Consider the following 72,089-nt stretch of genomic DNA (forward strand, 5'->3'; position numbering starts at 1 on the left):
ACTTCTTCTCCGTATTCTCATGTGTCAAATTCCACGACGAGTAATTGAAATCTAATAACACCATATTAATTCCCTCTAATTAAGTTCTCGTTGATCAATTATAAACTTATTTCACTCTTTATTCTATGGGGCGAGTCATGGCCTAGCCTTTAGATCATGAGATTAAGTTTAATCTATTCAATTACTATGTTTAACGAATCATAATTATTTCTTTTTGCCAGTAATTATTCTATCATGATGATAAAGAAGAAATTCTCTTTAATTTCGAAGGTCACTAACTGTATCATGCAATCAACACCAATTACTACAAGCTGAAGCAACTAATAACACCTACAAGCTACATGACAAAAATAAAATACTTAGTTGGTGCTCGTCAAATTATTTGATTTTGGAGCGTAGCCTTGCTCTGATACCACTGCTACAGTCGAAGGCGTGGAGTTCCCTGCAAAATATCCAAAATAGCATACTACAAACCATAAAACAGACTAATCGACATACCTGGCAACCACATAGCCGCATAATCGCGAGATACACAAACAGAGAGAGACAGAGTGCGAGATAGAGCGAGAGAGCACGTGCAGGCGCACCTCCCAGAGCGGAGTGCTACGCCGGCACGGCGAGAGAGAAGAGGGGAGAGGGAGAAGACATACACGGATACTGGGTGCAATCTCCCCCCGTGCAAGAGTGACCATTTCCCTCTTGCATGTATTTGTTATATAGATTTCTTGAATGGTCAAATTGGTTACAAACTGGCCGGCCGGTCATAATTGGCCAAAGCTCATAAAAGAGCACTTGAATAATAAAATGTACATGATATACAAATACATTTGTATAGGCCAAGATGGGTCTAGTCTTTTCCACCTGTCAGCTGCAATAAATCATAAAATATCATTTCTATAACACTTAGCGCTAGTCGTTTGTGTCTAATCGGTATTCAGACGGCTTATTAGGGCTTGCTGCTTAAAGCTAGCCGCTTAGATATTCAATTGCTCAACCGCTTAGGACTAGTTCATATTTAGGCCGTTGAAGGCCAGACACTTTGGGCTAGCCACTTATTGTTAGCCGTTTAGGACTAGCCGTGGAGGTATTCAATCGCTTAGCCGCGTTGCTTAGTCCTACCCCCTTCTTTATTTAGTCGCTTAGGACTAGTCGAATAGGGCTAATCAGTATTCACACCGCTAATTATTTAGGTTACGCCACTTAGGGCCACCTGCTTAGGTATTTAGTTGCTTAGCCGCACCGCTTAGGACCATCCACTTCCTTATATAGCCGTTTAGCTACTTAACTAGAGCTAGTCGCTTATGGCGAACCGGTATTCAAACAGCTTAACCTTATCGCTTAGGGCTTGCCACTTAGGGCTAGCCATTTAGGTTAACAGTCTCTTTGCCAAAATATTTAGGCCTACTCATTTCGTTACTTAGGCAGGGCTAGTTGCTTATGTGTTGGGTCGTACAAAGACGCTCAAGGTTTATTTGCTAGAATATGGCTATGTTTTGACGACTTAGGGTAGAAAAAATACAAACAGATTTTAAAAATGCAAATGAACTTCAGAAATGGCTTGAGTACTTAAGAAAACACAAACGGACTTTGATAGACGAAGTAAATTAACACAAACGGACTTTAATAATACAAACGGACTTCCGAAATAGATTGTGTACTTCAAACATGCTAACAGACATTTACCAGTGAAGTAAAATAATGTAAACAGACTTCAAAATGCAAATAGACTTTAGAAACGCAAACGGATTCAGAAAACGTAAATGATTTTGCGGTCTATTGAGGATCGGTCCGTATTAGATTGATCCATTTAAGTAATCCACATGTATTAAATTAGAGTTTGTATTGGATCTATGTACATGCATTAATATCCATGTAGACATGCGTGTGTACATATCTAAAACCCTCGAATATAAGCATTGACCAATAAAGACAAGATTATTACCCGGCCCGGTGGTCCTGATCTCCGTGCACCTCTAGACTGAGGTGTGCAGGGATCGGGCATGGGTAGAGAATGTGAGGTAGTTAGAGCCAACGAAAAATGGTTTAAAAAAACGTAAATGGACTTCAGAAACTCAAATAGTCTTTGGAAACGACTTGTGTTCTTCAAAAATGCAAACAGACTTTGACAAACAAAGTAAAATAACAAAGACGGACTTCAATGACGCACTAGACTTTAGAATTGCAAACAGATTCCAAAAATGCAAATGATCTTCAGAAATGATAGTCTGTTGAGGATTGGCTCGTATTAGATCAATCCTCTAAGTAATCCATAGGTACTAGATTAGGTTTTGTACAATATCTAGGTACATGTATTGTCATGTAGTTATGGATGTGTACTTATGACGAACCCTCAAATATAGGCATTGACCAATAAAGACAAGATTATTATCTAGTGGTCCTGATCTCCATGCACATCTAGACCAAGGTGTGTGGGGATTGGGCATGGCTAGAGAATGTGAGGTAGCTAGAGCTAGCGGCAAATGGTAGAAAGAATACAAACGGGCTTCAGAAAAGACTTGTGTACTTCAAAAACACAAACGGACTTTGGCAAATGAAGTAGAATAACGCAAACGGACTTCAATAATGTAATCGGATTCCAAAAACGCAAATGATCTTCAAAAATAGTCTGTTGAGGATCGGTCCATTTAAGTAATCCGCATGTACTAGATTAGGGTTTATACTATATTTACATACATGCATTGTCATGTAGACATGGGTGTGTACTTATAACACGAGTGATTTTTTCATTTGTTGCATCATTGTTGTTAGATAAAGTATGGACGATAGGATGGTGTGTCCTTGTGTAGGATGCAAGCATCAGATCTTTGAAAAACAAAAAAATCTATGATCATCACATACACAATAACGGTCTCTTTTCCATAGAGAAACAACAAGATCTGTGTTATCGATCTCATGGTCTGGAGGTAGTAGCTCAACCCCTGCAATTAGATATTGCTCTTATTTCATCATAGAGAAGGAGATTATCAAACAAACAACCATCGATGGATTCTACCCCACCAATACCAGATTCCACATTCCAAGAATTTGAGATGGAGCAGATGTTAGATGTGTTCTTTGACATGGACCCCGTCATTGAAAACCAAAGTGGAAACAATATTCAAGGCAACAATGCAAATGAATCGCAGTCATCCCGTCCATATCGACAACATGATAGCAACAATAAAGAGGGTCAGATGCTGCAGACTCTTGCACGTATGCCTCTTACAATGTTGCAAAAATCTCAGTTCTTCTTATCACCTGGCAATGCTTAACCTGCAGTCTGTCCATGGGTGGTTTGACACAAGTGTCACAAAGATTTTTAGGTAAATATATTGTATCCTAAGCATACCAAAGGCAAATTTAAAGTTCAATAATATGATCATTTTGTTCACTTGTTGATGTAATGACAGGTTGCTCAACGAGCAAATCTTTTCAGTAATATGATTTTTTTGTTCACTTGTTGATGTAATGCCAGGTTGCTCAACGAGCAAATCTTGCCGGAAGGCAATCACATGCCCCCTACCTGTCCAACTACTAAAAACCTTCTTGCTAACTTGGACTTGGATTATCATAAAATACATGCAAGCCCTAATGATTGTATACTCTTTTGAAATGAGTATGCGAATTTGAAATAGTGTCCCAATTGTGGATCAAATAGGTATAGAGAGGACACAATGATTTAAAAAGACTAACGTGCTCCACAAACTAAGAACTTTAGGCCCATGCATTCACTTTAACCCAAACCTCTAAGTTGCAGTTGCCCAATCCGCTACGGATCTACATCAACTTAAACTTCAAACTGCCATAACTTCCTCACTGTAGCTCCAATCGATGAGCCATAAAGACAGGCCGATAGAGCACTTCAAGCACTGCAGTTCTAGATCATAATCTCCTATCTCTGATCACCTCAAGAATACTCCCTTTTAGCATCATTAAGGCATATATTGGTCCTTTAAATCCGCATCTGACATACATTAATTGTAAAACTAGCTTGTTAGCAAGCCTTGAACATTGATCATTAATTAGGTAAGCTTCAAATAATCTTGTCATGCATCTTTTTGGTATCTTTCTTAGCATGGGAGAGGAGCTACATGATAGCGTGCCCATTTACAAGCTGTTTTCATTCCCTATAGACAATACACGCATCTGAATTGGTTTTCAACCATAGGAATAGATAGAGAACGTCCTAAGGAAGCTATAGAGTGCTTCAGAGTCCAAAACCGACTGACCTAAAGTAGGATATTTATCTTATGTGTGGTTATTTTTTAGTGTCAAAAATGACATTTGAGCACATGAGAGTGTTGAGGATACTTTTCATATTCTAGTAGTAAGATTTGTTGCATTTGGAGCATTGTAACTACATAAAATCAATGTATTACGCTTCGGTAAACATGTTGTTTATCTTAGGCATGATTTTTCCAGAGTGTCAAAAATGATTTTTGAGCACATAGGGATGTTGAGAATACTCTGCACATGCTAGACATTAAGTTTTGTTGCATTCTGAGCACCATAGCTATACAAATTCATCAAATCAAGCTTGCAGTAAGGAAAATTTCTTTTGGTGTCTGATCTAGGTGTGAGCACACTAGACTTGGTTTTCCAAGAGATTAGCTATCTCTTGTAGCCTCCATGCACTAGTTGAGTCAGCTATGTCCCATGGATTGACATTTTATTTCTGATTTTCTTGCTTTTCTAGCATCGATATGGTGAGGCTTGGCAGTCGGTCGACATTTTGGCATCGTTGCTAGGGACGAGGCAATTTAAACTGGAGAAAACCCAAAGCATTCACTTGAATTTCCATTATTTCCTCTAGTTTTGGCTAGAGTAACACATTTTTTACTTTTTCATGGCTGGGAAGTGCTTAAGAGTAGAGATACCCATTAAGGCCCTCAAGAGCATTACTTTATTAGGACGGATTAGGTGAAAGATCCTTGAGACTTTCTAGTGGTCGATAAGGGTATCACCTAAGTAGGAAGTAGAGATTTGATATTGAAATTTGAGGTTTCCACTTTTTGCACTCTTTTTTCATGTTCAATAGGAGTAGGGTAAGTAGAAAACCATTGCATCTGATGTAAGGTGCATTGAAGAAAACCAAAAAATTGTCAAATCTATCTTAAGTGCACCGAAGATAGACAGGGGGTTTCTGAGATTGATACTAGCAAACTGGACTTACAAAGTGGTAGATCAACTTGAGTAGACTACTTCCTTTGATTTTGGAAACATTTGGATCACTAAAACACTTGGTCAAGCCCAAATTTGGAAAAAACCACAGACTTCATAGAAAACCAACAAGGAAAAGTCAAATCGGGCTAAAACTTGAAAGCAGGGTATGGATAAATCCTAAAACTTGTGGAAAACTCAATATGTGAAGAAAGACATAAAAAAGATCAAAATCTGGTAGAGATCTATCTTAGGTGCATCAAAGATAGAAATCTCTCCAGAGAGGGTATTTTGCCAAAATATCCTCACAGGGTCTATGTAGACCATAATACAACTCCTAAGCAAGTTTTATCAAATTTGGAGTTGTGCAAGGGTACAAACACCAAGAAAATTGGAAACCCTAACTACGGGATCGAAAAGGGTGACAAAACACTCGTAAATTGTCCACATATAAGAACCTACACAAGTCACAGTGGGCAAAAATATGTTGAAATAGGGTAAATTTATCATATACGTGCATAAAATGAAATTATCACCAGAAGGGTAATTTTCTTGATTTGACATCAGGATTACATATAAAAATCCAAGAAAAACACCTTGAGAAAAAATCTCTTGAAATAGTGAAAATTTATCTTATGCATGCCAAAGATAAATTTTTCACTAGAAAGGTGATTTTTTTTATTTTGACACTAGGGTTAGCTTTGTCTTATCATAGGAACCCCATTCAAGTGGTCAAGTTCAAAATTTGAAGAATTTATCTTATGCACACATAGAAAAATCACCTTGGACAAAAATCTCTTAAAATAGTGAAATTTTATCTTTGGCGTCCCAAAAATAGCTTGTTATCACCAAGGGTACATGTGATTGCAGATCAAGCTATTTGGAGCCCTAGTTTTTCATTGTTTCAAAGGGTTGCAATCAATTTTAATGCATTAGAGCTACAGTTGCCCAACTCTTGTGTATTTAGAAAGCATTCGATTTCCATAATTGCTAGGGCACAAGCAAGCACAAAGATGTGACATCATATGCCTCAAAATCAAAGAACCCTTATGGATCAACTTCTTCAAGCAAATGAGGCTGTAGGAACTTCAAGTCAATTGATGACCCACAAAACATCTTTAGGGAGACACCCAAAAAAACAAAGGTATATTAGTCCAAGTACTCAAGAAAACAAAATAAATTCAAGCAAGTGTTTGTCCCAAGCAGTCTCGTAAAAGTCAATGATTCGATCTACATTGAAGACAAAAAATATCAACTCAGAAAAACAAACGCATGGGATGGATAGCATCAAAATGGAGTTTAAAAGAACAGAAGTACTATAGAGGTAATAGACAAGTATGGTAGCTGAAACCAAAGGTCAAGGCATATGACGTGAAATCTATTAACTTAAGGCATGAGCGAGATCAGAAGAAGAGTAGAAGTCTATTAACTTAATCATGGTGGAGTGATGTAGAGTTCAACACTCACGCACAATGCACACTAAGATGAGGGCACATATCCTAGACAACAAAAACCCTTCCTTAAGTGGTGCCAGTTGTAAAGCCACATCATATGCTTTTATAGCTACACCTTCTTTTCAAACAACCCCTCAAAAATACTTCTTGCACAACATATTGTTGACCATGCATTTATGTGTATGCATATAGGATGTCCCACCGTTGGACATATGCATTAGACACTCTTTTTTTCTTCCACCTATGCACCTTGAGTGGACTACAACAAGCAAATACTTCATCTTGCCGCCCAAATAATTGCTACCCCTTTATTTCCACATCCATCGGAAAATAATCCCTTTAGTACTTTATTAATATTTCCCATGCTAATAAGTACTCCAATAATGTACGCATCCCAAAGGCACTTTTTTCCTAGTGGGTTTTTTTCCCTTTGGTCATCCAGAACCTTTGAGGCTCCAAAACATATTGTATTTGCAACCTCCAAAAGAGAATTATTGAAGGACCAAGTTGGCATTGAAGGTTCCTTTTTCCATACTTGTTTTATCTTGGAATCCACATCTTTGTTGGTTGAGTTTCCTTCTTTGAGTGTAAAGACTCCATTGTCCATTTGATTCTCCAATTAGGCGTATTGTAAGGAGTCTTTGAGGTGTTGTAGGCCTCTATTGGATGTTGGCATCTAGATTTTGACTGGGAGGGAGCATTGGAAGACTTAGGAATGCAAATCTCTTGATGACCTTTATAACTCCTTTGTTTAGCTCTAGGTCTTGTTGACCTCTTGAGATCTTCATATGGGTCGGCTCTAGTTGTAGTTAGCTTGTGGTTCACTGGTAGCCAAATATTTGTATAACATGTGTAGAATACTTGTCCAAGAGGAAGAGTCTTTGAGATCCATCTCTATTCTGTATCATCTTGAGAGTTGTAATAGACCTTAGTGGCATTCGGCCCTTGTTCTATTTTTTAACCACTTTTGAGGTATCCTAGGATAGTATTGAGATTGATACCTAGTAGGCCGTCTTTCTTGGGAGGGTCTTGATTTCACGTCATATGCCTTGACCTTTGGTTTTGGTACCCATATCTATCTATTACCTCTATAGTACTTCTGTTCTTTCAAACTCCATTGTGATGTTGTCAATCCCATATGTTTTTATTTTTGAGTTGATCTTTCATTGTCAATCCAGATCAAATCATTGACTTTTACTAGATTGCTCGAAACAAACAATTTCTTGACTTTATTTTATTTTCTTGAGTACTTGGACTGATATACCTTTGTTTTTTCGGGTGTCTCCCTAAAGATGTTTTGTGGGTCAGCAATCGACTTGAAGTTCCTACAGCCTAATTTTCTTGAAGAAGTTGATCCATAAGGGTTCTTTGATGTTGAGTCATATGATGTCACATCTTTTGTGCTAGTCAATGGAAGGTCCATTTTATCTTTACCTTTGTATGCAAGATTTGTCTTTGATTTTTGTGACTTCTGCAACTTTGAATCTAGAATTAATGGTATTTGTATTTGTTGCTTGCTATCACTTGGGAAAGAGAGTATCAACATTGTATCTTCTCTATAGGCCTTGTGTTGGTCTAACCATTGACGTCCAAGGATGGCATCTACAAGAATTTCTTTTGAAGGATTTATTTGAAACTTTACCTGCTCTTCATGATTTTTGATGCTATGAATAGCAACCATTTCTTCTTGTTTTGTAGCCATACCTTGAATTGCTTTACTATCCTGTTTGCTTGGTGTGATTTGGAGTATCCTTTGGATTCTATCTACAACCATATTGCACTTTGATTCTTTATCCAATAGAGCATTGCATCAGACACTTGCTCCCTTTATAGTTTTGAGGACTATAGCTATCCTCCTTGGTGGTGCTCTTGAATATTTTTCTCCTATTTTTGCCATAGTCTTGTCTTGATCTAGCTTAGTCTCTATGAAAGGCGACTTGAGACTTTGTTTCCCAATATGTCTTACATCAGTTGATTCGACTGGCAATTTTTGGGTCTTTGGATGTCCTATTGCTTCTTGGTTATTTGTATCCTGGTTCTTCTTTACTTCTTGTCTTGATGGCATTCTCTGCTTAATGTCTTTCATGGATTTTGTTTGTTCTATTTGATCTGCACCTGCTTTTGCCTAATCTGCTTTAAGCTCTTTTGAAATTTTGTTCTGTGGAGATGATTCATCTTCAATAAACTCTACTTTGGTATTTTTCTCCATTTAAGTTTTACTCGAGGAATTTGTGCGATTGTCCACACGTGACCGTTCCTGATCTTTATTATTTGTTGCCTTCTAAGACTGCATCTTGTTTGCACTTTGCATCTCTAAAACCTTATGGGCCATTGGAATTATATGATGTTATCTGTTATATCTTTTGTTGTGATCACGTGAAACTGGGCTATGATGGTTTTTGCACTTATCTAAATGGTCATAGAAATGATTCCCCAACATTTTGCTTGCTTGTTTCCATATATGCTAATGAATTCAAGAGCATCTTCTAGCTCTGTGGTTGGCCACATTTTTTCCAATGCAAAATAACATGAGATTCTTGTCTAGCTAAAAATCTAGCTTTGCTTCACTTGTCAGATTTTCTTTATGTTCACCAATAATGTTGCACTTGATCTTCTCAGGATTTCTTTCTATATTGACTGATTTTGCTATGGTAGTGTCCTTGGGTTGAGATTTTTCTACATCTTCTTTGCTTTGACCATTTTCTTTAGTTGATGTTGACTTTGTATGACTCTAATATTGCTCCATTTGCTTGCAACTTTTGACAATTATCTGCCTGCAATTGAGTAACCTTTGATCTTAGAAGATCGATTGTACTTTTTGACAAAATCTGTCTCTTAGGAGGAGATTTTGGTGGTGACCTTGTGTAGCTTTGTAATATTTAGCTTCTGTTGAATTTGAACAATGCTTCACCTGTTCTAGAAGCGTGACATTTTACACCATCTTGAGATAATCGTTGACTTCAATCTCGCCATCTGTAAGGGTTTGTATAAGGTCATGAACCTCTAGTATTCATTGCCATGTGCATCTTGATATGCATATGTGAGCTTGTTTCCATTAAATTTCTTGAACACTATTGCATTCGCTATATTGCATATATGCCTTTGCTACTGCCATTGACTACTAGCTCTGGTCCGCTTGAACCTTGGCTTGACTCGAGTCCTGACTCGAGTCCATGTTGAGTTGGTCTATAAAGTTGTCTCCTCACAAATTCTACTGTTGCATGGTAAAATTCCTCCTTCTCATCAATGGAAGGTCCACTTTAGCTTTACCTTTGTGTGCAAGATTTGTCGTCAATTCTTGTGACTTCTACAACTCTAAATCTAGCATTAATTGTATCTGTATTTGTTTCTTGCTACCACTTGGGAAAGAGATTATCAACATTGTATCTTCTCTGTAGGCCTTGTGTTGGTCTAACCACTGATGTCCAAGGATGACATCTACAAGGATTTCTTTTGAAGGCTTTATTTGAAACTTTACCTGCTCTTCATGCTTTTGGATAGTAAGAATAACAACCATTTCTTCTTGTTTTGTAGCCTTACCTTGCATTGCTTTACTATCATGTTTGCTTGGTGTGATTTGAAGGATTCTTGGGATGCTATTTGCAACCATATTGCACTTTGATTCTTTATCCAATAGAGCATTGCATTGAATACTTGCTCCCTTTTATACTATTGAGGACTATAGCTATCCTCCTTGGTGGTTCTCTTGAAGATTTTTGTCCTACTTTTGTCATAGTCTTGTGCTTATCTACCTTGACCTCTATGAAAGGTGACTTGAGACTTTGTTTTCCAATTTGACTTACATCAGCTGATTCAACTAGAAATTTATGGATCTTTGGACATTCTATTGCTTCCTGGTTATTTGCATCCTGGTTCTTCTTTACTTCTTGTCTTGATCGAATTCTCTAGTCAATAGCTTTTATGGATTTTGTTTGTTCTGTTTGATCTACACCTGCTTTTTCCTGATCTGCTTTAAGCTTTTCTGAAGTTCTATTGCGTGGAGAGGATTCATATTCAATAAACTCTACTTTGTCATCGGTCTCCATTTAAGTTTTACTCTAGGAATTTGTGTCGTCGTCGCGGGTGACCATTCCTGATCTTCATTCTTTGTTGTCTTTGAAGACTTCATCTTGTTTGCACTCCACATCCCTAAAACCTTCTGGGGCATTGGCATTATATGATGTCATCTGTTATATCCTTGTTGTGATCATGTGGAACTGGGCTATGATGGTTGATTCACTTATTTAAATGGTCGTAGAAATGATTTCCCAACACTCTTCTTGCTTGTTTCCACATATGCTTATGAAGTCAGGAGCATCTTCCAACTGTGGTTGGCCACATTTTTTCCAAGTGCAAAATAACATGAGCTTCTTGTCTAGCTCAAAATCTAGCGTTACTTCACTTGTCAGCTTTTTTTCATGTTCACCGGTAATGTTGCACTTGATCTTCTTAGGATTCCTTTTTGTATTGAAAGGCCTTTTTGTGGTAGTGTCCTTGGGTTGAGATTTTTTACATCTTCTTTGCTTTGGCCATTTTCTTTAGTTGATGCTGACTTGTATGACTCTGATATTGCACCATTTGGTTTCAACTTTGGAGCATTGGATACCTGCATTTGAGTAAAATTTTATCTTAGAAGATCACCTGTACATTTTGAAAAAATTTGTCTCTTAGGAGGAGATTTTGGTGGTGCCCTTTGTGTAGCTTTCTGATCTTTAGCTTTCGTTGAATTTGAACTATGCTTCACCTGTTCTGGTAGCTTGAGGTTTTGCACCATCTTGAGATAATCTTTGACTTCAATCTCTCTATCTGTAAGGGTTTGTACAAGGTCATGAACCTGCTGGTATTCATTGCCATCTGCATCGCAATATGCATTTGTGAGCTTAGTCCCATGCAATTTTTTGAACACTATTGGATTCATTGTCTTTTGACTTTGTCTTGAGGAAGTCATTTGAAACTTTTGTCCTTGATGACTTCATACTGGCACTTGTCATCAAATTCTGAGGGAATTTGGGTCAACTGGGAGCTTCCAGCAACCATATGGTCTTTTAATGGCTTCTGATTTGAAGAGGGTTGGTTAGAAGTTCTAGGGCTTCTAACTGACATTGTGTTTTTTGGTACAATATCTGAGTTTGATGAATTTATAGCTCCCCCCTTCCTAGGGTGATCACTAAAACTTTCTCTATGATGAGAGCTCAAGTCTGTTTGACTTTGGTTTGATCTCACCTATTGAGAATATGAAAGCATACTGTGTGTAACATTGTCGATGTTGTGCAATTGCAAACCTTCTGTATAGTTTCCTATGTACCTCCATGAAACATGACAAATGTTACCCCAAGTCAAGTTGTAGATAGCATTATCTTCGCCTTGATATTGTATTTTCTATCCCATGGGTCTCCTATGATATGAGCTTTTGTGGTTTTAGGACCCAAGGCATCATAGATATTAGACTCTGTGCCCATATGTTGCATGTATCAAAGCAAGGGACTCGCCTGTGTGCGAGCCACAAATGGATGGAAGCACACAACCAGGCTAATCTAGAAAGCTGAAGAGAGAAAGGGTGTGTCACTCACTACCCTATGCTCACCTTCGTGGAGGATTCCTTGCCACTAAGAAGAGCAAGCTACCGTTGTGCCGCATTCAATCGCCTTGCCGTCACGATGCTCTCTCTCTCTCTCTCTCTCTCTCTCTCTCTCTCTCTCTCTCTCTCTCTCTCTCTCTCTCTCTCTCTCTCTCTCTCTCTCTCTCTCTCTCTCTCTCTCTCTCTCGCGCGCGCGCACGTGCGCGCGCACGTGCGTGCGCGCGCATGCACCACACACACACACACACAAGGAGATGGAGATGGAGAAAGAGCACTCTTCAATTGCACAAATGAGAGAATGAGTGATTTTTAGGTTTAGGTGACTTTTATATGAGCTCGACCATTCACACTTGGATGCCCATGCTTAGCCAACTAGACCTTGAATGTTCCAGTTCGAGTGCGCCTCTCATCGGCGATCACTCTTACCCTTTTCCTATTAGATCGACAAGCCCGGCCCATATTTCTAGGTTTAGGTGACTTTTATATGAGCTCGCCCACCATTCAGACTTGGGCGCCCATGCTTAGCCAACCAACCCTTGAATGTTCCAGTTAGAGTGCACCTCTCATCGGCCATCACTCTTACCCTTTTCCTATTGGATCGACAAGCCCATCCCATGACTACTAGAAGTGGACACCAGTGGTTAACATGCCCCCCTTCCTGATGTAGAGTCCGCCCTTGGAATATAACAGTGCATCATTGGGATCCACCATAGGAGTACCTATAGCAGAAGAAAAAAAACATTGTGAAAGCTCAAAGGTAGCATGTGCAGGCGTGCAATAAGTGAGATGCATACATGATATTCGAGGAAATGCAAAAGAAATTATGAATTGTAACATTTGCCAACTAGAACAAGCGTAGTACCTGAATGAAATGCAATTGAGTTAAGGTCTACTAGGTTGACTCTAAGAGAAGTACACAAGAGCTAGGGCTAAAGTAAGTACTAGATTGACCAACATTAATTTAAAAAATTCGACTAAAGAGTAGTTAACCCTAGGAATGCTCGTTGGGGTCTAAAGACTAGTGATCTTGTCACTTAAACCACTTAAGTGTGATCAACATAAAATACAAGGAAGTTTGTGCTATTTGCTTTCTCTTTTCTCTTTTTTTTTTTTTTTGTCATAGCTGCTACAAGTAGCTGGGGGCCTCAAGGTCTTAAATACCAGCAGACAGCTGGGAGACTCGAGGTCTCAAATACCAGCTTGGCATAAACTAGCCGGGAGACTCGAGGTCTCAAATACCAGCTTAACACATAGACTTCCACGACACAAGTCACGCTTAGGTGGAATAAGCTAGAGAGAACTATATCCTCATAGCTTAAAACATTTTTAAAGTTACTACAATTGATAGACTATTTAAAAATTTAAGTCAAAAATTAAGTGGCCTATTTTAGCCAAAGGTCTTGATACCTACTTAAAGCCAACTAATAGACCAAACTCAAAGAGAAGAACAAGGTACTAGAAGTTTGAAAAAATTATAGCATCTAAATTGGCAATGTCACAACTTCATAAATTTTATGCATTGTTAGAAACTCAAGAAAAGCATAGATAAAAGGATGTAGTACACCTGATATAATGGAGAACATAACAAGTAAACATCCATTGTCATTGTCCTTTGAAGGCATCCTTATTTAGTCACAAACTGCACAATAGTCACCACCAAACATCCACCTTCTAGAGGCACATCAGTGGGAAGAAATAACTTTGCTAATTACTAAAATCTAAAACAAAAACACTCCTATCGTACTAATCCTACCTACCCTCCATCACTCAAGTGATGAGCATCAAAGTAAGTGGAGGTTGGAGAGCTCAGTCGATAGCTCTAAGGCTAAACCGCCATCCTTATTATCAAGGCAGGTGTAATTCTCTTCGATAAGGCCGTGTGTCTCGTCTGTCCAATCACCATTATCGTCCTCGTCCTCTTTCGTGCAGAATAGTATTAGGAATGTCACAAGGCGTGCATACTCAGGGCAAAAGGGTAAACTTGTTCAATTGGGCAAACTTCCTCAATAGAATAGGGATCCGTCGTAGTAATCAAGAGGCGGACCAGCCACTCTAGCCCCTCAACATTTCTCTCACAAGCGATTGTTTCAATCGAATCCCATTCCGAGGAGATATGAGAATAGCATAAATGCATTACTTGGGACAGCTAAAAAGAATATTCGTAAGAATCAGCCATATCTGTGAATACAATTAGAGGATGGTCAGGTGTTTGATGACATAAGTTTTTGTTTCAATGTACCTGATGTGACATGTGTAGGTATGGATCAATGATTTTGACTACTATTGTGCACACTCGTTTGCTAATTGCTCTTGATCTTTACTTTCTTATATATATATATATATAAAAACTAGGGTGGTTAATTACTATATATCTATATATATACAATCCCTAAAATCGGAAAGCTTAAGGGTCAAGGAAAGAAGGGTAAGAGGGAAATAATTCAATAGGCTGACGTGAATGAAGACTCCCCCCTTGCTTGGGTAGATCATACTTTAAAAGGATGTCATTACCTTTTGGAACCGGTTATTCCAATTGGTAATAGGTGAGGATTTTAACCAATAGTTCTCTATTACCTTCAGTGCCTCATCCAGTTGCAAGGGTGGTAAGGTACTCTCCCATGAACAAACTTGAAGTAGTGCATCAAGTAATAATTGGACAATGGGAGGTGTCGAATATTTTGTAGCTTCATGGAGGCTACCTATGGTAGGTGGAGTTTTTGTAAAAGCTTTTACCTCTATGGATGAATTACTGAGGAGCTAGAAGCTTCATGGAACTCCCCCTTTCCTGAGCTAAGCCGAATAGATTGGTTTTGCCTTGGAACCCAAACTAGCTCTGGAATAGGTGTGTAGCATTCTGTGATCTTTCCCTTCCCACGGTCTTCCATCGGCTTTGGAATCACAAGGTTTGACTCACATGGTTTTGTAGTGGATAGGGAATGACACGATTTACGTTTAGGTACCCAAATTTGATCATTTCCATCATAGTAGCCTATGGCTTTTAATAGTTGTTTGGGAATCCAACATGATTTGGTTTTCACCATCTTAACTTGAGTGGACGCCTTCCTTCGAGGTTTCCTTTGTGATCCAACTTGAACCATAGGGGAGTCCGATAACGATACCTTGGGGACCCATTGATATGTACCCTTGGTCAGATCACGTGGAGCCTTTGATGTAGCACTGTCTGTCGTAGCCATGGAAGTTGAAGCTTTAGAGGGTTGTGCTACTAGCAAGGATGTTGTGACTTTTTGGATTGGCAATATTTCGTTGTTTTTTGTGTTATAAAGAGGTGAGATTTCAGGTGTTATTCCTTGAGCCGTAGGGCCATGAGTTGGTTTCTGCGTCGTGATACTCTTGGTCTCCCAATCGATATTACATTTGACTGTAGACATCCATTTGCACCCCAGGTTTATATTACCCTCCATAGTACCAACAGGCATGACCAAAAAGCTTTAAACCACGGTTTCATTGTCATAAATAACAAGAGTCACGGTGTAGGATTCCAAAAACAATGGTCTTCTTCTTATTGACACTTTTGACTTGGATGGTGCTTGTGGATAGGGGTGGTTTTCCTAGTTGACACTAAACTCCATAGGATAACAAATTATGTTGAACTCTTGTATCCAATAATGCGTTATATAGTACTCTCCCATAGAGGCTATTTAGTTCAATTGGATATCGTAGTGGTGGCTCAGATTCCAATGAATCATCATCAGTGTCTTCAAAAAATGCTTTTGTGATTCCTAGATTAGCATCTTGTTGGCGTCTAAGATGTTGTTGTCTTTCTCGAGCTTGCTTGGATATTTTTAAGCTCTTCCACTAGATAATTAAGCCATTCTACGGTAGATTTATTTTCATTTGTTCTAGCACGCACATTTGCTCAATATTGTTGCCTCCTTTATCTCTTATTCTTCTTGTCTAATTTTTTAATACGGCCGATCTCTAGTGAAGAGTCAATAGATGAATTGCCCGGGGGATTCACTCTATATACAAAACGGGATGCCACCTGCGAGCGGACAACTTTGATAAAACCCCTATATACGACTCATGCTAGGGAATATGAACCCCCTTTCTACGCTTATACGACAATCAATGAAGAAAACTATCATACCCCTATCTTACATATAAAATTTATGCCTCACATTATCTAACTGAGTAAAACTAGTCAAATAGTGTATAGCATAGTGACATGGAGGGATTCACTATTAGTAATGGGAGGATGTCACATGCGTGCATCCAAATTATAGAAACCCCCTTATATACAGTATCTAAAATTCTAACATAGTTCCCTATATACAGACAAGATATGGACGTTCTCGTAATGAGCCGTTTCCCCATATGGATTTTGTATGCAATGTAATGGCCCACTATTTTATGTATACTAGTAACATGACACATGCTTTGCAAAAATACATGTTGAATTGTAAATGATCAGAAGTGTAAATTGTAGTGTTTTCATTTGAGAAAACAAACCACCATGAAAAGTAAGAAATAAAATGAATACTAGATTAAAATAAACCAATTGATTCAATGTAATTTGTCAAAAAGCGAACAACATTTCCTTTGTAAACTGATACACATCTTAATCTCAAAACAAATGATGCTAGCTTCCTACTCAGTAGGCTTCCCACATGGGATATAAAGCACACACAAAATGGATTGTTCTCTATATAACAAATAATGGCAGGTCAAGAGCAAAGACATTATGCTGACGTAATCTAACAGTGTGACAAGCCATCATGCACGAAAACATTATGCAGCTTGGGTGTAAGAATCCATGATCATACCATCCACTTCACCATTGCATTATCATTGATTAGTTGAAAGCTTGTTTGTAACGTTTGCATACATGTGTTGTAGTCACCTTATATGAACAATAAGGTGGGAAAAAAGTTTTTGTACCTCTTTTACCAATGAGCTCGTCTGAACCCGCCCCGAGACTCAACTCTTGTCCTTCTTCTAATCTTTTGGTGTGCCTTGAAAATTACAAGTACTAAAAAGCTCATGCTTCTTACTGCTAGCAGTTATTATTTAACAAGAGATAAAGAAAGGCAAGGATACAAAAGAGAGAGAGAGAGAGAGAGAGAGACTTTGAGCGTGTGGGGAAAGGGATGGGCATCGATAATTGATGTAGACCCACCCCCTCCCTTTTTTGAAGTTTTCCACATGGCGAGTCTTACCATACACCGAGAGATATTTTTCGAGTGAACCAAAAATCGAGCGTATTCCACCAAAATAATAGTCATTATCTACCAAAATTTTTACTTTTTTTGTGGGCACCAATTACCCTAGTAGAAATTGCTCATTCATCTTTCTTCCAAAAACAATTAGAATTTTGGAACGATACATCAAGATGCTAGAGTTGATCACAATTATAATATGATCTACCCCTCCAAGAATATTTTGGACCCTATCTATTATTTTTGTGGCCTTATCAACTCTCTCTCTCTCTCTCTCTCTCTCTCTCTCTCTCTCTCTCTCTCTCTCTCTCTCTCTCTCTCTCTCTCTCTCTCTCTCTCTCTCTCTCTCTCTCTCTCTCTCTCTCTTGCATGTGCCTCCTAGAAAGGGGAATGTGTTGACAAGGGCGTGCACTACTACGGTGACAAAGTATAACTTTGTGTGCATCTCTTCCCAATTGCTCAAAGCTTGCTCCAATCATATATTGTGGCCAATAGATGATCAACATGGTGGTTCTGTGGTCTTTGAAGCAAAGCGTTCTCCACTCTTTAAATATTATATGGTCTAAACCAACTAGCTAAAAATCCCTCTCAATCTGCCATAGTGAATGTGTGAGCTAATGTTGGTGCCTTATCTCGCTATCATTTCAAAATGCTCCGCCACCAAATCATTATGGCTTTGGACTCTCTTATTCTTAAACTTTCATATGGCTTGTCACCGTCATCTCTATGCAACCTGTTGGCTTAGAGATGTATGTAGGGGGCATAGACTCCTAACCCCAAAACTTCAGAAAGTCTACCAACGTACTTAGCAGGAGCAACAATTTGTATCCACGGTTAGCTATCTTCAAACGGCTTCCATGTGCTCCCACCATCCTATCCCAAGAAAGTCTGGCACATCTCGCTTCTTCCACACAAGGCAGTGAGAGAGTTTTTTGAGCATGCCCATGTGTACAATGTGCATAGGTCAAGTGCCACCTCATGTTGTAGGTGTGATCTCATCTCTTTGCAGTCAAAGCTGCTCTTTTGAATCGAATCCTTCTTAGGAGACTTTATTTCTTGCTTAATTTCTCCCTTAACCAATTTGCAACAGAAATATTTTGAACAACTGTCAAAAACGTCAAGGATAAGTTTTTTTTGTAATTTGTAGTATCTTTAATTTGGAGTTGAAGGAGCCATAATCATGCCACAACCGGGGATGTGAAGTTTCAACAGGGGTTATTTTGACTGAGAGATGGATGATATGCCACTAACCACCAGTTGGGATGGATTCCATAGTGGAGCAACACGGAATCATTACGGCAATTATGAAGTCATTTAATTATTTAGTTCTGAAAGTTCTATCTTTGAAATAAGTTGGAGCACCTGTAGGATATGCATGGGTTGAAGATGATAGACTAGGGTGGTGAATTTGGTAAGTGCACTAAAGCAGCTCTCATTTGTCCATCGTGTGCATACAAAACTTCATGATTTTTTTTAATGTTGGGAGGCTTCAAGTATGGTTCGTCTCAAGTAGGTGCACTAATTAGGATGTGCTTCTGGAGCAGGTATGGAGAATCTCTTAATTTGATGTGTGCACTGTGGTGATGAAGCTCTGTTACATGTTCGTGCAATGAGGTCGCATTTTTGGGAGACTTGATTTTTTTAAAATCATCATTTAAAACAAACATGAGAGTTCTCAATTGAAGCACTCGGAAATTATGGGTACACTTTCTTTTCCTGATTGGTTTGCCGTTTGAGAAGCAGAGTCAGGCATCGGCGGACTGTTGAGCATCAGGCATTCAAAGACATAACTACTGGAGGTCTTCTGGATTTTGGCTCCCAAGATGATTTAACCACTTTGCAGAATTTGGCTCCAACTACACCTCAAAAGCAATCTGTTGCTGAGGGTACCACAAAATACTATAAAAGAAGAAGAGCAATTTTTGCTAACGGTGACCACACTTAATAATCACTAACAGTAGAGCTCTCTCTCTCTCTCTCTCTCTCTCTCTCTCTCTCTCTCTCTCTCTCTCTCTCTCTCTCTCTCTCTCTCTCTCTCTCTCTCTCTCTCTCTCTCTCTCTCTCTCTCTCTCTCTCTCTCTCTCTCTCTCTCTCTCTCTCTCTCTTCGTGTTGTGTGTTGAGCTTGCGCGGCGGAGATGCCAGTGAAGGCGTGATGCAGGCAAAAGACGCAAGAAGTGTTGAGACACGACAGGGGCACGGTAGTGTTGAGGTGGGACAGGGCAAGCGTGTGACGGGACAGAGCAGGGGGTGACGCAGGGAAACACAAGGTCGGGACAAGGCAGCGAGGGGGAGAGGCAGCGTGAGGGTCTGTAGAAGCTTCACGCAGGGTTGAAGCTCCCAAACACCACAAACAACACTAGTGATGCCTCCGGTTGCTTGTCCAGCCTCCACCCCTGCATGGAAACTTTCGCATGCACGCACACACACACCACCACCACCACCACGACCCGGACGTTCCTTTCTTGTGGATTTGAAACTTTGAATGGGAGCCAATGAGGGCCACCTGCAGGACTAGGGCAGCTCTCTCTCTCTCTCTCTCTCTCTCTCTCTCTCTCTCTCTCTCTCTCTCTCTCTCTCTCTCTCTCTCTCTCTCTCTCTCTCTCTCTCTCTCTCTCTCTCTCTCTCTCTCTCTCTCTCTCTCTCTCTCTCTCTCTCTCTCGTGCGCACACAGCAAGCGCATAGACTGCACTTATATAACAATTTTTAAAATGGTGACGACATTAAAGCCCCTGGTTTGCTGCTGGAACCATTCCGCGCCGGCTCGGAATGGTTCCAACACCAAACCAGGGAGGGGTAGGGTCATGTGCTTACGATTGTTTCTTTTCAAAAAATGTAAATTAGACCACGGAGCTATTGTAGTAGGCAGTATCACACACAAAAAAAGTGGTGGAGGTGATGGTTTGCAGTAGGAATCAGGCAAGTACATGCCCTTAGGCAAACGATTGTGAGGCGGCATAATGTTGAGGTGTTGAGGACGGATGACAGTACAACCCCCACTGCAATGTGATGGCGAGCAAAGCAAGGCCTTTTTATTTTCATGATTGTAGGGATTGGGGCATTAAATTGTAGCCACAGACGTTGGTGTGTAGCAAAAACAACTCTTCTCTTGTTTACGTGCTGCTACAAAGGCGAGAGACTCTAGAAGCTTTAAATTTTCATTATGTGATTTAGGACTAAAATATTCTTTAATCTTGGCCTTGATATCCTAGGAACTTGGTTGTTTTCAGCAGTGAGAGCACTCACAACATAGGAGCTTTTAAGGAATTGTCGCTTCATGACTTTACCTTGCCATCAAGCAGGCAAATGCACTTGAGACTTGGGCCTTTCCTATGCAGAAGAACTTGCATTTGACTCTAGGTCCGATCGCTTCTATTTAATGATCGTGAAAGGCTAGCTAGGCAAGAAATTGGCCTCACGAAAAGTGGTTCATGAAGCAAAATGAGCAGACCAAGCTTCCTTTTGGAGGTCCCTACAAGGAACCTCTTCAAGCTTTGTTTTATCCTTGAATTTGCAATAAGGAGGTCTTAGAGAATTAAGAGGCATCTTAAAATCCAATGATGCACAAGATGCCATGGAACTTAAGCGAGACAAGAACTTTTGGTAACTAGTAAACTAGAGCTTGCCACAACCCTTTTACTAGAGTCTTCTTGAAATACCTTACAACTTCGCTTTGTCTTGGACTCCTCCCTTAAAATATGTTCTAAGACCTCATGCATGCCAGCAGCTATGTTCACAAATCCAGAAGACAACAATCAGTTACCACAAGGTTAGGCAGATCTATGACATATATATATGTTAATAGCCTCTCAATCAATTTAACTGGCTTGTATAGGCACCTGCTAAATTTTTGGAAATGAACTCCATTTTACTTAGGTTTTTCATTTTTGTGACTTTAAGAGGCTTCTATAAAAATTTAATTCAATAGCTATTTAGATGTCTAAACAAAAAACCCTCTTAGAGAAATTCGCATGACACATAGTATGAGTTGATAAAAAATGTCAAGAAAATAAATCAAGGGTTGAAGTTTTCTTTGCTACATGGCCATCTCTAAAAACTAATTTAATAAAATGCATATAGTTTAACTGGATTGATTTAATGGTAGACCAATTTTCCAAATGAGTCTATCACACTTCTATGTTGCCTACATAAAGACTCTCATGTCTTAGACACATCCTAACAAGATGCTCAAAGAGTTTCATGAAGTTTTTATGTCATATGGAAAAGTTATGCTTAAAATACTAGAATCTAGGCATGAACCACTTTAAGGGCACCAGCCACTTTTGTGGCCCATTACAATACTAGTGTTAAAAACATGGATTAACTGTTAGGCAAGTTTGGTAAAAAGTAGTAGACAACTCATTCCTCAATACTCAGGTTGAGATGGTCATGAGGCAATTGGGTATGCTTGAGCTCATCATACGTTGGGTACATCATGCATTGAGCTCATCATGCATTGGACACATATTTCATCATTGCCACTGCATACATAATAGATGTAGATGCAGTGGGTGCATCCATGTCTTGTTGGCAAGGGGAAAGGGAGGGCAACTCAAGGATGTTGCGCTGTGAAGTTGAGAGGAGAGAGAGTGAGAGTGCGCTTACTTTAGGAACTTTTTTTTTCTTTCTTACAAAACTAGATTTGTTTCAAGCTTTAGGATGCTCTCATATAGCATTGTAGGCTTACGAGGTTGTGTGTTGACGTTGTTGCAAAATCTAGGTGTCAATTTTTTGGTGGGCTATTTTTGAGAGGAGGTATGCCACATGAAAATGAATTATATGTGTTTCAAGTATGAAGAGATTGTGTGTCTCTCGAGTATTCAATTTTCATAATGGTTCTAAAATATCTTTTTTATCAATTAAGTGTCAGGTTCGTGGTAGTGAAAGTAATATGCATGGCATAATTTTTTTCTTTCACCATTGTTGCTCTTGTATCAATCTGCTCGGATTTATCTTCGCTCGGTGATTAGAAACCCCCCACATGGCTATGGCTCTTAAATTTTAGGACTTTGTACTACACCTTTCAAGAGTCCTTCTTTCTTCTATAAACATGCTAAGTCTCGTTACTCGTCCAAGTCTCCGTGTATTGGCTTGGGTTCAAAGTGTTGCACATAATGCAGCTTCTTGCTAGGCTTACACAAACAAGAAATTGGCCAAGTGTAAAAGCACAATTTTGGTTGCTAATTTCTATCCGAACGCATTCAACGGGATAGCTTATGAGGACATACAAGATGTTCTCTACATCATCACGTATGCTAAAGGTTCATAGATACAACCAAGTGTCCACATATCCTACTCGCAAATGGTGCCCTTACAAAAGCATAAGAAGTCATTCATGAGCTTTCTATTTGCAATGTCGACTCTCAAAGAACCTTGATTGCAGGATATGCCCTACATGACTATTGCAAGAAGCTCTACGTCTTCTCTGTGCTTTGGCAAGGCTGCATCAACCTCACACACATGGGGGGGGGGGGGGGGGGGGGGGGGGGGGAGAGAGAGAGAGAGAGAGAGAGAGAGAGATATTCCACAGAGAGAGATCCTAAGGTAGAATGACAGATGAGTTAGAGAGAAATAGAGAGCACTAAATATAAGAGACCTCCAACAATAACTTGTGTGCTTATCAACACTTATTGCACTGATTAAAACCCTCTCAATCAATAAACCATTACACCCAAGACTAATTGCTACATCATGAAAGCTGATCGAAGGCGCTCCCATAATAGCAAAGCGAAAAAGGCATCAAATGTGCACAAGTTTCTAACACCCGCACCCGAAGCTTCAGTAAAACCTTATTGGAGCTACCCCACATAGAAGCATTGTTTTATTGGAGCTACCCCACATAGAAGCATTGTTCAAAATAAATCATCTCTCCAAACATACAAAATTCCTTTCCTTCAATTGGCTAGGGGAAATTTTAGAAAAGTTAGGTTTATTTTTGCACCTTCATAGCTAACGTGAACTTGGTCACCAACAAGTCTACCATTAAAAATTCATGACCATGGTGGAAAAATGGCGGGGTGAATTTAAGCAGCTGCATCTATATGGGCCACCATCAGCTTTGAAAACCAAGAGAAATCTGTTCATATTGATACGCACCATTTAGCCAATACTTGCGCTTCTTGTTTACATTGCCTCGAGGTGGTGATGTTGGGGAAGCAGGTAATAACATTCGCAGGCCCTCGAGACGCACCAAGGACAGAATGTGTCGGAGGGGAAGGCATTTGTGGACCCAATGCCACACTCTCCTCTTGAGAAGGGCTGAGCTCATGCTCCTCTAGGAAGTCTAGCTAGCAAAGCAAGAGTGCTCTTCATGAAGGCCAAATCCCAGTATGTTGCTTTCCTAGAGGAGAACCAAAAGTAAAACGAGTAAAGCTCAATAATTAAATCAACAAAAGGCAAACACAAGAAAATCTCAATAATCAAATCAACAAAAGACATCACAAATCTGTAGTATTTTAGAAGATAGTGCTTGCACAACTATGGAGACACAAATAATTACAGATAAATAAATGTTGATTCCATTGTTGTTGGGGTATAAAGCCCAATGTGGTCGCCCAAGTAAGTGGGCGGGCCGCCAGGTATGTACACATATTCTTTTGTAAAAACCTAATAAGAACTCACTATGCTCTACACATGATAGTAGAGCGAGTTCACCATATCGTCGTGCTCTTCTTCTCGCACTCTCTCTCGCGTCGCACTTCCGCTCATACTCCTTCAACTGGTATCAGAGCTCAGATCGAGGCTCGGGGCAGCATTTGCAGGTAGCCAGAGTCTTCTGCGCATGCCATTTTCGACTACGTGGTCTCGGCGACGGCGGGTGCAGATCCGACTCTGCAAATCTGGGGTTTTGGCCTATGAGTGCAGGTGTTGAGGATATCGGCACTCCCAGAGTGCTGATTTTTGGTTGTCTACACATCGAAGGACGGCTCACAGTTCTTGGAGGCGTGTCACATACGACACGCGCGCATCTACACACAAACTGTAGGCGACATCCACTACTTCATCAGGTAGCTTGTGTTTGCTGCTTGATATTCCAGATTTCATCTTGACATTGCAGGTACTTCCACATGGGATGTATTGTTAGAGATGATGTATGTCTGTTGAGGGTTTGCTGTGAGTCACGCAGCAAACAACCGTCGCAGCGGTTACAGCATATAGTGGGAAATTTGTGGATGTATGACTTTGTGGGAAGTCTATGTATTGTCAGATTTACTGCAGCCTTTGTTGAGGATCAGGTCTTGGAGCGTTCCCTCGAGGACCCTTAGATAGGTAGCTAGGATGTATTGACTGTGAGTTAGACAGTTGGGATTGCATCTTTGCTTTACTGCCATTGAGGCATTGCCGCAGTCCATGCTTACAGGACAGTGAGAGACAGTACAGGTTTACCCGCAGATTGCAGTGTTAGAGAGACAGTGTTTTTTGAGCTGTTTTTTGGTCTGGTTTTGAGTACACCATAGCCATTTCACAAAGGAGACTCTGTCAAAATTTCTGCAGAATCTGAAGCTTTCTTGGTTCATTTGACAGGTTGATATTGGTTCAGAGGTCAGTTTACAGGGAAAACTCTGCCGAATTTTTCCCAGGAAAGTAAACTACTGTGAAGCGTAGCTATGGCTGGATCATAGGACACTGCTCTTTACAATATCAAGAAGCTGGATGGAACCAATTTCCCATTGTGGAAGAAGCAAATTTGGCACGTGTTGGTACAAAAGAAGCAGATAAAACCTATAAAGCTCAAGGGGATAAAACCAAAAGATATGGACGAAGATGAATGGAGCGAAATGGATGAATTGGCACTTTCTACCATTATGCTGACTTTGGCAGAAAGCGTTTACTTCAATGTAGCAGACGAGATGTCGACTTCTCAAGCATGGTTAAAGCTAAGTGATCTTTATGAGAAGCAGAGTGCAGCTTCACAGGTATACTGGCTTAAGAAGCTTGTTGACTTGAAGATGAAAGAAGGGACACCTATGTCCAATCATCTGAATGAATTCAACACCATCTACAGTCAGTTGTCGGCTCAAGGTGTCAAGTTTGATGAACCTATTAGAGCTATGTTCCTGTTGATCACATTGCCGGAAAGTTGGGACACTTTTCGCACAGCTTTGAGTAATTCTGCACCTCCAGATGGTTTGACCATAGCAGGTGTAGAAGGACAACGGACAAAGGCAAAGGAACAGCCTTAGTTGTCAGGGGAAGGACCAAAGAAAAGTACAAAGGTGGAAAGAGGAATCAGTCTCGTAGCAAGTCCCACAGTGCTAAAGGCAAGAGTGACATAGAATGCTACCATTGTGGCAAGAAGGGTCACATGAAAAGAGACTGCAGAGAATGGAAAGCAGAAAAAGGCAAAGAGAAAGTTGAAGACCATGGTGAGAAGAACAAGTCCTCAGTGAAAATTCAAGAAATAAATGTGACAAACACTGTTGCAGAGGATGACAGTCTAGTGTCAGGAGACATCTACTTCTTGAAGAATACAATGGACTCAGCTCTTCTTACAGCATCTGATGGACATGCACTGAGTGACTAGATTATAGACTCAGGGGCATCACTTCATGTGTCTCCAAACAAGGAGTGGTTTACCTCTTATGTGACCACTAAATATCATGTTCGGCTAGGCAATGGGCAGACATGTGAGATCTTAGGTGTTGGAGATGTTCAATTGAAGTTTCAGAATGGCTCTTCTTTCACGCTGAAAAATGTGAGACATGTTTCCGCAATTACAAAGAGCTTGATCAGCACAGGTTTACTTGATGATGCTGGCTACGTCACCACTTTTGGACAGAACATGTGGAAGATATCCAAGGGTTCTATGACAGTAGCACATGGAGTAAAGTCTGGAGGACTTTACATGATTTATGTATCAAATGTCTCTAAAAATGTAATCAATGTAACCGAGCAGCCAAACGTTTCTTTGTGGCATAGCCGGTTAGAACATATGTCCAAGAAGGGAATGGAAATCTTGTCTCGTTTTGGTTATTTTCCTCGCTTTTCATTTAATGATTTTGAATTATGTGAACATTGTCTGTATGGTAAGCAAACACAGTAGCCACATAAGCATAGAAGCTGTAGAAGAGATACACAGTTGGCACTTGTTCATAGTGATTTGTGTGGACCTATGCCTAACCTATCTCTAGGGGGAGCTTCTTACTTTATGACATTTATAGATGATTACTCGAGGAAAGTATGGGTTTACTTTCTCAAGCACAAGGATGAAGCGTTTACTGTTTTCAAAACGTTTGTGACACTTGTGGAGAATCAAAGTGGCAAGAAGCTTAAATGCTTACGCACTGACAATGGTGGAGAGTATGTTTCAAAGGCCTTTCAGGACTTTTGTAAGTCAAAAGGTATAAAACATGAACTTACTGCTCCTTACAATCCTCCTCAAAATGGTGTTGCTGAGAGGATGAATAGGACCATACCAGAGAAGGTCAGAAGTATGTTGTCTAATGCACAGCTGCCAAATGGGTTTTGGGCTGAAGCTGTATCAACATCTGTTCATCTTATAAATAGATCTCCTAGCAAGGTTTTGCAGAAGGATTCAGTGCCAGAGATGGTATGGTCAGGCAAAATGCCCTCATACAAGCATCTCAGAGTCATTGGTTGTGAGGCATATACTCATGTTCCAAAGGAATTTAGGAACAAACTTGAGCCAAAGAGTAGAAAGTGCATCTTTCTAGGCTATGGTAATTTTGGTGAGATGGGGTATAGACTATGGGATCCCGAATCCAAAAAGGTTATCCGTAGCAATGATGTTCACTTTAATGAATCCAAATATCATTCTAAACCAGAGAGGGTTGAGGAGATTAGAAGAGTTGTCTTCCAAGAAGTTGGACCTGCACGTGCAAGACAAAATGTCAGGGCTCAAGAGGATCAAGGACAGGATAGATTGGAACCACACGTTGTGGTTGAGCCTGAGCCACCTATTTTGCGTATATCTGGACGTATCACGCAACCTCCTGATCGGTTTGTTCCATCTATGAACTATGTCATGCTGACTGATTGCAATGAGCCTTCATGTTACAAGGAAGCAGTGCAAATGAAGGACTCCGGGAATTGGCAATTGGCCATGCAGACAGAGATGACAGCTCTGCATAAAAACCAGACATGGAAGCTAGTTAAATTACCACAGGACAAAAAGGCTCTACCTTGTAAATGGGTTTACAGGTATAAGATCACCGCTCATGATAGTCAGCTAAACTACAAAGCAAGGCTTGTTGCCAAGGGCTTTAAGCAAGAACAAGGCATTGACTTTGATGAAGTCTTCTCTCCGGTGGTCAAGATGACTACATTGAGATGCTTTCTTGCATTGGCTGCGATATTAGATTTGGTGTTGCACCAAATGGATGTCAAGACAACGTTCTTGCATGGTGATTTAGATGTGGAAATTTAGATGCAGCAGCCAGAAGGGTTTGTTGAGAAAGGCAAGGAAGATTTGGTATGCCAGTTGTTAAAGAGTCTTTATGGCTTAAAACAATCACCGAGGACATGGTACCATAAGTTCCACAAGTTTATGCTTTCTCAAAGCTACAAACGTAGTGAGTTCGATCATTGTCTATATACAAATAAGGCTAAGGATGGCAGTTGGCTGATCCTTATTTTGTATGTGAATGACATGTTGATTACTGGCAAGCACTTGGAAGAAATTTCAGCTTTGAAGTCAAAGATGGCAAAATCGTTTGACATGAAAGACATGGGTGAGGCAAGTCATATACTTGGTATGCGCATTGAGAGAGACAGATCAAAGAAGTTGATTTGGTTATCTCAAACAGAGTATATTAACAAGGTTTTGCAACGTTTCAATATGGAGAAGGGAAAGGCATTAAATGTGTTCCACTGCCACCATATGTGAAACTTAGCAAACAAGATTGTCCTGTGTCTGAGGAAGAACAGGCTGAAATGGATAAGATTCCATATGCGTCTGCAGTGGGTAGTTTGATGTATGCAATGATTGCTACTCGCCCAGACATTGCATTTGCAGTGGGAGTAGTAAGTCGATACATATCAAACCCAGGCAAAAAACATTGGGAGGCAATGAAAGGAATATTGAGATACCTGAAAACTACAAAGAGTATGCGTATATGCTATGGGAGTCAGGAGCTAAGTGTGAAGGGTTTTACAGACTCAGATTATGCAGGTGACTTAGACAACCGAAGGTCTACGTCAAGGTATGTCTTTACATTGGCTTGTGGAGCAGTATCATGGCGTTCTAGATTACAAGATTGTGTTACTCAGTCTACTACAGAGGCTGAATATGTTGCAGCATCAGAGGCATGCAAAGAATCAATTTGGCTTAATCGACTAGTAACAGATTTGGGAATCAAAGAAGAGATGCCTATGCTATATTGTGATAGTCAGAGTGCTATAAAATTGGCTCGCAATCCAGTTTATCACTCAAAGACAAAGCATGTGGATGTGAAGTATCATAGCATGTGGATGTGAAGTATCATCAGGGAAATGCTCGAGGATAAGCAAATTCAGCTTGTCAAAGTTCACACCATAGAAAATCCTGTTGATCTACTTACAAAAGGACTTCCCTCAGAGAGCTTTGCGCATTTTCGCAAGCAGTTAGGTGTAGGGTAGTACATCACTTCTCTACATCTCTTGTATATTAGCTTGTATAGTAGCTTCTCTCACACTTAAAGTACCACATTGGACTTTAAGTGGGAGGTTGTTGCGGTATAAAGCCCAATGTGGTCGCCCAGGTAAGTGGGTGGGCTGCCAGGTATGTACACAAATTCTTTTGTAAAAACCTAATAAGAACTCACTATGCTCTACACATGATAGTAGAGCGAGTTCACGATATCGTCGTTCTCTTCTTCTTGCTTTTTCTCTCGCGTCGCACTTCCGCTTGTACTCCTTCAATTGCTAGGAACATCCTAAAGCAAACTTGTTGTTCCTTCTGTGACATGTGAAATACATTTACTGGCAGCTTGCTATCGACTCAATGACTTTAATGGACTTCAAGCAGCAATGCAGTGCTACCTTGGAAAGCGATAAAGTTCGGCCGCTATCACATCATCTACACCAACCAGATCAGCGTTGAGTAGCTCATCAAGCCTCCATCCAAAGGCATCAGAGTTGAGATAATCAGAGATGCTTCCATCCTCAACCGAAGAGGAGGCATCCACATCCATCATCACACTATCATTGTGATTGTTTTTGTCATTATTGTTGTCTGCTACTACTGTTGTTTGGATTCTTGTTGTTGGCCTCTGATTCCTATAGAAGGGATGAGCGTATAGAACTCAAGAGATAACATCTTACTTCTCACTATTTGAGGTGAGGGTGGGAGCTTGTTCACAGGTCCCTTTCTACCCATGCCACCATTATCTTTCCTGCAACTCTCTACAGTCGAAACAAAATCGTGGGCAGCAAAATTCTTCAAGGCAAATTTGTTCTCCTTGAGGGAGCTAGTATACGTAGCTGGCATATGCTGAGTGCTTAGCTTCTCTTGGGCCGGGGGCAGGGTACCCATAGGGCTCATGCCAACTATAATGGCTACCAAGAGGAGTCTTCTATGCTTGGTTGTGAGGGCATTGGAAGAATGCGCCAATAAATCGCAATCTCTATAGAGAAGAGCTCGGTCCTCGATGTGAAGAAAAAGGACAGCTTTATCTTGAGAGCCAAGCAGATGAGCAGAGGTTACAAAACACTCTAAATCACATGGTCAGAACAGTAATGAATCCAGATGCATGACATACACAAACAAACCTAGCAAATGTCGTAGATAGCTAGTTCTGAGGTGTCGAGAATGAGGGTAACCGTATGATGCTCGATGGCTGGCTTGCTAGTAGCATGCACCTGCGTCTCGCATGCCAAACACAGCTCTGCCTCATCAGCATAGCAAACTATCTAGGTCACTGCTCTTTCATATACATCACATAAAAGCTTCATATCCTTCCTTGACTACGACAGTGCCTTCATGGGTATGTTGTAAGCCAAAGAAAAGAGCAGAACCAGGAAAGGAGATGGTTCATTTTTACTCTTCAGGAAGCACACAGCTCTAACCAATTTAAAACCCACTAGTATGGGATTCCCCACGCATATTCTCTCCTCTGCTCTCTCTGTAGAAATCCATGTCGACAGCTTGCAGTCCAAGGGTATCATGCCTCTGCCTCCACCTCCTTCCGCCTCTGCCTGGATGCACCTGCCTTGTATGCCAGACAGAGTGGGCGACTACTGTTGAAGTCTCTCTCTCTCTCTCTCTCTCTCTCTCTCTCTCTCTCTCTCTCTCTCTCTCTCTCTCTCTCTCTCTCTCTCTCTCTCTCTCTCTCTCTCTCTCTCTCTCTCTCTCTCTCTCTCTCTCTCTCTCTCTCTCTCTCTCTCTCTCTCTCTCTCTCTCGCCTTTCCACAGTCCCCCCCCTGGGCAAGGGGCAGCCCTGTGGGGGGGGGTTAGCTTTGAGCTTTGCCTCGCTTTGCTCCAAGCCGATTCACATCCCTTATCCAAGCATATTCAACTTGCCGACCTGTAGCGAACACTTTCAACCTGCCGACCTGCACTTCAATCCTGCGACATCTGCATTTGCAGCCCTGCCCCCAAGCCGATTCAACACCTGCCTTCAACTCCACGGAAACCTGCTACAGGCCGATTCAACACCTGCAGCTTCAACTCCACGGCAACCTGCATTTGCAGCCCTGCCCCCAAGCCATTTCAACTCGCATCTCCAAACCTAAACTGCCGATCTGCATCTCAAGAAGGGCGCCATTTGCAACATTGAGCTTGCAACAATTTTCAACTTTGGCCGATTCAACCCTGCACTGCTGGTTTTCGATGTGCTCGTTTCACAGAGAGCATTTGAGCATTTTTAAAGCATTGATTTTTTACTTCAAGATCTAGTTCCAGCGCATGAGCATCTGAGCATGCTTTTGGGGCCTGGTTCGGCCCTGATTCTGGTTTTTTCTGGATCGGCTTGCCGACCCGTGCCTCAAACTCAAGCTCTAATCCCTGCGTGTGAGCATTTGAGCATTTGGAGAGAATGTTCTCACCAAAGCCATCTTCAGTAAGTGAGAGGATGGCGACCAACAGCACAAAAGCATCGGGGAGAGACCGGGCTAGCTTTGCCGCTGTCTTGGCAGCCCCGAGCAAAACAGATCGCATCGGACAATTGCAAGCTGCTCTCGACATGATCATGGAAGAAAACCGCGACCTCAAAGCTCGCCTTAGCACGCTTGAGGCACGCTTTGACTCCATGGTCGGCCTCACAACAGACAAAGTGAAGGAAGTCGAAGAAAAAGTCACTCAAGCGCACACGTTTGCACTTGCCAAAGTGGAAACTTGTGTGAAGACAGAACTGCGGGAACATCAACTTCAAGAAGAGAATGCCCTCAAGCTTCGCATTGGAGGACTGCCCCAAGCATGGGACGAGTGCAAACAAGATTTCTGCAAATTAATCGACCTCCTCAACGAAACTCTTAAACCGGTCCATGTCGACTACGATGCGGTAGAATGTATCATCAACAAATTCAACACCAAGCGCACACCTAGTGGACATGCCATTCTTGAGTTCAAAGACAAAGAGGAACGGCTCCGACTACTCCAGCAATCGCGTCTCCTTAGAGACACCGAATTTTGGATCGCCGAAGAACTCACCCCGACACAAATCAAGCACAAAGGCGAAGAGCTGAAAAAAGTGCGTGAAGCACGAGCCAAAGGCAAGTGGGCAGTATACCGCAGAGAGAAGGCCATCATCCAGGAGTTTCGAACTCCTAAACCGGCCCCTGCTCCTGCCCCACAGGACCCCCCTTAAACTTTGCTTTTTCTTTTTCTGGACCCTCAGTCCTTAACTGATATGTATCCATTGCCCTCACTTAGAAGAAGTGGTTGTAATGTTTGTTTTTGGTCCCATGGGTCATATCTGACCTCCGTGGACGATAATTCAATCTATCTATCTATCTCTCTCTCTCTAACACACACACACACGTGCGTGCGTGCACACGCACACGTTCATGCTCATCAGCCTTTCTCAGATCTACAGTTCTTTGCCTGGTTAGTGTAGCTCGATGGACCCGTCTTCTTGGTGCCTCACCCAAGAGCTTCTTGTAGATGACGGTGATGACTTTGTTCAGCAACGAGCCGAGAGTTACCTTGATGCCTTCGCTCATTTCTCTGGTGCTACCCCCCTACCTCTGCTTTTCCCTCTGCCGCCTTCAACCCTGTGCATTCACCTGCAGCATCGCAGTCAAAGAGACAACAGCTGCTCGCAACTTTCCCTCCATGCATGCGTCTCTACTAAGCGTTCCTTCCCCCTTCTTCCTTCCCCCAAACCAAAACACTCCGTGCAGGAGACATGGCACACTGCTGAGAGAGAGAGAGAGAGAGAGAGAGAGAGAGAGGCTTTGCACTCCGTGCTTGTGCGACAGAGAGGTAGCTCCATTGTTGCACTCACCTGCACGACACATCACATTTTATTGGCTACACTGTAGATGCGTCGCCCACCGCCTTCAGAAGAGGTGGAGATTTTTCGAGGTCGCCTCTTCCTTCTAGAGAGAGAGAGAGAGAGAGAGAGAGAGAGAGAGAGAGAGAAACTTTCGAGGTCCTTTCAAACTCCAATCACTCCAGACTCCATAGAGGATTCCACCAATTTTTTAAAATCATCCACGCATTTAGGCAGGAGAGGTCCAAACCATGATTCAAAAGATACTAAATATATTACTTGTCATGATTCAATTTTGTTTGTCTAATGAGTGTTCTATCTGCCCCAACCAATTAAAAAATATTGCATTTAAAAATATATATTGCTCTTTTTCATTAGCAAAAAAGAAACAAGTCACTATGGCCTTAGCCCTTTGGGCAGCAGGCCAAAAATCTCAAAAACAATTTATCTTATTTTTAGCCAGCCAAAAAGAGAACCCATCTCTATAAAAAATCCAAGTTAGGAAAACTAATTTTCTAGCTTGAGAAAATATTTCTCCACATGGCAACATAATTTCCAAGTAAAAAACCATTCTTTTTTTATTAAAATTTTATTTTCATAACTTAATTACATGGGGAAAAATCCATCACATTTTCAAACATGGGTGTATTTTACTAGTAGCTTTCCTAAATGGAAAAGAAAATTTGGAGTTTTTTTCCCCCCTTGAACGTGGTAAATTATATGAAAAAAAATACCCTTTTTTCATTTGGGAATGTATCGTGAAGTTCTTGTGATGTGTGCGTCAACTCCTTCATAAACGAGAGCGTAGACAATCTGTGAAAATCCAAATGTAGAAGTTATCCAAATGTAGAGGTCGTCTTTGCAGGTATGTGGAGATGGGGGAGGATGCATCCTGGGGTGAAGCTTTTGGGAAACCCTAAGGATGCAAGTGCATCAGTCCTTGATGAGGGAGAGAGCGAGTTTATCTCCGTCAAGGGAAAGACGCAAAATGGGTGTGTGGCAAAGTTGAATACTGAAGCTCACAAGAGGGGCAACCCATAGAGATTAGAAAGCAAGAAATGGATACCTTTTGAAACAAAGGCGAGAGTTTAAGAGTGGGATGCATCGGCGGCAATGGCTAACCTCGGCAATCACACATGGCACGTGTGCACATTTGGACAATGGGAAGGGGTCCCATACAATCCCACCTATAAGGGATCCATGGTCCACTTTACAAGGTGCAATAAGGCAATTCTCTGTGGTCAAATTGGGTGTGTAAACTATCATGGCTATTTTTGTGGCTATTGTTGTCAGGACACGGGTCCTACGGGCAGGGCCCTACCCTAAAGGGGGGTCACGGACCCCGGCCACGGGCCAGCTAGTAGTGTGGACAGGGGATCCTAGGGCTAAGAGCCTATAAGTATGGGTGGTTGGGTGGAGGATCCAGGTCTCTAGCTCCTAGGGTTCTTACATTGGTATCAGAGCCCAGAGGAGGAGGAGGCATGGAGGAGGGAAAGAAGCATGGCTCTCGTTCCCTCTCGTTCTCACTCTCTCTCTCGGTCTCTCATGCAAGGCATCCTTCTCGATCTCTCTCGCAGCCATGGCAGTGTCGCGAGAAGCCATGCAAGGGAGGGTAAGGTCGTGCATCAAGTGGCATGGAGGAAGAGGCATCAAGGCCCGACAGCAAGCTTGTCCATGGGAAGCGGCTCCTGCAGAGCCGAACACAGTCGACGACACCCTTGCACTCACCCGAGGTCAAGTTTTGGCCTGCGTGGAATTGGGTGTTTTCAAGCTTGATAGATGCGCGACAAATAGAAGACCAAAACGCGTTTCAGTAGCAAGGCAAGCTGAGGCTTGTGGCGCGTTATCTCTCTCCTGTTCTCTTCTGCTACGCGGCCGCCATCGTTGGAGGCCAGGGGTTGCATTATTTTATTTTTTTTCTTCTTTTCATTTCCGATTATGGGCGCCCAAGGGCCGCCCACAAGCAGGTTGTCCGTCCCACAAGGAGCCCACGGATGGAACCCGAGGATGGACCTCTACCATCATGTTCTGGGTGCAGCTCCACAACCTTGGAGGTCCGGGATGAGCAGTGGCAAACCAGATTTATGATCATGTACAAAAAATTCCAATTTAATGACGAGATTCGAGCGCTCGAAATATCTGTCGGCGAGGACTACAAGGTGAATCCAAGGCCTGCCCATTGGACCGTCCCTAGTTTGTCAGGCTGCATGCAAGCCTCGAAGGGAGGCAAAGACGGCTTTTCCAAGGTATGCATGCTCATGCACGGTTTTGGCAAGGCCATAACGTTAACGGCTTGGACACGACAATCTGCATTAGAAGCATGGCTTCTCCCTATGAGGGGCATCTGACAAAGTAACTTGATGGAACATGCTCATCAGGCAAGGCCTGTTGTTCGACTTGGCAAAGGGGCAAAGCTCCTAGGCAAAGACGATATTGTTGAACAAGTGGCGGATATGTTTGCCGCGTACACGGACAAACGCCATGCTCATCAGGTTGGTCTTTTTGTACTTCCAAGGATTTTCTTAATCTCTATGTGATGCTATTTTGCAGACGTATACATATCGAATTTCCAAGCTTCATCTTTGATGCAACGGCAAGGCCGATGGCTAATTCAGCTCATGCGTGAAAAGTTGTTTTGCATGGTTGGATCGCTGACCGGCATGGCCAATTTCAAGGCGACTGGCAAGAGCCCTGAGTTTGGGCTTGCAGAGAAGCAAGGCTTCTCTACCTATACAAAGTTTAACCACACTTTGTGGTGATGCAAACACTAATGCTAGGAGTGGTGATTGTCATGCACAATAGCAATCAAACCTGGCAGGTCGACTCTTTATGCTATGTCATCAATTGCTAATAGCATTTCTTGGCAATGAGGCCAGACATACTTATATGAAGCATGGCCTCTCGTGAGTACCTTAATGGAGCACGCTCGTTACAAGTTACTTTTTGCTTCAAAGGCAGGGTCAAGGGCCGGTTTTTCAATATCTCAAGGTGACACGCATAGCCTATTACTGGATTTGTGGAGGGCAACAAGTTGCTCGGCATGGCCGACTCCTTGTCATTGTTTATACAAGCCAACATAGGATGCTTGCCACACAATACTAAGTTAGTTTCACTTGAACTTGCTCGACAAGGTCGATTATTTTTGTCATGCTATTGGCAGCCACATCAGTTGGCTACCGATTTAGGTGAAGCAAGGCTTCTATTTATGCATCTTGCATAGTGACTCACCACGTTTGGCATATGCTATGAGCATAAAAACTTGGGAAGGCTTTAGCAAACTGTTTACAGATTATTTCATTTCATATACGACGGATATATATGATACAAGAGGGCGTATATCCATATGCGACAAGTTTCTCTCGCACGGCAGATTTGGCTATGAGCCATCTTTACGCGAGCTTTCCCTTTGGACTCTCATGACAATGGTTGTAGCAACAACTACCAGGTTAGCCAAGTTTAAGTTTTTCTTGTTTTTTCCATGTTTACACTTTGCTTGACAATGACTGTCATTGTGCAACGCAAAGTGCTTTGGCAATTTTACATGAAGCAAGGCTTCTCCCTTGTGCCAAGGTACTCTCCAATGACTTGGCATCAAGGGCAGTGGCACACACGTTTGAAGAACTGGCAAAATAGGGAATATCACCTTACACAATCCCTACCAGTTTAGAAGTGCAAGGCACTTATGGTTTTGTCCCTCGCGTTTGAGGCCATCACTTTTGCCACGGGCTTAAAATTTTGCATGCACGGCATGCTAGCTAAGTGGATTCAATTCTACCGCCTCATGAAACACGCTTTCGCTATAACACCAGATCCTTTGTCAAGGACAAGCTAAGTTCTGGATTGTTTACCATGATTTTTGGGTCGTCACAACCACATACACGGTAAGTGGGTCAGTTTGTGACTTGGTTGTGTTTTCCTGTTACCTCTCTAGATGAGAGAGTCATAGAAGAAAATCATTGCATGCACGTTAAGCATAAGATGCACACGAGCATGGCAATCAACTACCCACGTCATAGTCGTTCCAGGAAAGTTCCTCATCCCAGCATGCTCTTCTTTTCTCTCTTTCTCTCTCTTTAAGGGAATAATGAAAATCTTCTAAGAAGCTTTTGATACATGTTTTTCTCGTGAGTTAGCCTGAGCCAAGGTGCTCTAACTCTCAGCTAGCACATGGCTAAGATGCTACTCAAATTAGTCTTCATCAGTCCATCCATTGAACACAACTTTGCATAAGGGCTATGAGCCACACAGGCTAAGAGCCATTTTTCGGCCAAGGGTAAGACCCAACTATTGGCATTCTTCGGGTGATTGTTTTCACGATTAAACAGATCTACCCAAGGAAGTACACATCAATGTTAATGGGCAAGCAAGAGTCTTGTCATTACGGATGATTAAGGTGTCATTTTTGCACTACACGTTTTCAGTGCGACACTCAAGTTGAGTTTTTGATAATCTTCAACTCACATCCGCTGATCTCTACAAGGAAGTATGGATGCAGCAATCAGTTGCGACAGCATGGCTATCCACCAGAGCTAGGCAGTTCACTTGTGTGGATTCCCTGCTCTCTCTATAGCACTACAGAGTGTCTACGGACATATTGTTTGGGGTATGACCCGGAGGGTAGTTAAACTTTCAAGGAAAGAATTCCGCAATCTACCACACGGTAGCGGACGAATTCAACTTTTTGAGTTGATTCCAATCATTATGTACACGGTTAACTATGTTGGTTACCGTTGCCTGCTAGTTGAGCAGTTTCTACAGAGGGTATTACCATGAGGTTTGACTACGTAGATGTTAACCAACGGGATCGGATTGCGCAGGCAACACCCACGGTTTCCACTACAAGTCGTATACATAGGCTTGAATGTTTCATAGCCATGCCAAGGGCATGTTGGAATGGAGTATTTTGGACTGTAGCGTCCACTATACCTTATGATGTTACGAACCTACTTGTAGGGTCCAATTTGGCACATGTTGTCACATGGGATACAACATGGTCTAGGAACTCCAGGAGTTCGGTTTAGCCAGTGTGGAGCATGATAATGAGGGTCCCTCTCACTCTTGTCGCAGAGTGTTATGAGTTACCTCCACACACAAGTACAGCTCGTACTTGATGGATGTCACTTTTCCTCACATCCTTACTTGAGACATATTCCACATATGGAGAATATGAGTCTCTGGGACTGACACTGGCGCCCAATTTTTAATGATGTGTCGCGACGAAGTCCCTAGGTGCTGGTCGCATCTGTTCATTAGACCATTCGCAGCACACAGTATCAGGTACAATTTCAGTGGCCAAAAATTGTCGGGTACTAAGTACAGACTTATTGTGATTACAAGTGCCATGAAACCACCTTAACGGAGGGTTGTTTCTACATATAGAAAAGTATGCTACGTTCATGAGAAGGTCTCATGGTTGGTTCCTAGGTGTGACCGGATTGTCACATTCTATTATGGTCCAACTTTTGTTGCAAGATTTTCACGTAAGTACAGTGGAAAGTCTCATCATGGAATTGCGGTTCGGATATGTTTGTGTTAAATGCATGCACACTAGGTGTTATGGGCCCTAGTGTTTAACACAAATTTATTCGGAGCGGCCTGCAAATTCATGGACATTATTGTTTCTGCAATTTTTTGCACTGTCAGTGCAATTTCTCTTGCAGATTTAGTATGGGTGCCACACAAGGTGATGGCTAAGTATGGGTGTTTGTGATTGGATGCTTAAAACTCCAATCTGCTTTCAACCTAGTTGGTTGTCTCCATTCCATATCGAGTATATGGCTGGATACTCAATGATTGAGTCATAGTTTGTCATTAGTCATGGACGACTTTGTGTAAGTGGTTGGGGTAAAAGCACCTCACCCTTACTGCTATTATTCATCCCGCGTAGGATGGGCAGCTTACAAGCACTCTATTTAGTACTAAGGATATGCAAAGTGCATACGTTAGTAAACCATGCTAAAGGATATGCTAAGTGCATACATTAGCAAGAAGCGAAACAACTGGATCGGTTACCTTTCTGGTTTGGAGTTTGCTTCATATGATGAAAGGCATGTTACGGCTAGTTTTAGTCTCTGCCTATTATTCTCAAGTTATCAACCTTAATCATCAGTTTTGATGGGGTTGAATACTGGCAAGAAACCATAGCAAGTCAAGGACTTGGTTACTGTTGATGAGTATGTCAGCATAGTACTTTCATGGAAAGATGAGCCAAGGTTATATTGCACATTCAAGTACCTTCAGAAAGTCTGAAACCTCGGTATGCATTTAGGCACCTCTTAGTTAGGATAACTCGTTTAACATACTCAAGTGAGTTTTAAATGGAGTCTTCACATTATGTTGGTTATGGGTCGGTTAACCAAGACGGTTGTACAGGGACAACAATGTGGAAAATCAAGATGTTATTCTTGATTTCATTGAACCTCCCAATGAACCGGGTTCCAATTCAACAAACCGTTGGATCCAAGAGGGATACCACGGTGGAAAACATTAGTGTTCTTATGAAGATACCACCACTTGTGTTTTCGAGGACGAAAATGTTAGGAAATAAGACGTAGCTAAATAGATAATTGAGTAGATTACTTAATGGAAAGAGACAGATTTATATACACGAGATTATAGAGTAGAGAGAGAGAGAGAGAGAGAGAGAGAGAGTACACACGATATACGTGGTTCACCCAATGTGGGCTACGTCCACGGGAAAGCAGCCACTCAATGGCTTTAGTACTTCAAAACAAGAAGTAGTTTACAAAGGGATTATACCCTTAATGGAGCTCCCGCCTTGCTTCACTCTCACCACCTCACACTCACCTTGTTGCATCAACTTCACACTATGAAATGTGTGTAGAAATGGCCTCCTTTTATAGGCCAAAAGGGCTGCCCTCTCTTATGAGAGACAGCCATGTGTAGCCTCCCTTGTGCGAATAAGTCCAAATCGGACCCTCCAATCCGCCCATGTGTGGCCGCCCTTGAGAAGACAAGTCCGCTTTTGAATTCGGCCACCGGCCATTGAATTCGGCCACCGGCCATTGACTTCCGACCACCGGCCACCGGCTATTGACTTCCGACCACCGGCCATCGGCCATTGACTACCGGCCACCGGCCAACCGACCGGTTGTTTTCCGACCACTTTTCGGCCTCCGTCCGGCCATAATATTCCGGCGAAAAAAAAGTCTCGGGGGCCTCCGCCCCCGAGGCCTTTAAAGTTGCCCCTGATTCTTGTCCGTGAAAATTTTGGTTTCCGGTGAGTGATTTTCCTTCACGCACGATGGCTTCTCCTCATAATGGGGGCCTTACAAATGTGCGCTTTTACCACAAAAAATTACAAGGGTAAATCAGGCTCCATACTTAACAATCTCCCACTTGGAGACTGATCTCCAAACCAAACCTGTGACTGCTTTCCATTCTGGCTTCTTATCCTTGAATGCCGATTGAAGATGAGCAAAAGCTCAACTTCTCCTTGTTGACCACCTTTGTAAACATGTCTGCAGGATTTTCACTTGTATGCACCTTTCCTAGCTTTAGTTGTCCCTCTTCCAAAAGAGTGCATATGAAGTGATATCTCACCTCAATGTGCTTTGTCCTTGAATGAAAGGTTGAGTTCTTTGCAAGATGGATAGCGCTTTGGCTATCACTGTACAAGACACAATTGTCTTGTTTGAATCCAAGCTCTTCTAAGAATCTGTGAAGCCACAAAATTTCTTTGCTTGCCTCCATCATTGCTACATACTCTGCTTCCGTGGTAGAAAGTGAAACCACTTTCTGCAGCTTTGAAGCCCAGCTTACTGCTGTGCCTCCAACCGTGAACACATAGCCAGTAGTGCTCCTTCGAGTATCTTTGTCACCTGCCATATCTGCATCACTATACCCTTCAAGAAAAATATCAGTTCCTCCAAAATACAAAGCATTTGTTGTTGTCCCTTTTAGATACCTAAGTATCCACTTCACAGCTTGCCAATGCTCTTTACCTGGGTTGTCCATGAACCTACTCACAACTCCCACTGCATGTGCAATGTCTGGCCTTGTCGAGACGATAGAATACATTAGAGAACCTACCGCTGCAGCATATGGAACTTTAGACATATAGGCTATCCCCTCTTGTGTCTTTGGACACATATCCTTCGTTAGTTTAAAATGACCAGCCTAAGGTGTAGAAACTGGTTTTGCATTTTGCATTGCAAACCTTTCTAGTACCTTCTTGATGTAATCTTCTTGAGATAGCTTTATTGTCTTCTTCGTCCTGTCCCTTGATATTTTCATACCAAGTATCCTCTTTGCAGCACCTAAATCTTTCATTGAAAAAGATTTGGACAGCTCCTCTTTTAGGTCTTTGATGTCTTGCATGTTAGCACTTGCAATCAACATGTCATCAACATACAACATTAGGATGATGAATTTTCCATCTCCCGAATTCTCTGTGTAGACGCAGTGATCCGAGTTGCATCTTGTGAATCCATGATCCAATATCCATCGATCAAACTTCAAGTACCATTGTCTTGATGCTTGCTTTAAACCATACAAGCTCTTCTTTAATTTGCAAACCATTTTCTCCTTACCTTTTACTTCATACCCCTTTGGTTGAAGCATGTAGATTTCCTCCTCTAAGTCACCATGAGGGAATGCCGTATTTACATCCATTTGCTCGAGATTTAGATCATGAGCAGCCACAAGGCTTAAGACAAGCCTAATTGAGTTCATTTTTACAACAGGAGAAAATATTTCATTGAAGTCAATACCTTTCTTTTGAGAAAAACCTTTTACCACAAGCCTAGACTTGTACCTTTTCTTCCCACCTTCTTCTTCCTTTAGCTTGTACACGTATTTGTTTTGAATACCTTTAGGCAACTCAACCAACTCCCATGTTTGGTTGCGATGTAGTGAGTCCATCTCCACTTGCATGCTCTTCGTCCATTCTTCTTTGGATTCATGTTGCATAGCTTTTTCATATGATTCCGGCTCTCCAGAATCTGAGATCAAGAGATGGTTGAAGGAAGGAACAAACCTTTCTGGAGGTCTACTTGCTCTTGTAGATCTTCGGGGAATAGGTTGAGGCTCCTCATTTGGTTGACGTTGTTGCACATTGTCACCGTTTGCAGTCCTTGAGTCTTCACCGTCCTCAAGCTCCATGTACTCATCACCTGTTTCTTTTGTTTGTTTTCTTTCCAAGTAATCTTTGTACATATTTTGTTCGTTAAAAATTACATCCCTACTCCTTAAGATTTTACCATCTTCAGGATTCCATAGGCGATACCCAAAGTCTCCTTCTCCATAGCCAATGAAGAAACACGTTTTGGACTTTGCATCTAACTTTGATCTTAGGCTTCTATCTATGTGCATGAAAGCCTCACACCCAAACACTTTGAGAAATGCATAATTCACCGGTTTACCTGTCCATGCCTCTTCTGGAACTCCCCCATCCAATGCCGTTGAGGGTGACCGATTGATTAAGTACACAGACGTACTTACAGCTTCCGCCCAAAGCTCAAGTGGTAGGCCTGCATGTAGCCGCATGCTTCGTGCTCATTCCATGATTGTCATGTTCATCCTTTCCGAAATCCCATTTTGTTGAGGTGTCCTTGGGGTTGTCCTTTGCCTCCGAATGCCATTGCTAGCACAAAAGCTTTCAAAAGCTTGGCTGCAATATTCGCCTCCATTGTCGGATCTGAGGCATTTAACCTTGGTACCTGTTTCATTCTCCACAAAGGCTTTCCACCTTTGAAATATGGAAAATACATCGGATTTATTCTTCATGACATAAACCCATGTTTTTCTAGTCGCATCGTCTATGAATGTTACATAGTGCAATGAGCCACCAAGTGATGGTGTACTTGCATGACCCCAAACATCAGAATGAACCAACTGAAGTTTTTTATTTTTTCTTTCATTTCTTGATTTTTGAAATCTTACCCTCTTTTGTTTACCATAAACACAATCTTCACAGAACTCTTAGTCCACTTCTTTCAAACCTGGTAGAAGCTTCTTTGTTTGAAGGATTTGCATTCCTTTGGCACTCATATGCCCAAGTCGGTAGTGCCACACCGCACTGTCAACTTCTGTAGTTGTTGCACAAGCTGAAGGTTGTGTGCTAACAGTACACAAGTAAAGTGTACCGACTTTTTCACACTTGGCAACCACCAAAGATCCCTTTGAGATCTTCCATCGTTTGTTTCCGAATGCAATGTTGTGACCTTCATCGTCCAATTGTCCTGTAGAGATCAAATTTTTGCGAAGAGAAGGAACATGCCTAACATCTTTAAGCTTCCATTCATTTTCGTTAGCAGTTTTGACAGAAACTGTACCTTTGACGACAATCTCACAAGCTTCATCATCTCCCAAGTATACATACCCAAAATTACCTTTGGTGTAGTCTTGGAAATGTTGCTTGTGTGGTGTCGCATGGAACGAAGCCCTGGAATCTACTATCCAGGAATTAGACACATTGTCTAATGAGAGAATTAGAGCATCTTGCTCTACTTTACCTGCCACATTGGCCTCCGATGTTGGCTTGTTGTCTTGAGACTCTGTCTCCTTCTTCTTCTTGGACCAGCAATCCTTCTTGACGTGGCCCTTCTTGCCGCAGTTCCAACATTCAAGAACTGACTTTGTGCGTGACTTGCTCCGCCTTGAGCGATCACGACCCTTTTGGTTTTTGAACCTCTCCTTAATCCTTCCTCTTGTTTCCACTGATAGTGCAGCACTTGATGATTCTCTTGTGCTTCTCCTTCGCATTTCCTCGCTTAGGAGAACACCCACAACATCATCAAACTTAAGAGTATTTGTGCCAGAGATAGAATTACTTACAGCCATCACAAGGCTGTCCCAACTATCCGGTAGAGATGATAGTATAAGGAGAGCTCGCACTTTGTCATCGAAAATGATTTTCACTGATTGAAGTTGACTTCTGTTTGTGTTAAAGTCATTTAGGTGTTCTGCAACTGAACCATTCTCTGCCATCTTTAGATTGAACAAGCGCTTCATAAGAAATACCTTATTGGATGCCGATGGTTTCTGGTAGAAGTCATCAAGTGACTTCATCAAGTCCTCCGTGGTCTTCATCTCCGAAACATTGAAGGCCACCATTGACGCCAAGCTTAACCGGATTGTTCCCAGTGCCTTTCGATCAAGGACAATCCATGCTTCATCTGCCATTGTTGCGGGCTTCTTCGCAAGACCGCCTAGTGGCAAATAGAGGTCCTTCTGGTAGAGATAGTCTTCAATCTGCATCTTCCAATGTTGGTAGTTTTTGCCGTTGAACTTCTCAATCTTAAGCTTCCCGTCCTCCGCCATAACTCCCACTCAATTCAAGGAATCCTTTCCTTGAGATAATTTAGCTACGAGCAAACCTTGCTCTGATACCAGTTGTTAGGAAATAAGACGTAGCTAAATAGATAATTGAGTAGATTACTTAATGGAGAGAGAAAGATTTATATACACGAGATTATAGAGTAGAGAGAGAGAGAGAGAGAGAGAGAGAGTACACACGATATACGTGGTTCACCCAATGTGGGCTACATCCACGGGAAAGCATCCACTCAATGGCTTTAGTACTTCAAAACAAGAAGTAGTTTACAAAGGGATTATACCCTTAATGGAGCTCCCGCCTTGCTTCACTCTCACCACCTCACACTCACCTTGTTGCATCAACTTCACACTATGAAATGTGTGTAGCAATGGCCTCCTTTTATAGGCCAAAAGGGCTGCCCTCTCTTATGAGAGACAGCCATGTGTAGCCGCCCTTGTGCGAATAAGTCCAAATCGGACCCTCCAATCCGCCCATGTGTGGCCGCCCTTGAGAAGACAAGTCCGCTTTGAATTCGGCCACCGGCCATTGAATTCGGCCACCGGCCACCGGCCATTGACTTCTGACCACCGGCCATCGGCCATTGACTTCCGACCACCGGCCAACCGATCGGTTGTTTTCCGACCACTTTCCGGCCGCCATCCGGCCATAATATTCCGGCAAAAAAGAATATTCCGGCGAAAAAAAGTCTCGGGAGCCTCCGCCCCCGAGGCCTTTAAAGTTGCCCCTGATTCTTGTCCGTGAAAATTTTGGTTTCCGGTGAGTGATTTTCCTTCACGCACGATGGCTTCTCCTCATAATGGGGGCCTTACAAATGTGCGCTTTTACCACAAAAAATTACAAGGGTAAATCAGGCTCCATACTTAACAGAAAACTATTCCAAAGGGGGGAGTAATGTCAGGACACGGGTCCTACGGGCGGGGCCCTACCCTAAAGGGGGGTCACGGACTCCGGCCACGGGCCAGCTAGCAGTGTGGACAGGGGATCCTAGGGCTAAGAGCCTATAAGTATGGGCGGTTGGGTGGAGGATCCAGCTCTCTAGCTCCTAGGGTTCTTACAATTGTGAGTTGCATGTCAAGTGAAGGTGAACTCAATAGACGTTATGAAAAGTGTTTTTTGGATGAATTGAGTGTTCATGTACAACATCCAATTTATGGTGTAACTCTCCTTTACCAAATCATAAGAGCACACCAATGCCAAATGGTAAAGCAATTGCCTTGGAAAGGGTAGATTATGTGACACGAACCCTCATCCCACCATTATTTCCCTCTCCCTAGCAATTGGACACTTAAATATCCCTTTCAATCTTGAGCAAATTTTTGGTTGAGAGGTATCATTTCGTGTCAAGGGAAATGTGACAACAAGGATAGGACCAAGGGGGGGCACGATCAGCTAGGCACGCTAAGAATAGAGGTTCCCTAAAGATAGCTTATGGAGTCTATAAAAGGGAGTGGTTGGGTAGAGAATAGGCATGTAGAGTTTCCCTTCTCCTTTCAGTGGTACAGAGCACGCTCAGTTTCTAGGGAGGGGAATGCATCCTCTCTCTCTCTCTCTCTCTCTCTCTCTCTCTCTCTCTCTCTCTCTCTCTCTCTCTCTCTCTCTCTCTCTCTCTCTCTCTCTCTCTCTATGTGTGTGTGTGTGTGTGTGTGTGTGCGTGCGCGTTCGCATGCCTGTAACCCTGCTTGTAGTTCAAAACTTCAAACTTCAGAGGCTTACTACCTAAAAATTGAAATGCATTATGCTACCTTGGTTAATTAAAACAAAACACCTAAGGTCAAGCCTCAAGGATGCATTTGTTCAAACTTCATCTTTGGATTCTAGAATAGCAACAGAGATAGACGCGCGTGCACACACACACACGTGCGCGCGCGCTTTAAGGTTCTCACTGCTCAGCACTTGAAGCGGATCGGAGAGCACCACAGACGGAGAGTGAGAGAAAGAAGGAGACACACGACACACAGATATGGGTGGGGAGACTCAAAGAGTGAGCAGCTCCCTATACACTTATGCTATGTATAAGGTATACAAGTCAGTGGGCGCCCAGAATCTGGGCGGCCGGGCAAGGCACAGGCGCCTATACCCCAACAACCTCCCACTTAAAGGTGACTGTGGCTTTAAGCAAGGGAACCTAGTCTAAAGACTACAAAAGGCAAGAGAAAATCGCTCTCAACCGATGCCCACTGGCTGGCTGTGATCGTGTGCATCCAGCTGTCCTGCTCCCGTGTAAGTCCATACACCATCAGACGTACCGCACACGTACTGCAAGTATGTACGCAATACCTTCATATCTCCCTCGTGCACTATGCCATCATCAGTCAACAAACGACTGACAACCCCAACTGCAAATGCTCCCACTACAACTGCAATATCCGGTTTCAAGATCATCATCTCATACATGAGACCACCGAATGCCGATGCAATGCTAGCGGGCCCTGCTAGCTCTACGGAGCATGCATCAACATATATATCCCTGGCAATAGGCATATCTGACTGACAAGGCGTGTCAACCACATGCATCTTCTGACTGTCCGCAAAAGACGCATCAACCTGTCGTGCAACCTCAGAGCAAACCAGCTGCTCTAGGTGTCTGCTCGAAGACATATCCTGCACAACTATATCCCCATGCTCACTGTCGAGCATAGAAAGGATTGATTGCATAATCGTTGACGTCTCAGCCTCCTCTGCAATCATCCACTGCAAACATGACCACTCAATCTACTGTGACTCACTAGAGCTCTCATGCTCTAACTCCTCATGCATAGACTCTTGCACAACTTCCTCCTCTCGTGACTCACTAGAGAAAGACCACTCTACCTGTCTATCCTGCATAGAAGTATCTCGCACAACTGGCTCTCTGCTTTTCTCACTCACTAGCAAAGCATGCATGTCTGACTTTGTCACCTCTCTGTGTGACTGCTCAAGTCGTGCCCCAACTGTGTGCACAACGAGCTCACTACTCTGAACTCCATGCAAAGCACCCTGCAATCCATGAGCAAAAGAGACTGTCCGGGTCTCTCGCTCTCTTTATGGCTGTAACAAGATTGAGACTCGAACATCTCGCACCAGTACTACGTGCAAGGGTACCATGTGCCAACTCTAGCACCTCTCGCAATCACCAGTGAACCCAAATGCAACGCAAAAGATCGCTCAAGCAGTGATACCCGACATCCACTATCCCTGAACTGACCAACGGAGATCAGACTCATCTCGTCAAATGTGGCACATGATGCAAATCTCTGAGCACGTAGGATGCACCGCTCGGTAATGACAATCTCACATCTCCTGAACCAGCAATCTCATGCAGTGACCCATCTGCCAATCGCACACTACCATGCACTCTTCTAGAATAGCTACTGCACCAGTCACGATACCGGAGTGACATGAAAAGTAGCGTCCCTGTCTAGCACCCACTGCAAAAGAAGTGCACTATCCTCAGACGTCAAAAAATTAGGAGTAATATAGGAAGCAAATGTGACCTCACTGTCACTAGGGTACTCAAACACTGTATCTGATCCTGCAACAAACTGTCAAGTCAACGGAGCCTACAGCATCTACTACATCCTTGAGACTAGCTTGTCTCCTGTGCTGTCTCATACGACAAAATCATCACCGTCTAATGTTCCCTGTGTGACCACAATGCCAACACGTAACCCTGTGTGAATGTCGTTGTCTCACAAGAGTCTCAGATGACTCAGATCTGTCATACATCTCATGCAATCTCTACCAACATGCTCTTGTAGTCGTCTCATACATAACAAGAGCAAATATAGACTCCGCAAGGTGCAAACATATCGTAGATAATGCCATCTCATCTAGCTCCTGCCATTGATTGTCAGACAAGCATGAAGGTCTACCTGCATCACCACTGAATGGTCCATGCAACCCTCGCTCTGTCAATGCATCAAGCATACACTCTCTCCATGCTGCAAAGTCTGACCCATCAAACATGCACATTTCAGAGAGATCATAATCTGAGCGATTATCTATCTCCGCCATGAGCACAATGTAGCAAACTAGAAAGAAAAATCAATGTCTCAGCACCTGCCAACTGCCCAAAAATATGGCAAAGTCACGATGCAAAATCTATGAGACAATCTGTGAGCATAAAGCTCCCACAAATGACAATGATGCAAATCCCAAATGCCAAGTGTACGAGGCTCCTATAGAGTAAACCAAGCTCCTGTATGGCTGTAAAATATGGCTGCAAATCAGCCCCAAAATTCATCTCTTAAACAGCTGCATAAACAAGTCACAAACGTGTCCCAGATCAACCTACACAACTGAGCCATACATGGACACGTGCAAAGAGGAAACAATGGTTGAAAATTCAGCGCCCAAATAAGCCCTCAAACCTGCCTATAAACTTGTAAACCTCTAGCTGAAACCTGCTGAAAAAACCTCAATCCATTAGAGCTTGAATCCAGCTACCTAGCTCGTAGCCACACAAGCATACATCACAATATTCACTCTTGTGAGTGTGCTAAAATAACTGTACGCCTGTCAAACCGTGAGCTAATCACCAAGCCCACACTGTGCGGTATCGATGCATACACACACACAAATCTCCCACCTGTAGAGAATATTGCACGCAAATGCTGAGTGCAACCCGCAATCTCTACCTAGATCGCATAAATGATGCGCGTAAAACTCCTAGGAAAATTTCGCCAAAGTTTCGACGCACAATGGCTATCAACAAAAAATAATCATTGTCCTGCAAGCTCAATACAATGAGCGATCAATGCGCATCAAACTAAACTCAACATACATGCATAAGCTCTGCAAACCTATGTCCAACAAATGCTCACAAAGAGTACCACATGTGACCATACATATCATCCACAACCAACCTCTGCACTTGCTCACAAGATCTACTCCTCACCACATAAGCATACATAGAGCATTACCCGCTAAAAGACCATGTATGCAAGCCACAACACTGCAGAAGAACCACTCAACTGCAACTGGCAACACCTGTGGGAGTACTAGACTCAACCTGTACCTGGGAGTCAAACCCGATCTTGTAGCACCTCATATGTGCCTGCTACCTGCAGTGTGCACGGGTAAGCTGTCTGCAGCAAAGAAAACAATAGAGCCCAAAACTGCTGTCCTGAAAAACAGTCTCTGTGTTTTTAATTTCAGACCCACTTGCACTCCGAATCAGAAAACAATTACTTCTACAAAGTCGTAGAGCTTGAAGCCAGCTCCATTTTGAACCAAAAAGTTTTGGAATCGGAGCTTTGTAGCTCAAGTTATGAGCAAAAGAGTAGACTGCTGTCAAACTGCCAAAAACTGAACGACTTTCTGTTGTGCTTCTTTGAACTCATAGAAAGGCTCAAACTCACTTCCCACCTCGATGCGTGAGCTGAATGTATCAATCTCACAATGCTTCCATTTCTATGGAAGCTCCAAGCTCCAATCTGTCGTTGCAAAGCTTGCCGAGAAGAGGGAAGATGTTGTACGCAGTGGGCTGATCTGTAGAGGAGCTGTGGGCTGATCTGTGAGCACTAGGAAGCTCCTGAGAGGTCTCCTACAAGCCTCTGTATGGCTTTCCACAAGCCTCCTCTATTTCTTTGCTCAGATCTGTGACCTCTCCGTCGTAGCCAACGAGTTCATCGCGAAGCCGTCCATCTACGCTCTCACACTTGTCGCTCTGATACCAATTGAAAAGGATCGGAGAGCCCCACATACGGAGAATGAGAGAGAGAAGGAGACACACGACACACAGATATGGGTGGGGAGACTCAAAGAGTGAGCAGCTCCCTATACACTTATGCTATTTATAAGGTATACAAGTCAGTGGACGCCCAGACTCTGGGCGGCTAGGCAAGGCACAGGCGCCTATACCCCAACAGCACTCATAGACTCACAAAGAAAATCTTTAAAGATGCGGGATGAGAAATTCTGACAGAGCTTGTGTCACGTGTGCCACAAATGTTGAGAGAGAGGAAGAGAGAGTGAGAGGGGACTCATAGACAACACTCACAAGTCACAATCTCACAAGGAAAATTGTAAAGAGGCGGGATGACACAAAGGGGCGAGAGCCTTGCCAACCAAACATAATGTTTATTTAGATTTGAACGTTAGCTAAGCCTAATAGCAACAGTAAAGTCTTTAAACTTTACATTAACCTTATTAAGGCATCGTGATTCCTCATTCCCACTATCCTTAGTCCTATTCCTCACTTCAAGAACATAATGCACTTTAAAATTCTAAAAAAACTATATAACTTTTTTATTTTCCCTTACATTTATCTTATCCTTGTATATTCAAAAGGTAGTTTACCTCCTCTTCCTTTGCATACACTTAAAAAACCTAATACATTTTTTTTTTCTAAAAGTTGCCAAAACCCACATAATTAATTTCAAGAGGCAGATTTCAAAATTTGTAGGTGGGAATACACTAAACCGAGGTTTGTTTCGAGCACCGACATGTGGCCTTCAGTTTTGGTTCAAGATAGTATAAAAGATATAGGCTAGATCTTCAAGCATCTAGAACATGATAAAACAAAGAAAATTATAGGGAATAGTATGTGTGCCCCCCCCCCCCCCCCCCCCCCCGCAAAAAAAATGATACCCCCTCCCTTATTTTTAAGCATGGCAGATAAATTATTGGGGGCCTACCCCTAATTTATACGCTTATGTAACTTGTGAAAAAAACCCCCTCCCTTGCACTTACGTGGTGCGGTAAGTTTTTCATGGTGAATCCCCCGGGATGAATCGCTACTTGTGTCTTCAACTCCTTAGATAGATTGTCATCTAGGGTACCATTGGGCCCTGAATGGTTTGTCCCCACATTTGCACTAAGATTTAACTCAGATTTTTTGTTCTCAAAGTCAATTTCAATTGATGATTCTGACCCCGAATTGTGTGGGCTATAGTCTTGTGAGACGCTACTAGTTCTAATGCCAATCAAACCTTCATCTTGTAGGTCATCAGAAGCTATATGCATTGCTTCTAGCATATTTAAGGATACATGTGGTGGCATTTCATCCCCCTCAGGTGTTACCCAGGTCGTCCTCTGTTTCCCCAAGTGCCTATGGTTGCTGCTAAGTGGACCCAATCCACATTGTCCAGCTCAGTCATCCAAGGTAGAACATCCATATAAGGAGAATCTTCCCCAACATCAGTGTCCACTTTACATGTGTAACAATACTGCAATGGGGCCGAGTGAACTGTGGTATCAGATCTATGATCAATTATAAATCTGTTTCCTAGAGGATGTGCTCGACCAGTTACAAGATCCACTCGAATGACAGAATTTTGGAACTGCAAGTAGACATGGTTTTTAGACCAGTCATGCACCATATTTGCTTCCCTCATGAAAGGACGTCCTAAGCTCATCTCAGATGCCATAGTGTGCTTGGAGAAATCCATAACAATGAAGGTATTTCTTATTTTCCAAAGATTTTGATCTTGAGATCCTCTAGCATCCCAATAGGTTTAACAATAGTTCCATTGGCCATCTTTACTACTACGGGTGTGGTCCCAAGGTGAGGTCTTCCCATAGTTTCCCATCAATTTTTAATCACAATGCTAACCTCAGCGCCACCATCAAGGATTCCCTTCACAGTTAATCCCATGGTAGCGATTGGTATGGTTTCATTGGATTCATCACCCTCAAAGTATTGTCCCAACCTGTTAACACGGATTTCTACAACAAGGTTCTCATCTAGGTTGGGTTGTGGATCTAGGTGTTCCTCCTCTATTGGCATCTCCCTAGCTCCATTCATCTGTGCAAATGTGGTAGCCCAACCTTTAGTTCTCCATTGAGGAAAGCTCGAAGAGCTACGAATAGCTCAGGGTCTCCATATCGTTTGGACATGATGGTGGTTCTGACTTTTGAAGCCATGAAATCCATCAGTTTGGCAATATTTAACGACACCTTTTGGGGTTCAGTCCCTTGATGTGGGGAAGATGGGATCTCTATTTCTTCGATAAGGCCAGGTAGTCCCTCTGTAAACATTCTTTCCAACAAAAAGTGAGTCTGCCCACTTTCCCATGACTTTAAGTCACTTTCTTCTTGGATTACACTAGGTATGTCTAAGGGGTCTATGGAATTTGTGAGGTTGTTGTTGTGTAGGGAACAATGTGTCTGTAATCTAGATCTGCCTAGGTGCTAGCTCTAGATCCCTTTGGGTATCTTCTATCAAACTCCTTAATTGCTTGACTCGCTCGATCACCTCTGTAGGGTTTAAGTAAGTTCCTATCTTCTTCTTGGTTCCTAGCCATTGTGGCTCATGACGATCTTCCTTGTTGGTTTCTTACTTAGTGGTCCTTTTGGTCTCCATGGTTTCACTTGAATAGCGTCGTTCATATATACGGGGTCGTCCCCAGTCCCTATGTTGGTTTTTGAACTAGGGTTTGACTTCACTGTTTTTTGCGATCTCTTCCTTCATGTTTTCTTTTTCTTTTGAGATTGGGCCATTGATGCCGTGTCTCTTCCATCAAGAATATAATTTTGTTTTTGGAGCATCAATCGTGTGGGTCTATTTACTAGTACCACAAGTGTACTTTGTGATGGCTCCTCGGTAACCTCAATCAAGTTTAGTGGCATGATAATTGACACATTTGGATTATTCATACATTGGGCAATCAAATGATCTATGCCACATCGATTACACAAGAGTATCGGCATTGTAGACGTGCTCGCTTGATTGGTTTGGATTAGTGTGGCGTTATTTTGTAGCCTAATAGGACACTCGGCCACACGATGTGGACCTCCACACTCATAGCATTGAAGAGGTGGTCTCTTGGCACTGTAATTGATATTTTGTCCTCTTGCAGCAAGAGCAGCTACTTGATAGACAGGTTTGACTTGTCCCCAGTAGTCCTCCATGTAGTATTGTGGACTTTCTTCAAGCGCATCAATCCCATAGGAGATATTACGGCCTATATCTCCCTCACAGCCTTCCAAACAACCAATAGATGACTCACAGCCCACTTGATTCACAGAAGTGATTCTCGGATGTGGTGGTTGCGGTCCTAGCACTGGAGGTGATAAGGATGTTGTTTGAACAACATTTTGGTCCCTAGGGACCATGTGTTGTGATGTTTGTTCAAGAAGTGGGACTGGCATCAATGCAGGCACTCGAGGTGTGTTTGTCCATACTAAGGTTGGTTTATTGTCCATCGTGCACTTAAATACTATGCAATCCTTAGCTTGATGACCATACCTCCCACAGGTATTGCAATATCCATTGAATTTTGCTCTAAAAGTAGGGCATTCACTGGTACTATGCAGACCATAGCATACTGAGTAGCATTGTTGCTCCCTTCTTGGATACATATGATTGTTTTGTGGAGCACGATTGTCTCTAAGACTCTCTTCAATCGACTTGGTGAGATCTGATAAAGTCATCTCAGATATCTTTGTCTCCTTAGCAATAGGCTTTAGGGTCATTGGCTGATGCCCCGATGCTTGCGAGCTAGTAGATTTAGGCTCAACAGACACTCTTTCTCCTTGAATCATTAAATTATTCTCCAATTGGATCGCATTGGTGGTGAATGTTTCCCAAGTGGTGATACCTCTAATGACTAGGCCATTGTAGATATCCTCATGTCGTGATCCCCTAATGAATCTATCAAGCAATTGATTATTATTGAAGCGCTCATTTGGATTACAGTGAGAATTCAAATTCTTCAAGCGACTAATAAAGTCTCTCACTGACTCTCCTTCCTCTCGTTGGGCTTTCTGGAGCTGAGAGGCTACACCCCAAAGAACTCCCTCTCGTATGTATTCTTTTAAGATCAGTCTCCTAAGAGTAGGGTAAATCCTTTTTTCTTCCACCCTTAAGGTCCTATACCAATCCCCAGCCTTAAGAGTAGGGTAAATCGTTTTTTCTTCCACCCTTAAGGCCCTATACCAATCCCCAGCCTTCCCACTTAAGGTTAGGCTTAAAGCGTTACTCTTATGCAGGTCATCGTGTTCTCCTAGAGAATTGCTTATTTGTTCAAACACTTCGATATGCTTTCTCACATCCCCTTCTCCACTAAATTTTTTTGTGAGCTTGGCTATTTGTACTGCCTTACTTATAGACTCTCTATCACGCGTGCTATGCATATTCTCAGCAATAGATCGACTGATGGTTTGAGCAAATATTGCCAAATCTCCTTAATAAGCAGGTATATAGTGGCCATAGGTTCAAGTGCTCCTAGAACTACATGTGTCATGGGAGTTGTCCTTGGCCTTGGCATACGCGCGGCCCTCGGGTCCCATACCTTGTATGCTGGTGTACCACGTGGTGGTCCAAAGTTCATAGGTGTGGCCCTAGGCATAGCCGGTGTTGAATACGATAGGTTATTGCTAAATGGTATGGCCCCACTTGAATAAGAGCTCAGATAATTCCATTGTAAAGTGTCAGCCCTTGGCATAATTGGGGGTGTGGGAGCTACATGGGCATGAGGTGCGATAGGTACATAGGCTTGATGTACACCTGTAGGTATTATTGGGGACACTGTGCTACTAGGTAGCGGTGCAGTGCTAACAAGCGAGGTCCAAGGTGTACTTTTTATACTCATCACCACAGTAGGTATCGTAGTCATAGTGTCTCCGAGAGACACATGAGCTAGATTTGGAAAAGTAAAGCTACTACTTGTGGGTTCAAACTGTACCGAAACTCCAGGCGACACAATATATGAAGGGTCCATTGGACTCACTGAAGGAGATTCCATTTGTGATAGTGTCAGTTGTCTGGCCTTTCCCGTATCCAAGAATAAGGTGAATCTACCTCTCTCTCACCTTGGTTAACTTCACTAGCCGCAGGTCCAGAGCGAGTAGCTCTACTAAAGGTTTCTATAAAGTGATTAAACACACTAGATCCATGATGTGCGGCCCAGACAGGTACATTTTTGTTTACTTGCTTGAGGTTTGGTGTAGGAGGCCCTTTCATAATATCGTAGTCAGATGAAGAGTCACTAGCCGCTATGTTTGGGTCTTGGGTTGTACTACCTTGGGTCCCCGCCGAGGGCTTGAAACCTAAGGTAGGTGGGTATTGAGAACCTACTATTGGGGGCAATCGTAGCATAGCCTAGTCTATCCAAGACCAACAAAATTATCAATCCTAGGATCGGCAACCGGGCTAGGGCATGGAAGCATAAGTATCAAATGAATAGAATGAGAGGATTCAAGAGTATGTTCATCCAATGTAATAGAGATTAGTCATTCATCACTAACTCTAATCACATCATCAACCAAGCATCTCTTACACACATTAAGCCCACTGAAGCCCAACTTACCATAGACTAGAAACCCAAAGCACACTAATGCTAAGCACACACTAATTGCATTGGTGTTGGCCTCTCCAATCACCACATACCAATCAAGGCACTTCATCAAAAGCTATACACACAAGGTGAATGGTACTAGAGTTTCATAAAACCTATCCACACACAAGAAAAAAATAGGGCACACACACTAATTACAAGATTAAGAACCAACTTAATCAATCTAATTAGTGATGTTAAATATCGCAAATTGAATGCTCATAGAAGGATAAGAGTGGTTGATAAGTAAGAAGTCATCACACATACTCAAATCTAGAATAATGAGAAAGGTGAAACTACTTCATGACATAATGGAATAGAAGAATTGAAACTAATGAGAAAGTAGAGATTAGATTAAAAAAGGTTCTCTAATTACAATGGATTAGCACTAGCCTCTTAAGCATGGGCCTTTAGCTCAAGGCTAGGCCATCCATAGAGTGAACACTCTAGAGAGGGAGAGAGAGAGAGCTCTCAAAAGTAGATCCTCAAGAGTGGATACTCAATAATGAAACCTCCTTGCATAAAGGCTTCCTTATAAAAGCTTTCACCACAATCCCTTCTACAATGGGTTTAAGCTTGAGCCCTCTAGCTAGCATATACAACTTTGGAACTCCCAATGAGCCCAAGACCTTATACAAAGTGAGTGGGAAACATTGTGCACATCCATAACATATCTCCCGCTTGATGCATAATCGGTGTAGCCTGTGTTAGCCGCTGCTAACATTCCCCCCTTCCTCATTTGGTGCACGTCCTCGTTTGCCGGTGAACCAAAACACAGTGACATGGTAGAAAGCAAGTCCATGGAAGAAATGTTGAGCTGCAAAACATAAGAACAAGTAATGAGCATCAAAGGCCAACAAGGATAAAAACATGAAGTAGAATGAACAATCATGCAAAGTGAATTTTTTTCTTCTAAGAGATGGGTGAATCATAGTCAAAAACTAGACAACACAAAGCAAAAAAACACTCAAACTATCATGAAGATTAAACCACTTGAAATTTCAGTTTTATGCATGAAACACAAGTAATCAATTAAGACACTAGGCTAATGCAAAGTCATAAACCTACTAGCCTAAAAACTATGTGACCAATCTTAATAAATCATTCAAGTCTATCATGTCTATGGGCTATAAAAAATCTCATAATCTATTAGTACATTGTCACATCTTTTTGAAGCTCATGAAAGTTTTCTTTTTGTCATACATTGAAAAAATTAAAGCACAATACAAGGCTACCACTCCAAGGCAAGTTTAGGTGCGACTCTCAGCTCCTTGAACCCTCAAGAAGGTGTTCCAAAAGCCTACTAGCCTACCAAGGCAACGGCTAACCCCTATCATCCCAGGGCATCGGTTTAGGGCCTTAACCAAGCGAGCCAAGGTGATTTCCCTCGCGTGCCAAGTGCCAATAAGGTGCCTCACATAAACACAACATAACATATAAATTTTCTTTTCATGTGTCTAGTAGCATTTTGGCTACTTTTTCTTGACAATTTTTTGCTTCATTTTTTTTAGCACTTATTTATTTCTTTTATCATAAGAGTATTTATGGCAATTGAACTAAAGGACTAAAAAACCTAATCATAGCCCTAGGTCATGTAAAAATGAATGGAGTATTAAAACTATCACTAAGAGTCTAGGACTAATGAGAAATGAACCTACATTAATTTAAGGTCAAGGCCAATTACCTATGATTAGCACACATAAAACCTAATTTTTTGATGAGTTAATATTCACAAAGCAAAGTGTTGAAACTTTAGTATGCCTAGCTTTTGAACATGAAAGAACCATAACTTAGAAGCAAAAATTACTTAAGCCAAGCATAGAGAATGAAGAGATGAAAAAAAGAACAAAATCATGGAAGGATTACACCTATTCATGCTCTTTGTGCATCCTTGAGCAAGCATCCCCTTTGTATAGAGAAGTCTCTTGATATTTTTATTACAATCCAAGCTGATTGAAGCTAAGTGTAAACACAAGCTACAAAAGCCATTGGTTGAAATCCAAAAGCACACAAAAAAACATTAATGAAAACCTAAAGCTAGGGTCTTGCATACCCGAATTTACCAAAGGGAAAAAACCCAAGGAAAAAAAGTACCTTTGGTTGTGCAGATGATGCTCTTTGTAGCAAATTTATGCATACATAACAACCATGAGAGATAATGAGCTTCTACATAAGCAAAATTTACAATTTTTACAATCTCTCATGCATGATTCAAAAGTTGATTAAGTGTTAGCTCACTTGAAATATGGAATTTAAAACAAGAAAAGAGCTAGAATTAATGCAACTTTGATGAAATGAAGTGGCTCTCGATAGCCAAATTTTACAATTTAACACTCTCCACAAAAGTCGACTAACAACTAGCTCACACGAAATTTTACAATTCAAGAGCAATCTATGAGCTAGAGATGACTGCAAATTTTGGAATAAAAAATGAATGGCTCTCAATAGCAAAAATTTGTACTTGAAAGCTCTCAAAAAATTTGGGTAACACTAGCTCAAATGAAAACATTTGCATTTTGGACCAAACTATGAGCTAGAATTTATACAACTTCTAATCAGAAGAATTGAAATGGCTCTAAATAGTCAAGTTTTGCAATAATTTGCAATGATGACCCCTTCTTGGATCAATGAAATCACAACTTTTTCCACAACCCTTCAAAATGAAGCTCCACTGTTAGTGCTTTTAAGCATTTGGTCTTTTAACACGAGCACTACAAGAATGCACAATCAACCACAACTCCAAAGGTTTAATGCTCACTCTTGGCCATCAAACAAGCTTAATTTTAGTGCTTTTCAATGATTTTGCATTCAATTTAAGCATTAAAATGTACAATCAATGTCAAATCCAAACTTTAATGCACACTCTTCACTAAACATGACTACATTATTTGCTAGTACTCTTAAGTGTGAAGCATGCATGCATATAAAAATGAACTTGTCTAATTTTTAGAGCAATAAGATTTCAATCAAACCGTGCACCATATTATGCTCAATAGCAAAACCACAATTTAATGCTTTTCAATGACCATTCTCCCAAAATCATGCTCATTTCATCATATTTGGCATACATGTCGGGATGAAGCAAATTTTAAACTCTCTCAATTGGTTAAGCACAACCCGATGTCGACTCATTGGCCAATTTTAAACTCTCTCAATTGGTTAAGCACAACCCGATGTCGACTCATTGGCCAATTTTTCTTTTGGTCTTTCAACAAAGCACAATTTTAGTGGAATAGGGTGTTTGCTCAATCAAGGCACACACTTGATGCTCACATCCAGCTAGCTCTCATACGGCGTGCATAGTGTTGGGATTCACGCCAACTGGTCGGACATCCCACTTACTACTAACATAACCAATATAGACTTATTCTTTAATACAACAGAATAAGGAGTTGCAACAGGATAATGTTGATGTGCACTCCACCCAAAGTAGGTCTCTCTCTCTCTCTCTCTCTCTCTCTCTCTCTCTCTCTCTCTCTCTCTCTCTCTCTCTCTCTCTCTCTCTCTCTCTCTCTCTCTCTCTCTCTCTCTCTCTCTCTCTCTCTCTCTCTCTCTCTCTCTCTCTCTCTCTCTCTCTCTCTCTCTCTCTCTGCTCTTGCACTTGGACTCGCACACACTTCCTGCGGCACCTTCAACTCGTATCAGAGCAGGATTTGTGCTTGCCGTTTTCGCGTCCATGCACGTGCACTTTCATAAGTGCAAACAGATTTCCAATTCGGCATCGGCAAATTCAACGTTTCGAGAGCATTTCCATCAAGTTTTACCCCCCTTTCGAAGCTGTCCGTGCAGTCAAAAGCTTCATCTAAGCTACGCTTCAGGAGTTGTATTTTTTCAACTCCACTTTTGCTACAGATACATGTACAGGTACAGGACACAGGTGCAGGTTGTTGAAAGACTATTTTGGGATGGTATATAGCCGTTTTATGGCTATTATGTGCTATTGAGATGGTGTTTATGGGCTGATTAGGGTCACTTTTTGGCATCGACATTGTCTTGGGTTTTTCAAGCATCCATCTCCTCACAAGTTCTTGCATACATACAGGACATCCAGGTTTCTTACAGATTGCAGTGTTTTGCATCAGCACAGATTTCAGTGGGAGTATTTGATGCACATATGCATTGTTTTGGCACTTTTGATAGTGCTTGAGCTCTTTTGAGAGCGGTTTTACTCCCCGCAAGGATTTTTTACTGCTTGCACATTTCGTTTGGCGTGTGTTTGAGCGCCAAGGATTTTTTTACTGCTTGCACATTTCGTTTGGCGCGTGTTTGAGCGCGTATACTGCACCTTGCAGTATTATTGACAGTGGATGTACGTTGAGTTGCGGAAACTGCCATATGTACCTTTTGTGGAGCCGATTTGGCTTGTTTCTGGCAGTCCTGACCGTTTCTGAGACTCGGTTCGGAGGCCCTTTTTGAGACTGGGCTGGTTTCTTCTCTGCATAACCTTTTCTGATGGTCGAAAGCGTGAGGTTTTCTTGAGCTGGGGAATTCTCAAATGTTGAGATCCTTTCGGTGATACAGGTTGCTGGAGTACCCCTTTTTCGTGGCCTCGCCATAGGACATGTATAGAGAGGGCTAGGTGCATTTGACACTATGTGGGAAGTCTTGGGTAAGATTTTGACTTTTTATGCACAGTTAGTGGTTAATGCGCCTGTCTTATGCTCTGAGAGCATTACTTTTGATGTGCTCCTAATCACTTGTGAAAATTTTGGATTGAGATTCTGTCAATTTTTTTGGGAAAACTCTGTCGACTTTTTTCCAAAATTACCAGTGTTTATCACCATATTATCTTTAGCTTGCATCCATGTCATCTAGTGGTGAAAAGGATATTTACAATATCCGGAAATTTAATGGGACAAATGTTGCTATCTGGAAAGAGCAGATTCAAGATGTTCTTATACAAAAAGGCCAGCTGGATCCTATCATGGAGCACCCAGAGGGCGAGTATACAGATGTTGAGTGGAAGAAAATTGATGCTAAGGCCAAATCTACCCTCCGTTTGCAATTGGCCGAATCTGTGTACTTTACTATAGTTGGAGAAAGGACTGCTAGAGATGTATGGGATAAGTTGTGTTCCAATTATGAGAACAAAAGTGCCACTAATAAGATTTTCTTGATGAAGAAGCTGTTTGACCTTTGTATGAATGAAGAGGGCACTATTTCTACTCACATTAATGAGTTCAATATCATTTTCACTCAGTTGACCACTCAGGGTTTGGTCTTCGATGAGGAAATCAAATGTATATTCTTGCTATGCACTTTACCCTCGTCTTGGGATACGTTCTGTAATGCGATTAGCAACTCAGCACCTGGTACTGATCTAGTGTACAATGACGTCCTTGGGAGTCTGTTTACCGAGGAGATTCGCAGGAAATCTCTCAAAGGCAAGAAGGATGGTGATGCGTATGTTGCTAGTGATAGACAGAGGGGTCGCACTCAAAGTCGTGCCAAAAGTAAGGAACGTGGGGGCTCACGCAGTAAGTCTCGGGGTTCTATGCATAATGTGGAGTGCTATCACTGCCATAAAAAAGGGCATGTGAAGAAGGATTGCAGGAAATGGCAGCAAAGCAAGAAGGATAAACAATCCGGTGAACTTCTAAGTCTGATGATTCAAACAAGGGCAAAGCAAAGTTAGAGGAGATCAATGTGCTAGAGTCTTCAAATGCTCCTATTGTAGAGACTCTTCCAGCGGTTGTTATGCCACTTACCTCTGACCTATTGGTCTTCACAGCAGATCTACCTGTCGAGGCTCTTGTTACATAAGATGACAGTATGCACAGAACTGGATAGTAGATTCTGGTGTGAGTTTCAATGTGACACCACATAGAGAGTGGTTCTCTACTTATTCTCACTCTTGTGGCAAAGTGAGACTTGGTGATGCTTATGAACTAGACATTGAGGGTGTCGAAAATGTCAAATTTCATCTAAGGAATGGCACGCACTTTACTTTATGTAATGTCAAAAATGTGCCCAAGTTGACAAAAAGCTTGATTTCTATTGGTCAGCTTGATGATTTGGGCTACAACACCACATTTGGCAATGGTTCGTGCATAGTACGCAAAGGTAATCTTGTTGTACTCAGAGGTCAGAAGCATGGTACCTTGTATTCCATGCATGTGTCAGATGTTGTTCATGATTACATATCTATAGCCGAGCTGTCGTCTACTGGGTTGTGGCATTGCCGGCTAGGTCATATTAGCCAAAAAGGAATGAGAACTCTGACTCATTTTGGCTACTTACCAAATTTATCTTATGTTGACTTTCCTGTTTGTGAGCACTGTATCTATGGCAAACAGACTAGGTCCGTGCACTTTGTTAAGTATGGAGCCTGATTTACCCTTGTAATTTTTGTGGTAAAAGCACACATTTGTAAGGCCCCCATTATGAGGAGAAGCCATCGTGCGTGAAGGAAAATCACTCACCGGAAACCAAAATTTTCACGGACAAGAATCAGGGGCAACTTTAAAGGCCTCGGGGGCGGAGGCCCCTGAGACTTTTTTTTTCGCCGGAATATTCTTTTTTCCCCGGAATATTATGGCCGGACGGCGGCCGGAAGTGGTCGGAAAACAACCAGTCGGTTGGCCGGTGGTCGGTAGTCAATGGCCGATGGCCGGTGGTCGGAAGTCAATGGCCGGTGGTCGGTGGTCGGAAGTCAATGGCCGGTGGCCGATGGCCGAATTCAAAAGCGGACTTGTCTTCTCAAGGGCGGCCACACATGGGCGGATTGGAGGGTCCGATTTGGACTTATTCGCACAAGGGCGACTACACATGGCTGTCTCTCATAAGAGAGGGCAGCCCTTTTGGCCTATAAAAGGAGGCCATTTCTACACACATTTCATAGTGTGAAGTTGATGCAACAAGGTGAGTGTGAGGTGGTGAGAGTGAAGCAAGGCGGGAGCTCCATTAAGGGTATAATCCCTTTGTAAACTACTTCTTGTTTTGAAGTACTAAAGCCATTGAGTGGCTTCTTTCCCGTGGACGTAGCCCACATTGGGTGAACCACGTATATTGTGTGTACTCTCTCTCTCTCTCTACTCTATAATCTCATGTATATAAATCTGTCTCTCTCCATTAAGTAATCTACTCAATTATCTATTTAGCTACGTCTTATTTTCCTAACAATTGGTATCAGAGCAAGGTTTGCTCGTAGCTAAATTATCTCAAGGAAAGGATTCCTTGAATTGAGTGGGAGTTATGGCGGAGGAAGGGAAGCTCAAGATTGAGACGTTCAACGGCAAAAACTACCAACATCGGAAGATGCAGATTGAATACTATCTCTACCAGAAGGACCTCTATTTTTCACCAAGCGGTCTTGCGAAGAAGCCCGCAACAATGGCAGATGAAGCATGGATTGTCCTTGATCGAAAGGCACTGGGAACAATCCGGTTAAGCTTGGCGTCAACGGTGGCCTTCAATGTTTCAGAGATGAAGACCACGGAGGACTTGATGAAGTCACTTGACGACTTCTACGAGAAACCATCGGCATCCAATAAGATATTTCTTATGAAGCGCTTGTTCAATCTAAAGATGGCAGAGAATGGTTCAGTTGCAGAACACCTAAATGACTTTAACACAAACATAAGTCAACTTCGATCAGTGAAAATCAATTTCGATGACGAAGTGCGAGCTCTCCTTATACTATCATCTCTACCGGATAGTTGGGACAGCCTTGTGATGGCTGTAAGTAATTCTATCTCTGGCACAAATACTCTTAAGTTTGATGATGTTGTGGGTGTTCTCCTAAGCGAGGAAATGCGAAGGAGAAGCACAGGAGAATCATCAAGTGCTGCACTATCAGTGGAAACAAGAGGAAGGCTTAAGGAGAGGTTCAAAAACCAAAAGGGTCGTGATCGCTCAAGGTGGAGCAAGTCACGCACAAAGTCAGTTCTTGAATGTTGGAACTGCGGCAAGAAGGGCCACGTCAAGAAGGATTGCTGGTCCAAGAAGAAGAAGGAGACAGAGTCTCAAGACAACAAGCCAACATCGGATGCCAATGTGGCAGGTAAAGTAGAGCAAGATGCTCTAATTCTCTCATTAGACAATGTGTCTAATTCTTGGATAGTAGATTTCGGGGCTTCATTCCATGCGACACCACACAAGCAACATTTCCAAGACTACACCAAAGGTAATTTTGGGTATGTATACTTGGGAGATGATGAAGCTTGTGAGATTGTCGGCAAAGGTACAGTTTCTGTCAAAACTGCTAACGGAAATGAATGGAAGCTTAAAGATGTTAGGCATGTTCCTTCTCTTCGCAAAAATTTGATCTCTACAGGACAATTGGACGATGAAGGTCACAACATTGCATTCGGAAACAAACGGTGGAAGATCTCAAAGGGATCTTTGGTGGTTGCCAAGTGTGAAAAAGTCGGTACACTTTACTTGTGTACTGTTAGCACGCAACCTTCAGCTTGTGCAACAACTACAGAAGTTGACAGTGCGGTGTGGCACTACCGACTTGGGCATATGAGTGCCAAAGGAATGCAAATCCTTCAAACAAAGAAGCTTCTACCAGGTTTGAAAGAAGTGGACTTAGAGTTCTGTGAAGATTGTGTTTATGGTAAACAAAAGAGGGTAAGATTTCAAAAATCAAGAAATGAAAGAAAAAATAAAAAACTTGAGTTGGTTCATTCTGATGTTTGGGGTCCTGCAAGTACACCATCACTTGGTGGCTCATTGCACTATGTACATTCATAGACGATGCGACTAGAAAAACATGGGTTTATGTCATGAAGAATAAATCCGATGTATTTTCCATATTTCAAAGGTAGAAAGCCTTTGTGCAGAATGAAACAGGTACCAAGGTTAAATGCCTCAGATCCGACAATGGAGGCGAATATTGCAGCCAAGCTTTTGAAAGCTTTTGTGCTAGCAATGGCATTCGGAGGCAAAGGACAACCCCAAGGACACCTCAACAAGATGGGATTTTGGAAAGGATGAACAGGACAATCATGGAATGAGCACGAAGCATGCGGCTACATGCAGGCCTACCGCTTGAGCTTTGGGCGAAAGCTCTAAGTACGTCTGTGTACTTAATCAATCGGTCACCCTGAACGGCATTGGATGGGGGAGTTCCAGAAGAGGCATGGACAGGTAAACCGGTGAATTGTGCATTTCTCAAAGTGTTTGGGTGTGAGGCTTTCATCCACATAGATAGAAGCCTAAGATCAAAGTTAGATGCAAAGTCCAAAAAGTGTTTCTTCATTGGCTATGGAGAAGGAGACTTTGGGTATCGCCTATGGAATCCTGAAGATGGTAAAATCTTAAGGAGGAGGGATGTAATTTTTAACGAACAAAATATGTACAAAGATTACTTGGAAAGAAAACAAACAAAAGAAAGAGGTGATGAGTACATGGAGCTTGAGGACGGTGAAGACTCAAGGACTGCAAACGGTGACAATGTGCAACAACGTCAACCAAATGAGGAGCCTCAACCTATTTCCCAAAGATCTACAAGAGCAAGTAGACCTCCGGAAAGGTTTGTTCCTTCCTTCAATCATCTCTTGATCTCAGATTCTGGAGAGCCGGAATCATATGAAGAAGCTATGCAACATGAATCCAAAGAAGAATGGACGAAGAGCATGCAAGTGGATATGGACTCACTACATCGCAACCAAACATGGGAGTTGGTTGAGTTGCCTAAAGGTAAGTGGGCACTTCAAAACAAATGGGTGTACAAGCTAAAGGAAGAAGAAGGTGGGAAGAAAAGGTACAAGTCTAGTCTTGTGGTAAAAGGTTTTTCTCAAAAGAAAGGTATTGACTTCAATGAAATATTTTCTCTTGTTGTAAAAATGAACTCAATTAGGCTTGTCTTCACCCTTGTGGCTGCTCATGATCTAAATCTCGAGCAAATGGATGTAAATACGGCATTCCCTCACAATGACTTAGAGGAGGAAATCTACATGCTTCAACCAAAGGGGTATGAAGTAAAAGGTAAGGAGAAAATGGTTTGCAGATTAAAGAAGAGCTTGTATGGTTTAAAGCAAGCATCAAGACAATGGTACTTGAAGTTTGATCGATGGATGTTGGATAATGGATTCACAAGATGCAACTCGGATCACTGTGTCTACACGGAGAATTCGGGAGATGGGAAATTCATCATCCTAATGTTGTATGTTGATGACATGTTGATTGCAAGTGCTAACATGCAGGACATCAAAGACCTAAAAGAGGAGCTATCCAAATCTTTTTCAATGAAAGATTTAGGTGCTGCAAAGAGGATACTTGGTATGAAAATATCAAGGGACAGGACGAAGAAGACAATAAAGCTATCTCAAGAAGATTACATCAAGAAGGTACTAGAAAGGTTTGCAATGCAAAATGCAAAACCAGTTTCTACACCTTAGGCTGGTCATTTTAAACTAACGAAGGATATGTGTCCAAAGACACAAGAGGAGATAGCCTATATGTCTAAAGTTCCATATGCTGCAGCGGTAGGTTCTCTAATGTATTCTATCGTCTCGACAAGGCCAGACATTGCACATGTAGTGGGAGTTGTGAGTAGGTTCATGGACAACCCAGGTAAAGAGCATTGGCAAGCTGTGAAGTGGATACTTAGGTATCTAAAAGGGACAACAACAAATGCTTTGTATTTTGGAGGAACTGATATTTTTCTGGAAGGGTATAGTGATGCAGATATGGCAGGTGACAAAGATACTCGAAGGAGCACTACTGGCTATGTGTTCACGGTTGGAGGCACAGCAATAAGCTGGGCTTCAAAGCTGCAGAAAGTGGTTTCACTTTCTACCACGGAAGCAGAGTATGTAGCAATGACGGAGGCAAGCAAAGAAATTTTGTGGCTTCACAGATTCTTAGAAGAGCTTGGATTCAAACAAGACAATTGTGTCTTGTACAGTGATAGCCAAAGCGCTATCCATCTTGCGAAGAACTCGGCCTTTCATTCAAGGACAAAGCACATTGAGGTGAGATATCACTTCATACGCACTCTTTTGGAAGAGGGACAACTAAAGCTAGGAAAGGTGCATACAAGTGAAAATCCTGCAGACATGTTTACAAAGGTGGTCAACAAGGAGAAGTTGAGCTTTTGCTCATCTTCAATCGGCATTCAAGGATAAGAAGCAAGAATGGAAAGCAATCACAGGTTTGGTTTGGAGATCAGTCTCCAACTGGGAGATTGTTAAGTATGGAGCCTGATTTACCCTTGGAATTTTTTGTGGTAAAAGCGCACATTTGTAAGGCCCCCATTATGAGGAGAAGCCATCGTGCGTGAAGGAAAATCACTCACCGGAAACCAAAATTTTCACGGACAAGAATCACGGGCAACTTTAAAGGCCTCGGGGGCGGAGGCCCCTGAGACTTTTTTTTCGCCGGAATATTATGGCCGGACGGCGGCCGGAAAGTGGTCGGAAAACAACCAGTCGGTTGGCCGGTGGTCGGTAGTCAATGGCCGATGGCCGGTGGTCGGAAGTCAATGGCCGGTGGTCGGTGGTCGGAAGTCAATGGCCGGTGGCCGATGGCCGAATTCAATGGCCGGTGGCCGAATTCAAAAGCGGACTTGTCTTCTCAAGGGCGGCCACACATGGGCGGATTGGAGGGTCCGATTTGGACTTATTCGCACAAGGGCGGCTACACATGGCTGTCTCTCATAAGAGAGGGCAGCCCTTTTGGCCTATAAAAGGAGTCCATTTCTACACACATTTCATAGTGTGAAGTTGATGCAACAAGGTGAGTGTGAGGTGGTGAGAGTGAAGCAAGGCGGGAGCTCCATTAAGGGTATAATCCCTTTGTAAACTACTTCTTGTTTTGAAGTACTAAAGCCATTGAGTGGCTGCTTTCCCGTGGACGTAGCCCACATTGGGTGAACCACGTATATCGTGTGTACTCTCTCTCTCTCTCTCTCTACTCTATAATCTCATGTATATAAATCTGTCTCTCTCCATTAAGTAATCTACTCAATTATCTATTTAGCTACGTCTTATTTTCTTAACACTAATTGCATTGGTGTTGGCTCTCCAATCACCACATGCCAATCAAGGCATTCATCGAAAGCTATACACATAAGGTGAATGGTGCTATAGTTTCATAGAACCTATCCACACACAAGCAAACAATAGGGGGCACTCACTAATTGCAAGATTAAGAACCAACTTAATCAACCTAATTAGTGATGTTTAATATCACAAATTGAATGCTCATAGAAGGATAAGAGTGGTTAATAAGTAAGAAGTCATCACACATACTCAAATCTAGAATAATGAGAAAGGTGAAACTACTTCATGACATAATGGAATAGAAGAATTGAGACTAATGAAAAAGTAGAGATTAGATTAAAAAAGGTTCGCTAATTACAATGGATTAGCACTAGCCTCTTAAGCATGGGAATCAAGCTCAAGGCTAGGCCATCGATAGAGTAAACACTCAAGAGAGAGAGATCTCTCAAAAGTGGATACTCAAGAATGAAGCCTCCTTGCATAAAGGCTTCCTTATAAAGGCTTTCACAACAATCCCTTCTACTATGGGTTTAAGCTTGAGCCCCCTAGCTCGCATATACAACTTTGGAACTCCCAATTAGACCAAGACCTTATACAAAGTGAGTGGGAAACATTGTGCACATCCATAGCATATCTCCCGCTTGATGCATAATCGGTGTAGCCTGTGTTAGCCGCTACTAACACCTGCGTAAGTCAAAGTGCTCGCTAGTTTCTCGGCCTCTAGCACACAACCTGAGCGCAGATGCATGTGCCTTTGGCACCCTACAAGCGTCAGCAAATACCCTCGAAGGTTAACCGCTTGATTTTTTAGGTGTTTTGTACCCCATTTTCACTCGTTTTTTTATGTTTTTTAATGTCATTTTACAATCAATTTTTGGATTAGAGTGTGTGATAGCTCGAAATAAGCGTACCTCAAAGGGGGTCATGGTGTGCTTTGCAGCACAGTGTTCAATTCTCCAAAGCTCTGATGGTCCTCAAAAGGGTCAATTTTTACTTAGGCGTGAGGCTAAAATAAGTAATTTCAAAGGGTGACTGAAGCCTGAGCCTGAGCGTGAGCGGAGGCTTGGGCTTGGGCTTGGGCTTGGACCTGGGAAATGTTCCCGATCTCAGTCCTACCTTTTTAAAAATTTTATTTTTATTTTTTTTTTTCTTTTTGGATAAGGTCGTCGCGGTCGCTCCACGCGCGCGAGCACACACACACCTAACCTACCTACTTGCAACTAACAGAGCTACTATTACATACTAACACAGTACTACAATAACTACTTAACTAACATATCTACTTATTATTGTACCCTACCTACATTAACTAATACCTTAAAGCTAACACCTTATCAACAGAAAACAGTACCTTAGAACAAAAAATCTAACACCTTAACAGTACACTGCAACAAAAACAAAGTTCACAAATCCTTCTCAACAAGCCACACGCCTTCTTTCTCTACCTTTCCTACATTTTACATTACACCACAAAGCAGCATAGAGTGCTATTCGAGCTTAGTGCAGGACATTTCCTCGGCAACGCCACCAAAAATGTTTGCATCTATCGCACGTGTCAAAGCAAGAAACTTGTTGTACACTGTGTGCGAGCCAAAAATGACTGCAAGCACACAACGAGACTAATCTAGAAAGCTCAAGAGAGCAAGGGTGTGTCACTCACCTCCCTATGTTCACCTTCGTGGAGGATTCCTCGCGGCAAAGAAGAGGGAGCTACCACCGTGCCGCGCTCAACCGTCTCGCCGCCGTCGTGCCGTCACAATGCTCTCTCTCTCTCTCTCTCTCTCTCTCTCTCTCTCTCTCTCTCTCTCTCTCTCTCTCTCTCTCTCTCTCTCTCTCACACACACACACACACACACACACACACACACACACACACACACGCGCGCGCACACAAGGAGATGAAGAAAATAGAGATGGAGCAAGAGCACTCTTGAATTGCATAAATGAGAGAATGAGTGATTTTTAGGTTCAGGTGGCTTTTATATGAGCTTGCCCATTCACACTTGGGCGCCCATGCTTAGCCAACCAGCCCTTGAATGTTCCAGTTAGAGTGCACCTCTCATCGGCGATCACTCTTACCCTTTTCCTATTGGACCAACAAGCCCGGCCCATGACTATTAGAAGTGGACACCGGTGGTTAACAGACTCTCATCTATATCTATGACTATTTTGGTCAAAATATATGCTCGTTTGGTCAAATTGTCAAAGCTTGATCTCCGATGGAGGAGAGTTTGGCTTTGAACAGATTTTTGGGTTCATTTGGATAATGTCATTTAGCTTTAGAGAGGATGGGCTATAATAGATTCTTTCCTTTGAAATGAACCATCCTTTCTGATCTACCACTAGGCATTATTCTATAAGCTGGTATGTGGGCGGTTCAAACACTCGTTGATCCTTTTTGTATAGTTTCCGTTCTTGGTCTACATAGTCTGCATATGAATTATGTGTACCATAACTGAGCCGATGTTAGTTAACAGGAGCTGCTAATGATCAAAGCCCTATGAATACACATCACTGATAAATACGGAGAAGCAGTGAAGATTGGAGTTACATATTTTTCACATTTTTTCCAAAATGGCCATATATCGTAATCTTTTGATTTATTTAGCCATAGTGATATTGTAACATGTTACGGGCTCAATGAGAGTTCCAAGATGTAAAGAATAGGTCAGCTAGTGTGCCTAGTTTGCACATACAATAATTTGTGGAGCCTCAAAGGTCTTGGGTTCCTGGACATTGCACATTTTAAACCTTGACTAAGGTATAAAAGACAATTTTTGTAACTTTGAACTGAAGTTTTGGATAATGAAAGTGAGTGTAAGTTCCAATACAATCATGTGAGCTCTCTGTTGTTTCAAACTTTTGTATCTCCCTCGTGTGGTGCTACATTGCAAATACGAGCATACCGACACGCTCGGATGTGAAACTCGGGGGGTTCACCATTCAGTACCCCTTATATAACGTGCGTTCGTGGGGTATTTTCAAAACCCCTCTTTTAACTTGTCTGGATGAGTATGCCTTATTGGATCAAACGTGAAGACCTTCTATTCTAAACACCCTTGATAGAGTATATCACTCTCTCTCTCTCTCTCTCTCTCTCTCTCTCTCTCTCTCTCTCTCTCTCTCTCTCTCTCTCTCTCTCTCTCTCTCCACTGAGGGTGGCACAGCCTGCAATGTTCACCTCTCTACACGACACACCTCTTTCTCCGTCTCGGCTTCTCACAGGCCTCGCTTATGCAATAGATTCCACTCATAGAACAACTTTCAAAAAGGTGATGACAAACTGGCTTGAAGTTATTTTCTTTAAAAAATGACCTTACCTACATGACCCTACTTGGCTTTGGTCTGCTATAGCAACCAGTCTGCACCGGTGCAAACTAGTTGCAGCAGCAGACCAGGGCTCAGTATGGTCATGCGGGTAGGGTCCTTTTTTTAATAAAAAACTTGAAGCAGACCAAGGAGCTATTGTTCTAGGTGGCACCACATGCAAAGAAAGCGGCACAAGCGATAGTTTGCATTAGGAGATCATTCAGCTATGTGCCTCTTGAGAAAACAATAGCAAAGTGCCTTGATGTAGGGCGGACAACAGTACAACGACTACAATGTGATGGTAAGCAATGCGAGGGATTTTTTTTCATGATTGAAGGGATTAGGGCATTGGACAGAGACGTTGGCCTGTAGAAGAAACAACTCTTCTTCCGCGATGGTTGCTCTTGTTTACGTGCTACTGCAAAGGATTAGTAGGATTTTGAAGCTTTAAATCTCCATTATTTGAGCTAGGACAAAAATATTCTTCCAATCTTTGCCTGGATATCCTAGGACCTTGGGTGTTTTGAGGAGTGAGGGCACTCAGAGCATAGGAGATCATACGAGATTATTGCTTCATGAATTTACCTCTCTATCCAGTAGGAAAATGCACCTGAGACTTGGGCATTTCCTATGCAGAAGAACTTGCATTTGGCTCTAGGTTGGATCGCTTCTATTTAATGATCACGATAGACTTGTTAAGCAAGAAATTGTCCTCACGGAAAGTGGTTCTAGAAGCAAAATGATTAGATCAAGAAGCCATTTGGAGCTCCATGTAAGGAACCTCTTCAAGCTTTATTTTATCCTGAAATTTTTAATTAGGACGTCTTGGAGAATTAAGAGGCAGCTTAGAAGCCAATACTACATCGCTGCCAGGAAACTGGAGCTTGCCACAACCCTTGTACTACCTCTTCTTAAAATACCTTGCTGCTTCACTTTTGTCTTGGACTCCTCCCTTAAAATATTGTCTAAGACCACATGCATGTTATCAGCTATGTTCACAAATGCAAAAGAGAAATATGTTCCCACAAGGTTAGGCAGATCTATGACAGATAGGCATGTTAATCTCTCAATCAATTTAACTTTCTTGTATAAGCACCTGCTAAATTCTCTAAAATGAACTCCGTTTTACTCAGATTTTCCACTATAATTGTGACTCTGTCAATTTCTCTCTCAAGAAAAAATCTCTAGTTCTCTTCAAAAGTATTAACTTCCAAAGGACCACTCTCAATGTGATGAAACCATGAAAGGAGCTGAAAACCTCATTTGCTTCCTTGATTGATTTTTTTTAATTCTATAGGTTGGAGCTATCCATTCAACCCTTTTCATGGTCTTGTCCATCCAGACAAGCCCAAATTTGCACTTGCAAGCTTCCATTAATGAATGTCGTTGTTTGTAAATTTGTTTGAGTAAAGGAGACTTTAGGAATCAACTTTTGTCACAACTGAACAAAGAAACAACTAAACATCTACCTATTTCACATGAGCCTCATAGCATGGGCCCTCTCTTCTATTCTTAGCATATATTAACTTGGATT

The 72,089-nt window shown here is 42.1% G+C and overlaps 1 pseudogene; it reads right to left on the bottom strand.

Moving 5' to 3' along the window:
• Positions 1 to 23,419: 23,419 nt before the first annotated feature.
• On the bottom strand, positions 23,420 to 30,258 carry LOC147427865 (uncharacterized; annotated as a pseudogene).
• Between the last annotated feature and the right edge of the window lie 41,831 nt (positions 30,259 to 72,089).

This window comes from Adiantum capillus-veneris, chromosome 23, assembly GCF_014529385.1.
Source record: "Adiantum capillus-veneris isolate H3 chromosome 23, ASM1452938v2, whole genome shotgun sequence".
Lineage (NCBI taxonomy): Eukaryota > Viridiplantae > Streptophyta > Polypodiopsida > Polypodiales > Pteridaceae > Adiantum > Adiantum capillus-veneris.